This window comes from Peromyscus maniculatus, chromosome 4, assembly GCF_049852395.1.
Source record: "Peromyscus maniculatus bairdii isolate BWxNUB_F1_BW_parent chromosome 4, HU_Pman_BW_mat_3.1, whole genome shotgun sequence".
Taxonomy (NCBI): Eukaryota; Metazoa; Chordata; class Mammalia; order Rodentia; family Cricetidae; genus Peromyscus; species Peromyscus maniculatus.
In genome coordinates this window covers 105,372,453-105,423,883 of record NC_134855.1, presented here as the reverse complement: position 1 = coordinate 105,423,883, position 51,431 = coordinate 105,372,453, and the positions used below count along the sequence as shown (strand labels likewise).

At 46.5% G+C, this 51,431-nt stretch overlaps 3 protein-coding genes across 9 annotated transcripts; 2 read left to right on the top strand and 1 right to left on the bottom strand.

Annotated features, from left to right (window-relative positions):
- Positions 1–9,732: 9,732 nt before the first annotated feature.
- Positions 9,733–28,981, bottom strand: Mrps5 (mitochondrial ribosomal protein S5). Of its 2 annotated transcripts, XM_042276191.2 has the most exons (12): positions 26,276–28,981; positions 22,914–22,997; positions 21,628–21,765; positions 18,975–19,100; positions 17,628–17,861; positions 16,554–16,588; positions 15,220–15,310; positions 13,414–13,460; positions 12,587–12,644; positions 12,266–12,328; positions 11,111–11,247; positions 9,733–10,090 (listed from the first exon to the last, which is right to left on the bottom strand). In XM_042276191.2, the coding sequence occupies exons 1-12, from the start codon at positions 26,331–26,333 to the stop codon at positions 9,866–9,868; spliced, it is 1,296 nt and encodes a 431-aa protein (XP_042132125.2). In that variant the 5' UTR covers positions 26,334–28,981; the 3' UTR covers positions 9,733–9,865. The 2 variants fall into 2 exon arrangements, with proteins under 2 accessions (XP_042132125.2, XP_076426706.1); XM_076570591.1 differs by lacking the exons at positions 22,914–22,997; positions 26,276–28,981 and adding an exon at positions 22,889–22,907.
- On the top strand, positions 28,857–39,862 carry Znf2 (zinc finger protein 2). Of its 6 annotated transcripts, none has more exons than XM_016005017.3 (5): positions 28,857–28,977; positions 32,847–32,895; positions 33,294–33,420; positions 35,576–35,689; positions 36,173–39,862. In XM_016005017.3, exons 2-5 carry the CDS (start codon positions 32,863–32,865, stop codon positions 37,156–37,158), a joined length of 1,260 nt encoding a protein of 419 aa, XP_015860503.2. In that variant the 5' UTR covers positions 28,857–28,977; positions 32,847–32,862; the 3' UTR covers positions 37,159–39,862. The 6 variants fall into 6 exon arrangements, with proteins under 6 accessions (XP_015860503.2, XP_042132118.2, XP_042132121.2 ...); XM_042276184.2 differs by having other exon boundaries at positions 28,920–28,999; XM_042276187.2 differs by having other exon boundaries at positions 28,956–28,999; positions 32,847–32,900.
- Positions 39,863–43,391: 3,529 nt separating this feature from the next.
- Znf892 (zinc finger protein 892) lies at positions 43,392–51,041 on the top strand. Its single transcript, XM_042276193.2, is given in 4 exon segments — positions 43,392–43,631; positions 44,333–44,421; positions 45,866–45,968; positions 49,644–51,041. Coding segments are annotated over 2 exon segments (1,350 nt in total). The 5' UTR covers positions 43,392–43,631; positions 44,333–44,421; positions 45,866–45,883; the 3' UTR covers positions 50,909–51,041.
- The last annotated feature ends 390 nt before the right edge of the window (positions 51,042–51,431 follow it).

Below are 51,431 nucleotides of genomic sequence, written 5' to 3'. Positions count from 1 at the left end.
TGTTTTCCCAAGGTCTGGCAGTTAGACAAAAGCCAACATTCCTTAGAACTTGTGAGGCTGGTTCCCCTCTACCAAAAGGAGTCATTTCTCTTATCACTGGCAGAAGGGACAAACGGCCATCTATGGTGCCTATTAGCATACCAAAGCCCACGCTGACTCCTCGGCATCACAAAAGTACCTGTTATACATTTCAGAGTCCATGCTAGCACATCCTGACTCTTCCTGCCTCCTCCCCAGATCAAACTAAACTTCTCCAGATCATGGGCTTCCTTCTCCCTGGCTCCTCATTCCCCTTATAACCCTGCTATTGCAGCTGTGCCTTCTCTTAGTTATCTCTTTGTCTTCATCTCTTGTTCTCCCCCTGACCCCTGTCTGCCTCTCTCTGTCTCGTTGCTCTGCTCCTGCTTCTCTCCTGGCCAGGATTGGTCTCCTGGCCACATCCAGTCTACTGCTTTCTCTCTGTGCTCTGCATTCTTTCAGAAGCCTCTAGCTCATATCCTCCTCATCTCTACAATGAAAATCTTCCCTTAACCACACCTTTGAGGGGTCATGTCCTCCATTCATACAGAACCCAGGGTGGGAGAAGTTTCTGGCCCTGCAGCAGGCAACCAGCTTAAGGGCTGGAGCTGCCATAGGAAGCTGCCAGGAGGGCTTTGGCTGGGGAAGCATCCTACTAACCCTGGCAACACAGAGTAAGGGCTACTCACAGGGCTACGTCACAGCAGTTCCAGCGGACAGCTGCAGTCTGGAGGGGAAGTCTTGATTTCCCGGAGTTCAGGCTGGGATTTGGGCAGTGCCACAGAGTCCCTGCTGGGTCTGGCCAGCATTTGGGAGGAGGAGACTGAAACTGGAAGACAACAACGTTATTCCGACTTTTCTGGTATATCTACTATTACTTTTAAAGATTTATTTTTGTTATTTTTAAAGTGTGTGTGTGTGTGTGTGTGTGTGTGTGTGTGTGTGTGTGTGTGTAAGTGCAGGTACTCATGGAGGCCAGAAGCTGGAGATCCTCCTCGAAGCTAGAGTTGCATGCAGTTGTGAGCCATCCAGTCTGGATGTTGGGAACCCAACTGAATGGTCTGTGCTTTTAACCACCAGCCATCTTTCCAGCCCACCCACACTATTCTTAACTAGAGAACTTTCTAGATTATATTTACTAGGTGCCACAGGAATAAGATAAAAAATAGTGCCGCCCTGCTGTGTGGACACTAGTGGATATACCCCAACAAGGGGTAGCTTACTTGTAAGGAATCCCCAGTGCTGAAGACTGCCCTCAGCTAAGAGCTTGTTTGCTCAGTCCCACCCCTCCAGCCTGGTCTACGCAGGGAGTCGGTCTCTTCAGGCAGAGGGCTGTAACAGCGACACCATGCTCTTAGTCCATTAACCATTTCATCTGTCTTTTAACTTTATAGGTAGGTAAACTGAGGACCCAGGGCCACATGGTCTTTTTTTGTTATTCATTCATTGACTACATGTACACAGAATTTTGATTCCCCATCACTGGGGGAGGGGAGATGTATTTTCTTCCTGCCCTTTAATCAATTACAGGTCTCTCTGTGTTTGAAAACTGTCCAGAGCTTTGACGCCACCCAACTCCGTTGCCTACTTTGTACCTGGACATGAATGTGAAGTTCATGGGTTTACTGCTTCCCACTGTGTTTGAAAATCAGTCACCACAGAGTTCTGGCCTTGGCCACCCACAGTGTGTTTGGCTCTCCAGGAACAGCCCCCTCTCCATCCTCTGTAGACACCAGGTCGCCAGGTCTGAGGCCCTGACAGGAACTTCCTGGTGCCTGACGGGATGGAAGCCCAGTGGTGGTGTCAGCTGGGGACACAGCCAGGCACTTGTTTGCTAGGACCCGCTTTGGAAATGGCCTTGGTCCACTCGAGCCGAGGATTATAGGTCCCGCACAGAGTACCCACCCCTCTGTAACACCAATCTTAAAAGCTCTTATTAATAAAGACAAACCTGGAGCCAGGTATTGGGGTGAACGCTAGAAGATCAGAGAAACAGAACTAGCCACAGTTACCTCACCTTGATTCCTCAGCTGATCTCATTTCCTCAGACTGGAAGCCTCTGTGTCCTCATCTGAATGAATCTCAGCGGAACTACTGCTCAAACGCCTAAAAGCTTAAGACTCTAGTTCCTGGTCCTCATGCCTTATATACCTTTCTGCTTCCTGACATCACTTCCTGAGATTAAAGGCATGAGTCACCATGCCTGGCTATTTCCAGTGTGGCTATGAGATGGATCTCTGTCTTCAGAATGCTAGGATTATAGATGTGTGTGCCACCATTTTCTGGCCTCTATGTCTGTCTAGTGGCTGTTCTGTCCTCTGATCCCAGATAAGTTTATTAAGGTGCACCATATATTGGGGGACACAGTATCACCACACCCCTCCTGCAGTCCTGGGTCAATGCTCACCATGCAGTTGCTTCCACAGGCCTTCAGGCTCAGTCAAGGCTCACAGAACCATACCAACCTGAGACCAGGCCCCAGAGCTGCCCGCTCTGCCTGCAAGGCCAGCCTGGGAGAAGGCGCTGGAGCAGATGCAGAAGGGATCCTGTGGGGGGCGGGGGGGGGGGGAGACCTTCCTGGACAGCAATGCTCCAGCTCCCCCCCCCCCCCCCCCCGGTGAACCCAGTCGCACCCCACAGCCCGGGAGCCATCAGCAGCCCAAACTGGCGTGCACCTGCCTGACTGCCCCAGAGCTGTCCCTGCCGAGTGGGGTGTCATCTTCCAGCAGTGACCCCCCCCCGGGGGGCTGGGGCTGCAGTTGGGTGGGGATCCGTCAGGCGGGGAACAGGAGAGGGGCACCTCAGGCCTGGCTCTCCCTCTTCCGCGGCAGTGTCCCAGGACAGTTCTGGCCCTTTCCCACCCCCACCCCCAGGGGCTGCAGAGCCCCTCAGAACTAGCCAGGCAAGTTCTCACTGTTGTTGAGGAACATAGGGTGATCACAGACACACACATACACCCCCACCTGCACTCAAGACCCCAAGAGAAAAACTATTCCATCCTCCCAACTCTCCTACCTTCTTTTCTCTGGAAACCCAGTAAGCTTCCCGTATAAGCACCTCTCTCCCCCACCCCACCCAATGCTCCTCAAGAAAAAAAAAAAAAAAAGCCCCAGATAAAGGAACTCACCCTTCGTTCTTGGGCACACTGGCCTCGGGAGCTGGCTCTGGAGGTCAGGTGCTCAGGCAGCCTTTAACTAGCTGTTATCCTGAGCAAATTCATTTCATCTAGGAATCTCAGTGCTCAAGGGATTTTAGTTTACTCGAGTGGACTGCAACCCTGTCTAACACATTAGATACTCAATAAATGCCAGTCTTGTGGTGCCCACTGTAAAAACATTGTAAATTACAATGATACCCCCCAACAATATTTGTGGCCCAACTAAGAATCCTATTCAACATCAAAGTAATAGCTGATCTCTGAGGGGCAGGAATCTGATTTCATGCTAAGAAAAAGGCTGGGTGCCTCTGCACTGGCTGCCACATTACAGCCATTGACGTTGCTGGGTGCCTGACACCCAGTTGCTCCCCCAAAATCCCAGACTGAGGCACCTCCTGCCTCTGCCAGGCTCTCCTCTCTCATTCCCGTCAGTGCTGGAATTTTTCTAAAACAATGGGCTGCTGTCGAGATGCTGGTGCCTCACAAGCCAGAGCCATGAGGAGCCCTTCATAGGGCTCTGTTCTGTCAGACAGACCTGGTTCCCACACAGCCTTCTCTCCTGTGCTGCCCTGGCAGGAAATGTGGGCTGCATGTACTACATTGGTGTCACTACCCGCTCTTCGAAAGCTAAGCTGGACCTAGGGGTCCAGAGCAATTCGGTAACGTGACTAATGACACACGCAGGTTGAGGGACTTGGAAGCCACCCCACAATCCTGACTTCACTTTGGGCCTGCAATAAACCTGTCTGAGGCCAGCATGGTGGGGCGCATCTTTAATCCCAGCACTCAGAAGGCAGGGGCAAGAAAGGATCTCTGTGGGTTTTAGGCCAGCTTTGTCCACATAGCAAGTCCCAGGCCAGATAATGAGACTGTCTTAGATAAATAATACAATTAAATAAATAAACCTGTGTGAACCTTGTGATCTGTGGCTGGAAGCCGGAAACACGGCCACACCCCATGAAGAAAGACATGAGATTTTCTCACAACAGCATTTGCTAAGGCAAAGTGGAAGTTCAAATGGAGTTGGCATCCAGCATTTGAAAGAACAATCCCCCTGTAGTAGACAGGCTCTTCTAACTGCATGTCAGTGACGGACAGGCTTCTGTGGGAATTTCTACACGGTAGCAGTCCAAAGGGGAACAGAGCTATTGGAGGAACTCTGCCCTCTGGTGGTTGTAACTAACTTTAAAAAAACAAATGAAGTGTAAATAATAGAGGGAAGAGAGCCCCACCCCCACCCCCATCTCATGCTGCCACGGTGGTGACCCTAGCTGTCTAGAGCGTCAGGAGGGTCCCCAACATCTGTCTGAGCTCCACAGCAGCCCAAGTGTGGGCACCCAGGTGCTAAGGCAATCAGACGTTATTGCAATCCGCAGCAACCGCAAACCCCCAGCTTCCAGAGCGGCCCTTTGACGGCTGGCAGCCATATTGGATTGGACCCACCCTACCAAAGACAGGAGCTGCCTCGGGGTAACAGCCAGGTAGGTATCTGCCCGAGGGAATGAAGCTCAACCACACAGAACCGACACCAAACCTCCCAAACGCAGTAGGCTGCACTTAACCCCCACAAACCCTGCAGGACTCAAGTATTTCCCATGCGTCATTGAGAGAGTGGGAGGGGAGAGGGCTCGCTCATTGAGGACACGCTCAGGTTTGGGCTGGCCTTTTCTTTCTCAGTGGTCCCATTTTACATCCCACTTGCACACACTCAACAAATCAGGGACCCCCCAGGCTCTGTGTATCGGGGCACGCTGCCTCTGTCCTGACCCCCAGCTGGGGTGGGAAGCAGTTCTTTTCAGAGGAAACCTGAAGATTGCAGTCTGGCTCCCCGAGAAGATGCTCCCATGCACCCACTCCCAAGCAGACCGGCAGGAGACCTGCCACAGCAGGGGAACTGCTCCCACTCCTGCTAGATGCCGCCCCTGCTTCTCCAACGCTGCTCCTGCCTAGAAGGGCCGTTAGCTTCACCTACAAGTAGGAACTGGGGCCCCAGACTTCCGATGTCCCAGGAACCGGGACCTGCTCTCTGCAGACTGGTTCCACAAAGGGCTGCCCTCACCCGGCAGGCCAAGACACCCCAAGAGCTTAGAAGAGTCTCTCCCTGACACCCAGAAGCTAGCTAAGGGCGGAGCTACCACACCGGAAACATCTCCCAGCCGGCATCCTGTGGCCCTAGAGGATCTCGGAATATCTATCCACCTTTGCATTTGGATTGTTACTCCTGACTGATAAAAAACAAAACAACAACAACAACAAAAAAGTCCCCTCTGTCTGCTCACCCTTTGCTGTCTGCCTCCATTCTTGGAGGGAGGGTAAGTCAAGAACCCAAGAACAGAACCCTTCAGCACGTGTTCAAAGCATCCTCTTGGCAGTCTTGATGTCTATACGCACTGTGGAACCATTGCCACACGCCCTGACATCTACCATCCGGAAAGTTGCTTCACACCCCTCAGGAACACCCTCTTCCATCCTAACAACCACCACCCTGATGTCTCCTCCTATAGTCTTCGCTTCAGGAACTTTCCACAGCTGGAGCCACAGCCCACTTTGAGGAACCCCGGCTTCTTCTACTCAACACAATTACTCTGCTGAGTATCACTCCCCAACTCCTTCCATTGATAAGTCATTAACTGTATGGACACATCACAGTGTCTTAAGGCTGAGGGCTGGGGAGGGCGCATGAGTCCGTTCACTTGGCACGTCTGCCTCCGGGCTTCGATTTCACTTACACGTAGGGTTCCTAAGCCCATTTCCCCACACATCTTAGGAAGGCAGAAAGGAGCTGGAGGCTGTGCTGAGAAGCTGGGCATCAAACTCCAGGTAAGTAGTCACAGGGGCCCTGTGGGAGGCCAGCTCCCACCTTTTCAAGGGTTCCTATGAGGAGGAGAGAGGCGTGAGAAAATATTAGAAAGATAGCGAAGAGGAGAAAGACAGAAACACAGGATAGCTTCGGGAGGACTTGGGTCAATACCCAATGGCCTCTTTCATTTATTCCTTTTTATAACAATGCCAAGGGGCGAGGCAAAAGACCTCCCCTTGTTAGATCAAAGCACACTGCATAGCCAAGTGTAGACCCTTCCAAACACCTGGTAACCACGCCTTTGGTCAAATCACCCCCTTATGCAGCCCTGCTGGGTAAAGCAAGCTCAGATTCTCAGACCCCGAGTAAGTTCTCACTAAGAAACCTCCGTGGGTCTCCACAGGGCCCCCACACTTGAGCAGGTTCACCATGCTTCTAGTGGGAGGAGGGAAATACAGCATTCTTAATGACAAGTCCTAGTTCTCAAGAAACACTTCTATTTCTCTTTTCATTTTATTACCAAGTTACTGGGGAAAAATTAAATGTCAAAACAATTTTTAGCGACATAGTTTTTACCCAATGTCAATACAGCTGTCAGTGGTTTGGAAAAATGACAGTTTTAAAAGGTGAGCTTATCAGGTATAAGGAAACAACACATTAGACTAATAAAATAGAGGTCAGGGAAATAACAAAATAATGATAAACTGCAAAAATAATTCAAGAGGTCCGGGGGCACAGCTAACAGTAGAGAATAGGGTTCTGCTTTTAAGAACCACCAGTCCCAACCATTTTCTTGTGGATTCCATTTAAAAAGAAAAATGTTTAGATGTTCCCAATGTATCTAATTTAAAGGTATTTCTTTCATAATAATTAGCTTCTATCTGTAGCCTTGAATAATATAACTCCAGAAAAAAAATCTCCTTTGGGGGTACATATGTATATGCAGGGGACTGAACCCAGGGCCTCAAACATGCTAGGCAAGCGAAGAGAAAGTTCTCTGGCACACTAATGACTGCGGGTTTATCAGACTGTGGCCCAGGGGAAGGGGAATACTCCAGTACCTACTGGGGAGAACTGAGAAGCACCCAGTCACAGGCTCACCAGGAGTGAGGTCTAATCACAGGACCACAGAGAACTTCCCACCCTCCACATCTCACCCCTTAGCTCCTGAGGCCGACTTCCTCAGCTCCTCACCCAGCACATCGCATCAGGCTCCCAGCAACGAGGGACAACTTCCACTGAAAGCAAAGGCACCATCTGAACAGTGCAGGACTGAGACACAGTAGGGATGGATGTCAGTGAACAGCCCAGGCCTGTTCAACACAACTAAGATTAGTGTGCTATGGGAAAATAGACAACTTCAAAGAACAGATGGGAACGGAAGCAGAGAGGGAGAGTCTAAGAATCAGAACCATGCTGGGGAAAGAAGGTGGAAACACGCCAGGGGTGTCCTTCGGTGGCAGAGCGCTCATCCAGCTTGTTCAAGATTCTGGGCTCCATCTCCGGTACTGTAAGGGCGGCGGGGGGGGGGGGGGGGGGGGGGGGGGAGGGGGGGGGAGATGTATGATACTAAGTGGGGCACCCTTGCACACCATGTAATCACAACATTTAGCAGGACGATAGGCCAGCTCTGGCCACATGGAGAAATAGAGGCCACCTGGACTACATGAGACCCGGTGTCTTAGTTACTGTCCTATCACTGTGAAGAGACACCATGATCAAGGCTACTCTTATTTATTTATTTATTTATTTTTTTTTGGTTTTTTTTTTTCGAGACAGGGTTTCTCTGTGTAGCTTTGCGCCTTTCCTGGAACTCACTTGGTAGCCCAGGCTGGCCTCGAACTCACAGAGATCCGCCTGGCTCTGCCTTCCGAGTGCTGGGATTAAAGGCGTGCGCCACCACCGCCCGGCAAGCTACTCTTATTTTTAAAAAATAAACAAACAAAAATATTGAATTGTGGGCGTGCTTACAGTTTCAAAGGGGTAGTTCATCATCATCATGGCAGGAAGCATGACATTAGGCAGGCAGGCATAGGGCTGAAAGCTTTACATCCTAATCCACAGGCAGCAGAGATAAAGACTGGGCCTGGTGTGGGTTTTTGAAACCTCAAAGTCTACCCCAGTGACACATCTCTTCCAACAAGGCCACACCTCCTAATCCTTCCTAAACTGTTCTACTAACAGGACCATGCACTCAAACACATGAGCCTATAGGGGCTATTCTCATTGAAACCACCACACCTTGTCTCAAAATATGAATAAACAAATAAAAACAAAACACCCAGAATGCTACATGAGAAACAGAGCATCTTTAAATGGGCTTATTGCTAGACTGAACATGACAAGGACCTCTAGTTGGTGATACATCAAGAGACTTACAGAGCAGGACAGAGGAGGGGAGGATGAATCAGAACTGTAAGACAACAAAGGGTGTGGCAAAACTATTGGGAACACAATGAAGAGCTACTCGGGGAAGGAGTGACAACTTCCGCCAATTACTGTCGGACATCAAAGGTCCAGGAAGCTCACAGAACACCGAGCAGCAAAAGCATCCCAAGCCCCACAGCCAAGCACCTCCCATCCAACTGCTGAAGAGCAAAGATGCAGGGAAGTCCTCAAAGAAGACAGAGGAAAACACATCACCTATAGAGGAGCAGAAATAAGCAATACACCTGACTCTCAGAAACCACGAGAGCAAAATACTTAGTGTTCAAAGAGAAACCTCACCAGCCTACAATTCTGTACCCTGTAAAACTATCCTTCAAACTATGAGACCGAGACTCAGACAAACAACTGAAGGGCTTTATTGTGATGAACCCGCCTTGTAAACTAAGCTACACAAAGAAGAAGTGATGTAGGTCAGAAACACAGACTTACAGAGAGAAAAACCTTAATTTTTTCTTAGTTGGCCTAACAGCTGTTTGTTCAAAACCATGATAGTAACAGTGACTCAGTGAGCACCGCTCAGGTATCTGGTAGCAGACACATGATGGAGGGGGCAGGAACTAAATCCTCCATTACTGCAGACTAGCTACCAGGGGAGAGCTGAATTAGTTGTAAACATAAATAGCAAACTCTAGTGTAACTACTAAAAAAAAAAGGAAAAGAAGAATAACTGATATTGGGAGATACTGATTCTACCACATCACAACCACTTTATAGGTCAATAACCTAAAAACACCCATTAAAGGCAAGTATCAGAAAGGAGGGAAAAAAACAACCAGTAACTAGGACCCAACTGCAAGTGTATGTTGAATCTCATAGAACAATTACAGCTCATAATAAAAACACAAATAAGCCAATTTTTTAAATGAGTAAAGGATCTGAACGGGCATTTCACCCAAAGCACACATAAATGCCTACTAAGCCCACGAGGACACTCAACATCATCAGTCTTCAGGGTCACATGGTGACAGGCAGCGCTTCAGATACACACCAGAACAACTATTGCATAAAGACCCAGAGTAACGGGACATAAACGGCTCGTGCAGCTGCCAGGGAAACCGTCTGGTGGTGCCTAGTGTAGTCAGGTTACTCCACTGCTCTGTAAAGTGAAGTTGAAAACATCCATATTTGGATGACTCAGTAATACACATTACCTGTAATTATCACAGCAATGACTGTTGTACATATAACAACAGACTGGTCTATTAGCTCTCTCCCAATTCACTTACTAGCTTAAATGAATAAATTGTTCCTGATATTTGCATGTAAAATTCCCATCACATTGACTGCTATATAGCATGTGCTCAATAAATCAAATCTATAATTATTTATTTGAAAACAAAGAAGGTTGGACTTTCTTTAAAAAAAAAAAGAAAAGAAAAGAAAGACAACACATCAAATTGTAGGGTAGAGTCTCTTCCAGGTGCTGGCCAGGCTGGGGACGTTCAGGTAGCAGATCTCTTTAACCCAGACCACACAGAGCGCTTCATCCCCTGCATGGCCTTTATTTCTTGCCAGTCCAGTTTGACGTCAGGAACCTCAGGCTCCGGCTCCGGCTCCTTACTCAAGGCCCCCTGTGGGGAGGCTACCAGAATAGGCAGAGGGCCACATTCCTCCCGGAACTCCACCACGTGGAGACCCTTCTTATCGGCCAGATGTTGGTGAGTTTCCTGGAAAAGGGCAAATGGAGAACAGATCAGGTCTGTGAAGGACACTTTCGACTTAAAGGATCAGAAGCTTCTGTCAGCCAGAGGAGCCAGCATCGAGAACCCTCAACAGCTTGGGAAGTGAAGTAGCTGTTTCACTTGATTTGGGTAATGTGTGTGGCTAGACTGGATTGATGTGTCCACGGGGATTTGCCTCAGCCCACAGCCTACCACACCAAACTAAGATGGAAGAAAACCTGCTGGCCAAGGTCACAGGGCTACCAGGAGGGCCTCGAAGTCACAAACCTTCCCTTCCATATGGGGTGGCGGGACAGTGAGCCAGACCCCACTGGACAGCAATTTAGGTTCCCACCTCAGAGGACATGCCACTCTTTGCTTCCATGGCTACATCTAACAGTCAATCCACTGAAGTAGCTTTTCAACCAATGCTTCATGGACTTCTTCAAGTTTAAACTTCAGCGTTTTACAAAGTCAGTAATTACATTGTTCTATCATTAAAAACATGCTTGGTCTAGCTCCTTCAGTATATGAAATGCCAAAATGCAAAAAGCAAGGCTAGCTGGGTGGTGGTGGTGGCAGCACATGCCTTTAAACCCAGCACTCAGAAGGCAGAGGCAGTAGTTCTGTGAGTTCGAAGCCAGCCTGGTCTACAGAGTGAGTTCCAGGACAGCCAGGGCTACACAAAGAAACCTTGTCTCGAAAACCACTCCCCCCCAAAAAAAGAAAGACCATTTGCTAGTTTATTCCTATTTGTTGGACTCGGTGAAGCCCCTAGAGCCCCTCCATCGGGGGAGCACAATCAGTCTTCATGTTACCCACAGAGCGCACACTGACCTGAGTTATCAACTCTAACCATTAATAAAAAAGGTTCTATATCCTGGGAGGTGGGAGCCCCGGGCTGTCTGACTAGGCCTGGACCTGGCTTAGAATCCCTCTGCTCCACATAGAGATGTACCAAGGAGGAAGCACTACAGCACGGTCTGGACACAAGCCAGTGCTTCTGCCGTTCCACTGGGGGGTTACCTGGCGAGCAAGCCCATGGAAGAGGCCCCGGGTGAGGTTGGTCATGTTCATAGACCCAGTGACCCTTGCATACATGTCCTTGATGCCAATGAGGCGGCAGATGGTGATAATGGCCCTGTGGCAGCGCAGGCCATAACCTGGAAGAAGATCAAAATTAAACACCCAACAACTCTGTCACCCTCTCTGCTGACTTTCATATGGTGCTGGCCTCTGCATTTAGGGAATAAATGTGTCTAAACCAACACACACACACACCAAAAAAGAAAAGGCAATGTAAGCCACAAACAGAAGTCATGGGATTGATTTAAATTTTTCTCATAGATGAAATAAATTTTTTAATGCATTTAATGCACAATGCATTTTTAGCAATATATTTTATTAAACCAACAGGCCCATATATTACCATTTCAAAATGTACTTCCTACAATATGAAGTGAAAGACTTTACATTCTTTTTTCATAGCAAATGTGGTGTGTATTTGATTTGAGCGATCTCAACAGCCACAGATAACTACACAATCACCTACAGGCTGGCAGCCATTCTGTGGAACAAAGTGGGTCTGATCCTTGTCGCGGGTCTAATAAGCAGGCATTTGAGTGATTTATTAAGCTGAGAAGCAGAAGAAAGTTCTGATGCATTAACACATTGGTGTGAGCATTTTGTTTTGTTTAGCAGAACTATAGAAGCTTTGATATAAAATTGTAAATGTTTTAACTTCTCAGCACCAAACTTTCAGAGATTTATGGTCTCATATATCCTATGAGACCATTTTTCACTGTAGAATTGCAGGAGAGATGTAAATGAGACTGTGTCAGAGTCTACACCCACAGACCTCGGGGAGTGACTATGGCAGCCCCAAGGCAAACTGCCTGCTTCTCTGAGAGGCAGGAAGAGCCCTTTCTGCAGGCCCCCTGCTTCAACAGGGAGACCTCACAGGAGCTGGGCACTCAGTATGCAGTGGGACTGGAGACACAGCTTAGTGGTTGTACTGGCTAGTTCTGTGTCAACTTAACACACACTAGAGTCATCAGAAAGGAGGGAACCTGAGTTGAAAAATGCCTCCATAAGATCAAGAAAGGTGGACAAAAAGGAGCAAAGGACCAGGCTGCTGCAGTTTCTCTGCTTTATCTTCCACAAACGGTGAGAGCTAGTTACCTCTGGGTTGTCTCTTCATCCTGATCTGCGTCCTTTTAAATCTTAGTGAAATATCATGGAATACTGGAGGCAAAAACACAAAGACAAGAAGGGTCGGGTGAGAGGCTTCAACAGCTCCACAACAGCCCAGAACCACGCATCTTGCCCTGAACAGCAACACACAGAGGCCAAGGATGGATGCATACTGGTCCCTGGGTTAGATCTGTTTCCACATTTCATGCATTTGTAAGAACAGAATACAGAGAAATACAACAACATCTTGCCACACATTCTGTAACAGATACACTCCTGCAGATTTCAGGAGAAATGCCTCATACTCACTTGTATGGCCTTCGTATAGTTCTATATAATGCAAATAATGAATTGCTCTGTTCTTTGCCTAAAAAAAAAAAAAAAGAATGAAAATATTTCTTAAATATTTTATTGTCTAGATGAGTATGGTGGCACACGTCTTTAATCCCAGCACTCAGGAGGCAGAACCAGACAGACCTCTGCAAGTTCAAGGCCAGCCTCCTCTACATAGTGAGTTCCAGAACAGCCAGGACTATTTAGAGAGACCCTGTTTTTGTTGCTGTTGGCTCAATCTTTGAGTCAGGGTTTTGCTATATACCCCAGGCTGACCTCAAATTCAAAATCCTCCTGCCTTAGCCTCCCATGTGCTGGAATTATAGAGGTATACCACCACGTCTGGCTTCTTATTGGAGTTCAAAAACATCTTTTATAAAATATTACAAGTAATTTCACCTATACAAAAACTTTAGTATTTAAAAAAATAAACACAATTTCACTGTTCCACTTATGAACCTTCCTGAGTGATTCTGAACAGCCTGCTGATATGCAAGCCCCACAGCAGGCTCATCACAGACAGCAACCACAGGTCTGTAACAGGTACGTGAGAAATGGCTTCTTACGAGAGAAGCAACCTTTGACAGTGAGAAAGTTCTAGAACAAATTGTTATTATTTTCTTATGGTTCCCAGGCTGCCTAACACGCAGCTCATCATCTTTTTTACTAAATACGAAAAAAGAAAAAGCGCTGGATGTGGTAGCACGCATACGCACTCCTGACACTCGCGAGGCAGAGGCAGGAGGACCCAGAGCTCCAGCCATAGAGGAACCCTGTCTCAAACAGAGAGATAAAGCACATACCTTTCTGAAGGCATCTGCCCGGTCAGCAGCTTTCCCAACAGCAAAACCTTTCAAAGAAAACGCAAAGATGTGGAAACGGAAGCAGCTTTGCACACAACCTGCCTTCCACCACATCCCCAAGTTTGGCTCCCACAGTGTTTCCAGGCCCTTCTTCGTCTTCCCACCACCCACAGAAAAGCTGCTCCCATAACCAACAAGCACAGACACAGGGCTTCGCCTGTCTGCTTTGGACATTTTAGTTTTGAATGTGTTCATGAAACTCAACATCAGACGCACTGCACTGTCTTTAATAAATCTTTACTGAAGTGAAGTGAGCTTGGTTACTCATTTATTTACTTATTTTGGTTTTTTTTTGAGACAGAGTTTCTCTGTGTAGCCCTGGCTATCCTAGAACAAACTCTATAGACCAGGATGGCCTTGAACTTGGAGATCCTGCTGCTGCCTCTCAAGTGCTGGGCTGGCTCTGGGTTATTTATTTATTTTTATGTGTATAAGTGTATGCGTGTGTATGTGTATGTGTGTGAGTGTATGTCTGTGTACTACATGCACGCAGGAGTCCAAGGAGATGAGAAGGTGTCAGATCCCCTGGAACTGGAGCTACAAATGGTTGTGAGCTGCCATGTGGGCACTGGAAACTGAACCCTAGTCTTCTGAAAGAGCAACAAGTGTTCTTAACCCCTGAGCTCTCTCTCCAGCCTCTGCACTCAGGTTTTAAAATTAAATATGTTCGAAGTTAATAGGCAAATGATTTTGAACACCTTTTGAAACAGATTAAAGTAAGCAGCAGGTGGAAAACACATTGCTCCAGGAAGACAAATGTTTTCTCTGGGACTGTCAAGCAGAACCTAGGTTTTAAAAGATAAGATCAGTGGTCCTTCAACCTGTGATTATTTCAAATAAGGTTTTTCATAGGTTCTGGGAAAGCAACTGGCATCTGCTGCCACTGCCAATTATTGAATTTGAAGATTTACTTTGTAAGTTATACAAAGGGAAGCATCATCTATAAGACAAGAGACACGCAAGACACCAAAGACCTGGGACAAAGAAATGTGAATTCTAATTTCAAATAAGTGAAACAAACAAAACCATGGCTATCCCAGAGGAAAATATGAGTGGACTTATTTATAATCTTCAAACAGAGACTCTTTAAGCAAAGCATAAAACTGGAAGTGATCTAAGAGCGACAGATTTGCTATACAAAAGCTTACAAAGTCTCTGGATTTAACACTGTGCAGAAAAACATTAAAACTAAGTCAAAACATTGGAAAGGCAATGGGCTGATATGTCTGCAACTTATAAAAAGCTTACACTACTCAGTTAGGAGAACCACCACCACCCGATAAACTCAGGCCAAACCCATGAACTGACAAAGCTCAGGAAGAAAACGGCATGGTGGATAAACGTGTAAAACCATGCCCGCACTTCCTAACCAAAGGTACACAAATAAAAACTAAGAGGTATGACGCACACATCATGCTGTCAGTCACGGAAGCTTGACAGTATCGGGGGCAGGGGTATGGTGGGAGCCAATCTGGTGGTTCTTTTCACCACATAAAAGGGTAGCAACCTCACCGCAATAAGTCCCCCTATGCCTACAGCAGCAAAGGTATAACAAAGTGCACTCACTGGGCTTTGGTTACATAGTGAAAATTTGCGTCTGTGAGCCCAAACCACTAAAAGGTTTAACCAGTAGGGAGATCAGACCAGCAACATGGACTCTCAGGTTCTCAGCAAGGCCAGACCTAGCCCAACTTCCACCACCACCACCACCACCACCACCACCAGGTGTAATACCACCCCATTCACCTGCAGCACCATTTCCATTCCCCACAGCAACCAGGACACGGACCGACTTCTTTCTTCCCTCTTTGGCTGTCATATTGAAAACATTTCTCACCTAGAAGACAAACTGTCTCATCAGTATTCCCTCGGGACAGTTCTGAAGGAGGCCAGCAGTGCTGCCCGGCTGGCCCCGCTACACTCACTCACGGTGTGTGGGCACCGAACCTTCTGTGCTTAAGACAAACAACGGACTTTGTCCGAACACAGGCTCACAAAGCTGCCCCTCAACCATCTCCTCGGGAAGAGAATGGAAGGTAGAATTTCTCTTCCTGTTTCACAGGCTAACTGGAAGATTCAACTAAGAAACCTGAAACTTAACACAACTCAAAATGGCCTACCTTAATCAATGTGCCACAGGAAAGAAAAACACTCTGAATGAAAATGGAATGGCTCATCAGTGAGTAATAAGAGATAGCCAGAACAGAACTGCTCACTTATCTACATACGGTGAAACACAGCATATAGAAGCACAGTACTGGACAGCTGGATAAAGGTTAGGCTTTAATGAGAAACAGAAAAATTGGAAATGCCTGCTTATAGTGAACTACAAAAAAATTCCCAGGTGGTCTGTCTGGTTTCCTCTGGCCCACACTAAAGGACAGGAACTATTAACTGTTAACTACATCACTTACAGGAGCCACACCCGTGGCTCATGTGCTCCTTTACTGTAACATAGACTAAGGAAAAGGGGTTTGCATCTGCTCTGTGGACAATCATACAGAAAACTAAAACATAACAGAAGCTAGCTTTCACCATCTCTAATCTCGGCTAACAACAGAAATCCTGACGGACATCCTTTAAGCTGAGCTCTGACTGACAGAAGACGCTCCGTGCATACCCAGGACAGCTCCAGGGCAGTGACTGCTCCCCAGGTGACTCAGCGGTAAGGTGCAGTGCCAGACCAACGACAGGGACCGCCCTAGAGAATGCTCTGGAAAAGTGGCTCAAGTTCACTGATCAGGGATTCACTGCCCAGCTTCCACCAGTGACTCTGCACCCCCTCATCTGTGTCTGACACAGCTGTTTTTAACTCGGGGTAAACTGCTAACCCTTCTTGAGCTTTACGGTGGAGGGAAGCTCACAGAAGCTCCAGGTCTGCTGTTCAACAACCACTGAAGTCACCTGTCACGAGGTTGCCTCGGCCAGACCAGCCATGCGTCTGAGACACTCGGCCACTGAAAACTTCCCCCCAGCCCCTTCCCCCCAGCCCCTTTTCCCCCAGCCCCATTCCCCCCAGACCCATTCCTCACATCTCAATTCCCCAGAAGCATGGTAGGTACTTAATTCCGTGTGCCTACCTCAAGAATCCTGGTGTCAAAGTCTTCGTACGTTTCTACAAGAAGGAAGAAAAGGCCTGTAGATGAATCGCTGTGGTATTACTGCAGGCAGTATTCTGGCACGGTCACAGACGTTTTTTCTTCGGTGGGGTATTAATGAGGACCGAACCCAGGGCCTCCTGACTGTTAGGTAAGCATCCTACCACAGAGCTACACCCTGCCCTGCCCCCCCAGACTCTGATGTTAAAAAGTCTCAGGTGCTCAGGTACCCCTCTCAAGGCCACATCCTGGCCCCACACTCAACAGACTGCTCTGCCTCTGATTTCGAACTTGGATCACCCTCTGCCAGCTCTGCAGGGCTCTGCCTTACCAGCTCGAAGGGCCCTCATCAGCTCCAGACCGTTGATCACTGTTTGCCTTAAGACACCAAAGGTGTCTCTTTCTAACCCCCAACCTTTTCCCCACTCCCTCCCTTGAATCAGTGCAGCTCGCTGGCCACGCTGACTACTGGGCATGGCTGGACTAAAGTCAAGGCACAGCACCCAGCCACTCAACACGCATGGCCTCTAGTCCCACCAGAGCCTCCTGGCCATGAGGTGCTCTGGCACCTCATTCGCCATAGCCTGTCTTTAAGTTTTTAAGATGACCCTTTATTCACTGACAATTCTACATGTGTATAATGTACTCTGATCAGAATCGCCCATCCTCCTCTCTTCTCCCTGCCTACTTGCCTTGAAACCCTCCTACCTACGCATCTCTCTCCCATTTCATGTCTTTCATTTTCCTTAAAAAAAAAAAAACAAACCACTGAGTTTAGTTATGGTTACGGCACGAGCTTAACTTAGTATGAAAATTTCTAGCCACGCTCCTCGGCTGTGTTCCCTATGACACAGTGTGGATAACAATGTGGGAAATTACTCGAGGATGCTCAAACCCTTTGCAGGAAAAAGTAAAACCTAAACAGGTAAGGTTAAAATAATAATAATAATAATAATAATAATAATGATAGCAATAATAATAATAATAATGATATGTTTCAAAAGCACCCTAGCACTGTCACCTGTCACAAGGCCAGTAAGATGGGAACTTGGCTACCTCCGTTGGGTCCTGGGTCTGGGGGGCCGATGCTGACACCCCCCCACGAGCTTCCGCTCCACCCGCGCGCCCGTTTGACTTTTATCTTCCTCCTCCGTTCCCACTCTTCTCTCTGCTGCGTCATGTGGGCCTCCACCTTCTGCTGCTCTTCTCTGCTTCTTTGGCCAATGGTCTGGACTGCTCCACTTTTCATAAGAGGGACATTCAGACCAGGCCACAGGAAACCAGAACGCCCTGAAGATTTAAAAATATTCATACATAAGAATTGGAAGATTCACTTTTCCAGTATCAAAATGCCAGGCAGTCTGAACGGATAACCCAGAGCTGGTAGAGCCTGAGCAGCATGGCTGCTCAGCATGTCACTGTGTGCTATGGACACTGTAAATGTAGGACGTTACATCACTGCGGTCCACACTACCCAAAGACTCTCACGGGGGACAAGCACACGTGGGCCTGGATGAGCACATCCACTCAAATGTTATTGGAAAAGCAAAATCTTCACAATCAAAGTGTTCGGTCCAAATGGCACCGCTGGTGTGGGGGACATTCTTCATGAAATCCAAGAATAAAGTCACTTTCGAAGGTCTAATGTGGACTCTTCCAGGACCAACTAGTGACAAAAACAAGCAAATTTTAAGACAGCATAACCTGGTTTCCTTTTTTCTGATAAAAGACTCAGACAAAAGCAGCTTGGAAGAGGGTTTGTTTTAACTCACGGTTCCAGGTTCCCATCCATCACTGCAGAAAGTCAAGGAGGCAGCTAGTCAGTCACACCCACAGGCAAGAGCGGAATGAGAAGGAATGCACACACACTTGCTAGCACTCGGCTCACTTCCTCCTTTTCGATAAGTCCAGGACCCAGACTTCCTGCCTTTAGTTTTCCCACACTAACCGACATAATCAAGACAGAGCCCCACAAACATGCCCACAGGTCAACCTGACCTAGACAACCCTTCACTGAGACTCTTCCCAGGTGACTCCAGAGTATGTCAAAGTGACAATTAACTCACCATCGCACAGCACACAACATATAGCATGATTAAATTATCTGTGGAAAGGCATTTATATAAAAACATGGAAATATTAAAGAAAACAGCAGAGAGAGGGGAGGCAACCAGACTCCAGGCACTGAAAGGGGCTCCATGCTCTCTACAGACTTGCTTTTTTTCTTTTCTAACTGACAAGACAGGCATGTGATTTTGCAATACTAAAAACAAAGATTAGCACATTTGCTGGGAGTTCCAGCACATGCCTGTAATCACAGTTCCAGGGAGGCTGAGGTAAGAGGATCACAAGTTCAAGGCAGCCTGGGATACACAAGACAGGAGGTCAGAAGCTTTAACGTACCTTCCCCGATGATCTGGCCCCTGTTCAAATCCTTCTTCTTCTTCCTCTTGGTCCTCTTGCCCCTGCCTTTCCTCGCCCCGGCACCGGTCTCCGCTAAAGCACCTTTCCAGAGTTCCTCTGCTGTCACTGCAACGGCACAGGATGGGCTGCCTTAGACTCTGCGCTGTTCCAGCGATCACCTGGGTCTCCTTGAACAAAGGAGGCTGGGAGAAGCCACCTCACGTACACCCTTGCAGTGGCATTAGAAGCAGAACGAAGTCACTCTCTGGGTACCACACAGTTACATCTGGAAACCCCAAGAGGAGCCTATGCTGCCCCCTGAGCCCCTCGCTGGCAGGCTTGTCTGCCTGACCTTGATCAGCTATGAGTTGGTTGCTTCCCTGTCCTCTTGCCTCCACAGTAATCACTGGAGTAAGCAGTACCCTTCTGTCCTGGTCTCATCTCCACTGCGGCGATAAACCACTCTGACCAAAGCAGCTCAGGAGAGGCACCGTGGGGTGGCTCCCAGTCCAGTCCACAGTCCACTGAGGGAAGTCCGGCAGGGATCGAAGCAAGAACTTGAAGCAGAAACCGTCGAGGAACACCGCTGGCTAGCTCAATGGCAGCTTTGTCCTCCTTTGCTTTCTGACATAGTCCAGGACCACCGACCTAGGGCTGGGTGCCTCCCCGAGGGCTGGTCCCTCCTACGTCAATTAACAATCAAGACAGTCCCCACCGACATGTCCACAGGCCAATCTGACTTTGAGACTTTCTGCCCAGATGACTCTAGGCTCTGTCAAATTGACAAGTAAAGCTAACTAGGATGCTTTCTTACACATAAGAACCTACACCCCATTTAGACAGTTTGCTCTATTCTTCCGTCAATACCCACCATCCCTTTCTTTCAAACTACATACAAAACAGATAATCCAGTGTTTCATAGCTAATCCCCTGTGTGTGTTTATACTTGACTATTTTAAGTCACATTGAGTCCTTTAACACATGCACACTCTAGCACTGCTAATTCATTTCTATTTGTCAATTTCTAGGGTCCCAACATCTGTTTCTACCCTGCATCTCAATCAATACTTTGTACTTGTAAATGCCTAAATTCTTTAGGTTGATCCTTATTGCATTTTGCTGGTATTTAAATTTCACCTTTCCAAGTTCACCAACTATTTCGTAACTAGATTTTATTCTATTATGAACTTAACATAATAAAAATTGAAGCCAGGGCTGGGAAGATGGCCTAGTAGGTAGTGCTTGCCTTGCAAGCCTGAGGGCATGAATCTGACCCTCAGAAGCCACGTCCAAACAGCCAGGCACAATGGCACAAGCTTGGAATCCCAGCACTGGAGAGCAGAGAAGGTGGATTCCTGAGGCCTGCTGGCCAGCCTAGCCTCCTAAGTGAGCTCCAGTGACATTATCGCAAATAGGAGCAGTATTCATAAAATAATGTTACTAAAAATTACCTTCCCCAGATTGATCTATCTCCTCAGCTAAAGGCACAACTAAAAGGAGCCAATGGGTTGGTTTGGTTTTTTGTTTTGAGACTAAAAGTTGGATCATTTACTTGTTACTCTTAAGGACTTTTTTTTTTTGAACTGGACTCAGAAGTAGAAGCTCTCAGTGAAGACAGCCTACGTCTCTTGACACTGGGCATTTTTGACTCCCTTCATTCATTGGTCAAAAATTTAGCATGTTCTGCAGCCTCCTCCTCATTTTTCTTAGTGTGTTGTTTCTTCAGAGCAACATGTGGGCTTTTGTGTTGCAGGGCATGTGGAGTAACAAGACATTCAATCTTTGGTGCTTTGGTCCTGGGCTTCTTACCTCCTTTGTTTAAGATTTTCTGAATACATATGGGGACTTCTTTACAGAGACTGAAAACTTTCATTTCCTGTGAGCTCTTTTGAGTCCCAACTGCCAAGGCACAGGAGGCTCTGTCAGTCCAGGAATATCCTTCCCTCCTTTTTAAAAAATAACCAGGTTGAGAGCACTCAGATTGGCACCTGCAGTGCATCCCAGAACAGACTTGAACTTCCTCTCTCCTGTTCTCCTTGGTCTATAACAAGAACGCCCCTTACTCAACAGCAGGGGACTGTGCAGTGGGTCAGGACACCCCGCTTCATGGGAAAACCTCGTTTGTCATTCCCACCACTGATTCGGACCACATGGCCCGTCCACTCTTCACCCAGAGCATCAGCAGCGGCTTCTGTGGCCACGAGCTCCTCAGAGAAGGCAGAAAGCTTGGCATTCATCACCCACTTCAGTGAGCTTCTCACAGCTGATGGCTGGGAAGGAGACAGCCTCAGCTCGACACGGTCGACCACCTAGGAGGTGCCACCGAAAAGAGCACCAATGTATTTTTTCCCTTGGCCTGGCTCTAAATCAGCAGGGTATTTGGCCATGATTCAACACCTTTAAGACCTCAGGTGCCCCAAATGAAGGACTTTACATCTTGTTAGCTACATCCCCGGCCTTCAAAGTAAATTTGTTAACTGTACAAATGATGACATGTAGCTAATTCTAATGGGTATATCAAGGGATGCTTTTATTTTAACAGGACATTGTAAGGCAGTCACTAAAATATTTGTTTTAGAAAGAAGGATAATGAAGGCACGAACACCTTCTCTTTTCTGGTTCCATGAGAGGAGAAGTTTACCATTCTACATACATTTGGTGAAGAAGCTGTAGGGTCTGCTCTGCTGGCTCATCCAGCTGAGGGGAGAGGAAACGCAGCACTGTGTCTGCAGCGCCTGGCTCAAGCTGGTCAGACAGTGGTTGGTTTTTGTTCCCCTTGGTGACCAAGAGCCTACAGGCAGACAGAACAAAAGCTGGTGTTAGACCCATGGCTGTAAACCACTGCCAACACCAACCATCACACTAATAAAAGTAAGTCACTGAGAGCCGGGCGGTGGTGGCGCACGCCTTTAATCCCAGCACTCAGGGAGGCAGAGCCAGGCGGATCTCTGTGAGTTCGAGGCCAGCCTGGGCTACCAAGTGAGCTCCAGGAAAGGCGCAAAGCTACGCAGAGAAACCCTGTCTCGAAAAACCAAAAAAAAAAAAAAAAAAAAAAAAAAAAAGTAAGTCACTGAGGTTGTTGGGATGGTTGGGCAGTTAAAGGTACTTGCTGCCAAACCTGACAACCTGAATTTGACCCCACACAAGTGGTAGGAGAGAGTCAGCTCCTACAAATAGTCCCCATGACATACACACGCACAGTAGAATGAATGTACACACACACACTTTCTAAAAACTGTTCAAGTCACTAAAATCTTGAGAATCATGTTTTGGGGTTGGAGAGATAGCTTAGCAGTTAAGAGCATATACTACTCTCAAAAAGAAGCCAGGTTTGGTTCCCAGCACCCATTTCACATGTCTCACAACCACCTATGACTCTTCCTCCCGGGAGCCTATGCTTCTGGCTCCTTAGGCATTTACACGCATGTGTACATACCCCACACCAAGACACAAAGACAAAACTAAAAGAAATGCATTTTTTAAAAAGTCAAATGTTGAGACACCTTCAAAACGAAATAAGCTAAATGCCCGTGCTAGTTAGAGAAGCTGCAGCTCCTCCTCACAATGGATGTGGCGTTTCTCTGCAGTATCCAAGAGTGCAGAGCCTCCTGTGGGAAAACAGTGACCTCTGCTGGGTGCAGCCAGGGAACGTGCAATGACCTGCAAACGTCCCACAGAGCAAAATGCCAGAGTATGCAGAATATCCTGTTTCATGTTCAAAAACAACGCAGGTGTACCTGTGACTGTACCTTCCACACTCCAGAAGGACAGACAAGAAACGGTCTCTACAGTCGCCTCTGGGGAAGAGAGCTGAAGCATGTATAACTAGACGTGAATGCTTCGGCAGTACCCCTAGACGGCCGCGCTCACCCCAGACCCTGTCACAAAACTACCCCATCGTAAGCAAACCTTACAAGAACAGAGATGTGGTAGTCTTACCGTGGCTGAGAGTGGTCTTCACTGCCCAAAAGGAAGCTGCTGCTGGAAAGGTGTTTAGAGAGAGCTGCCTAGACAGGAAATGACCTGTAAATGGGGGGAGGGGTACATTTGTTTAGAGATAAAAAGGAACACTTTAAACAGTAATGTCTACAGAATATTAACACCTACAGAATAAAAGGATTGAGACAAAGTGTAAGCCATAGCTGGGTCCATGACCATTTGCCAAGTAGTTGACATGATATCTGCACCCTTCACCCTCAAACCCACCCAGTTTCCAAGCCTTTTGAAATCCCCTTGGGTATCAAGCCGTCTGTCACCTGCCCTGTACTGTCCTTGCTGGTCCTTTGCTAAGGCCTCTTCATCATTGAGCCACAGGATAACCCATCTCCTAACAGGTTTCCCTAATTCCCTTCCCAGCATTTCAGATCTAGGCAGGTGGATCTCTGTGAGTTTGAGGCCAGCCTGGTCTACAGAGTGAGTTCCAGAACAGCCAGAGCTACACAGAGAATCCCTGTCTTGGGGGGGGGGGGGCGGGGGGAGGATGTTTCTTCATGGGCCATGTCTCATATCCCAGTCTGGAGGCAGAGACAGGCCAATCTCTGTGACTTCAAGGCCAATCTCATCTACATAATGAGTTCCAGGCTAGCCAGGGATACACAATGAGAGCCTATCTCAAAAAATACTTTTTTTTCCCATCTCTGACAAGAGACTTGTATCTAGAAAATACAAATAAGTCTTCCAATTCCATAATAAAGTCAACCAAACTGAAAAATGGACAAATAGCCAGGTCTGTTGGTGGATGTTCATATACCCAGCTATTTGAGGCTGAGACAGGAGGATAGACAGTTCAAGCCCAGCTAGAGAGTGAGTTCAACAATAGCCTGGGCAAGTTGTTGGGCACACAATTCTGGAGAGATGTAGTCCACCACGGAGGAGATATGGTAGCAAACAAGGATGACATGATGGTAGATCCCCACATCCACAGCCCAGAAGCGGAGTTCAGGAAGTGGAGGCAGACTATAAAGCTTTGAGGCCCAACTCTATCCACCTACTATCTCCAGCAAGGCTCCGCTTCCTAAGCACATATAACCTTCCCAGACAGCTCCACCAGATGAGATCCATCTGTTCAAACACCCAGGCTGAAAGCTCAGTGGTAGAGCACTTGCCTAGCATGCACAAGGTCCTTCCTAGCAGGTGTGCCCAACCTTTGACTCTTAACATGGCACAGACCTCAAATCTACAAAGTTTGTGGTCAAGAACCACACAATCAAGTTACACACACACACAATCGTATGTTTTAAAGATGTTTACAGTTTTGAACGGGACCACACTCACAGCCGCCCTCAGGCCACAGTCTGGACATGCCTTTACCTAAGGTTCAATCTTCAGTGTACACACACACACACACACACACACACACACACACACACGTGTACACACACACACGTACACATACACAGACAAAAGATTTGAACAAACATTTCTTCAAGAACATATGCAAATAGTTAAGAAGCACATGAAAACAAGCTCACTAGAAATCAAAGCCACAAAATTAGTACATTGTCACACCACTGGCTTGGCTATCTGCACAGAACAGACAATAACAAGTTTTGGCACAGAGAAACCGGAACCCCTACATTGTGCTGGAGCTGTAAAATGGTATAGCTACTTGGCAGCTCCGTAAACATGGAGTCATTGCTGCAACCAGCAATTCCACTTCCAGGAAATGTACACAAGAGAGGATGGACATAGGCATAGACAAAAACACAGCTCTCAAATACTTTAACATCAGTCCTGATAGCCAAAGATGGAAACGGCTCAAATGTTCATCAACCAATGAATAGATAAACAAAATGTGGTACATCGACACAAGCATATTATTGGGTCACAAGCAACATGGGACTGGTATGTCACAGCCTGGATAAGTCCGACAGCACTGCAGGTATCTTTTGATTCTGTTTATAAAAAATGTCCAGAACAGGCAAGCTACAGACAGATAGGAAATAGATCAGTAGTTGCCTAGTGTTGAGGATTATTGAGAGATTGGAGGGGATGAACACAACAGTTAAAAAGCAGTTTTTCAGGCTGGGCAGTGGTAGCGCATGCCTTTAATCCCAGCACTCGGGAGGCAGAGCCAGGCGAATCTTTGTGAGTTCGAGAGCAGCCTGGTCTACAAAGTGAGGTCCAGGACAGGCTCCAAAGCTACACTGAGAAACCCTGTCTCGAAAAAACAAAAAACAAAAAGTTTTTTTAAAAAAAAAAAAACTAAACTGAAGTGTACACTTCAGATGGGTGCTTTATGCTAATTTATGTCAATAAAGCTGGTACCCCCCCCCCAAAAAAAGGGGAGTTACACAAAGAGGGGAGAGGCTTGGAGCAAGGCATCATGGGTGCAAAGTTTTAAATCTTAATCTGTGAGCAAGTTTCCCATCTCTGTAATTCCCTCATCTATAAAACAAGAATAATGAGGCTGAGTCTGATAGTAAAAACAACTGAAACTCTAGCGTTTAGGAGCTGAGGCGGGAGGCTTATAAATTGGGAGACTTTGTCTCAAAAACAAAAAAGGTGGGCGCGGGGGTGGGGTGGGGGTGGTTTGAGAATACAACAGAATCATAAAGGCACTCTGAGGAGGAAATGGAGGTATAAAATCATGAACAGCTTAAGATCGTTTCCGGCACACGGGTAAGCAAGCCCCTGTGACCGAAGGCCACAACCCACTATTCGGCAGAGGCATTAAGGAGATTGTTACAGCGCCGGCAAAACAAATGCAGCCTCACGTCACATACCCCACCAAGGGATTTCGGGCCACACACTGCAACCAAATTAACTTGCAGGGCCTGGGCGGTGGGCTTGATACAACAGGACGCTGTCGATCGCGAAGCCATCCCCGCAGGCCAACGCTAAGCTAGAGAACTGCAGACAACTGAGAAGGGAGGGAGGAAAACGGTGACATTCCGACAAGCGGATCGGCCCGGGCGCTGAAATGACAGCTAGTTAATCTAACGGACCCGGCAAGAGGACGATCCTTTAGTTTTGAGCTTCGCTGGCGGCCCTCGGCCTCGAAGCCGGGATTGACATCACCCCCAGGAGCCATAGATGGTGCTTGCTCCTCCTGCTCCTCCTCTCCGGGTGGGCTCGAGAGGTTCTCCTGGCTGAGAGCAGAGTCCAGTCGCTTTCTATAACCTCAAGACCCAGAGAAGGGGAGAAGGCGCGCAAGGTCACACACACAGCCTGCCCGACCCGAATGGGAGACCAGGATCAGGGGCCCAGCGACGTCTTGCGCCCCCTCGACCCGGAACCTCGCAGACCCGAGGGAAAGCACCCTGATGGCGCGCGCTTACAGCCCGGGTCCCAGCGCTCACCTGCCGGCACGCCACACAGCGCGGGGAGACAGCCCGCAGCGCGCACGGCCGCCGCCATGCTGGAGCCGGAGCAGCGACGCCGCCTGTCTCCGGGACAGCCTTCCCCGCCGCCTGCCGCGACCGGCTGCGACCGCGCCTCGTCAGACGTCCGTCATCAGCGCAAGGCGTTGTGCTGAGACTCGAGGGCCAGCGTTCAGCGCACACGGTGGGGTCGAGAAATTGTCCACCTGGACCACAAAGGAACCCGAGTCAGGCTCAGCCACGGACAGCTTCGCGGGGGGCCTCGCGCTAGGACCCCAGGCAGGGGCGGGGAGAGGGCGGGGCTAGCTCTGGTTCTCATCTCGGGTAATGGTCGAATCCGTCAGATCCCACCGATGGTTGGTGTGTCCTGAGGAAGCCCGGAGATGGCTGTTGTGTCCTGAGGAAGCCCGTGCGGCTGAGCCAGGAGACAGTCTGGGAACAGCAGGAAGGATGATGCAGAGAGTGAATGAGACCAAGTTTAGGAAGTTCGTACCTAACTCCAGGGAAGACCTCAAGTTTACTAAACATTACGTTGCCCTCGATTTCAGACTCAGTGGTGTACTCTTGGTAGAGGTTGTTCACACACGCATGTCCAGCCCCAGGCCATGTCATTTTTTTTACCTCACCTGGTCATGGCTTTACACTATCCCTGCTTGCCCAAACGAGTCACATGTGATGGTCCTGGACTCCTCCTCCGAAAAGGTGAGCCTCCAATAAACTATTTTTAAGTCGCCCTGGTCACAGTGTATTGGTGAAATTTTGTCACGGCAATAAAAACACTGCGGTTTTCTTATTAGCGTCTCCAGCATATCTTGGAAGGCTTCTGCCTTTCCTGAGGGCGATGGTTGTCAAGCAAGTTGTTAAGTATTTGCTATCTAATATTTTGGTCATGATTTGAAACACCTGGAGATTCTGGCCGAGTTCAAAAATGGGGGAGAATTGCTTATGAGAGTGCCTTGGCTACTTCCCAAGCCTTTCCAGCATAGACAGGAAAGGCTTCAGTTCACTCAGCGAGGGTATCCGTGAAGCCCAGTAGGCAATTGAAGACTTGGCAGGTGGGGAGCTCAGTGAACTACATCTCTAAAGCTGTCATGGGGTAGTGACCATGTCTGTGCATGGTCACAAAAAGAGATTTTCTGAAGCACACGCAGCCCCTGGTAACTCAGGAATGGAATAAAAGAGTCCCTTTCCTAAGAATAGGAGATTGTGTGTTTCTCCTGACCTTGCCCGACCAAAGAATCATGGAGCCACTTTACAAGCTTCCACTGAAGACTTGGAGAACATAGTTGAGGATTTCCATATGTAGCCTTCCTTCGGGATTACAGAGGAACCCTTCACAGCTGCCCTCTCCATTGCGGTAGGGGCAGACTGGGGCTTACAAGCTATCCTCGATAGAGGGGAAAGGGGCCAGCAAAAGTTAGGCACCAGGGCTGCGACCTTGGCAGTCTAGTGATCTAATCCATTCCCTCCAGTGACAAGTGAGTCGTCCCTTTGGTGTGCCCTGTAGCAGACATGGCAACACTGGGGAGTTTCCTAAATGGCATACATGAGAGACAAAACCTGTGGTCAATATTTGATGGAAGCTCTCTTGGAGTTCGGTAAAGCTCTTTCCTTCAGGATAGCAGCATGGACATGTAACACCAGGGAGGTGTGTGGTTACTTAGTAGAAGAATTTGCTTCTTTGCTAATTCTATGTGCATCCTTAAGAAAGACTGATATTGGAGGTGTCTACGTAATAGCCGAAGAGATCAAGTTCTTAGGAGAGTACAGAGAGTGATCCAATGGCCAGTTGAGGACAGTTATTGACCCTGTTTTTTGTTGTTGTTGTTTGTTGTTTGTTTTGTTTTGTTTTTGTTTGTAATGTGCTGCTGAAGAGCCTATCCTCTTTGGGAAGCCCGGTGCCAGGACTTTCTTAGGGATTGTTCCTTGGTATGGATTTGGGGTCCCCATTTAGTTTCTCAGAGACTGGCCTGGCTATTTTTTTAAATGCTTCAATCCATATTCTGCAGTACCCTGTTAGTTCCAGAAAAGCCCTAACATGTCTCTTATTTCAGATATCCTGGGGCTAAGATTCAGTAACTGACTTTTTTGTCTCACAAGTTGAGTCTTTCCCTAGAAACTCTGCATCCTTTTTGTGCTACAAAGTTTAAAGTCCGTACATATTGTCTGAAGCAGTAGAAAGGAGGTCATCCTCAAACAGGATTGTGGTTACAGAGTTGAGTGTAAATTCCCCAAGGTGCCGACCAAAATAGTGAAAACTGCCTAAGAATTCTTGAAGAACCACAGCAACAGGTGTGTCGAGCATCTGGGGCAGTCCACTGAAAGATGACTAAGAACTGGGAACCCTGGCTTTCAGAAAAGACAGGCAAGCTGGCAAACCAGAGACAGGACTTGCGCTGTCTTAGGACCCTCCTCCTCGCTGCACTACTCAGGTCCGCCTTCACCGGACAGCGGGTCTCCGGGTTTAGGAGCGCGCGCACACACAGCCTGCTTCAGCACCACGGATCTGGAGTGCAAGCTTGTGCAGTTTTTTTTTACGCGTCATCTTAAGGCGCGCCGGCTGTCGAGACTTCTGGGAAATGGAGTCCATGCGAAGGCAGCACATTGATTGGAGCCCAGAGGCGGAAGACCATCGCGCAGGCGCACTGCCTTCCCGACCCGAGGCGGTACGTCGTTCGCAGGTACCCAGTACTCTTGCGGAAGGTGAGGGCTGCGGGTCTAGGTCTTCGAGATGCCGAGTGGACGCAGCGGCGGAGAGAAGGGAACCCTGGGGACTTGGGGGAGGACTAGTGGGCGTGACCTGATGGAGCTGGCTTGCGCGAGAGCCTGGGACGGAGAGTCGTCCCGCCCAGTGTGCGTAGGTTCCTTAGGACATAGACAGGGCTACCAGTGTCTTTGTGGTACGCCCACTGTGTGTCAGAATCCTGTACTTCCAAGTTGGAGGTCCCAGTCCTCCCCCGTCTTCCTCTAGTTCCTTCTTCCCTTCATGGGTGCTTCATGAATGTAGGTGGTACCGACCCTACATCTAAGGGTGCCCACTCTACTCTCACCCAGTCCCCTAGAAAACGTCTCACGTTGTGTCTTTCGCTCCTCATCCCCAGCCTGCACGGGAATGTCCTCACATGAGGTTAGGGTGTTCGTAGAGGAGGCCGGATTTGGGGTGAAGAAAACCCGAAAGGAAATAGCAAATGACTTCAGGCAGATTTGAGATGATTTTGACTAGAGTGCACTGCCAAGGAGTAGTGGAAATAAAAGTGAAGGAACTATATTGAGGCCAGACAAGACCCGGGGTATCAGGGTAAGACCCACCAAGCAGGGTATTGTGTGGTCTTAAATGAGATCAACACAAACGAAGTTTTGAGGAACAGTTCTAGAAGTAACATTCTGATCATCATAAAGTCGAACATCCCAACTTTGGACCAACCACCGACACCGACAACCATCATATGTCTAGAGGTCCGTGTGATGACGAGTTGTCTATTACTCCATTGGAGTTGTTTGCAGTTTACCGGTGACCTTTCCCCTAGTTTTTGTTTTTACATTTATTGCGTTTGAGATACGGCCTTATTTTGTAGCCTACCCTGGTGGTAAGCCAGCAGATCTCCTACTTCAGCCTTCCAAGTGCAGGCATTGCAGGTATATGTCACCATACTTGTTTTCCATGAAGCTTCAGTCATGCATTATAAAGCTTCCCAAAATGTTGGGATGCGTTTCAGGATTTTCTATTTTAGTTTAAAGATCTGCTTAACTTTGTGGCTGTCTTTTGATGAAAGTAAATTATAACATAGAAGTAAAAGCTTCCAGGCAGACCTTTTCAAATTCTGCCCCAGCCTTTTACAAAGCCTGAATACCCTATAGTCCCTCTCTTGATGTATGAGGATGGGATTAAATTATCCTTATTAAAAGCACTTAGCAAGAGCCTCAGGAGAGCAAGTGCTCAGCAGTACTAGTTAGGGTGATGTTTCATAGAGCTCCATTGTGTGTCTAGTCTCTAGGCAGTAAATTATTTAATCAAGTTTCCTGTTGTAGATGCTTAATGGAGTTCACATTTTAGTTGCACTGTTTAAAGATTAAATGGGATGATATATGTAATTGCTTAAGAATCTGGCTGGCAGAGAACCTTCAATAAAGATGTGTTGACGATGGTTAATTAAAAGCTCCGTAACTATTCTCTTTTAGTTCTAGAATAAATTCCTAGAAGAGAATTGGCCAATCTGAGAATGTCTGTGCTTGAAAGCCCTTGCTATTCATCACAATGCTCTTTCTAAAGTACATCTCTAATGAGGATACAACCATGCTCAACACCCCCCACCCATGCTCAGTGCCCCCCCCCATGCTCAGCGCCCTCCCCCCCCCATCCCCAGCTCCTATTGACGTAGTTTGACCTCTGCTGGTGTCTCCAGGCTCATCTTTTCTCCAGTATTGTTCCTGACTAAGACTTCCTCTTATCTAATTTCAGTAGTAATCCTTTAGGTGATAAGGATCTGCCTCTTATTTTTACTCAAGGTTTTCCTTGTCTATCATGTTCCTCCCTCACAGCAAAACTGTAGATCCCAGTTGTGCCAAGAAAGCTGCAGCATTTCTCCCTCAGTCCTTCCTCCCTGGGCTCGGGGAGCCTCTTCAAAGTCCTGACCGCTTGCCCTGCATCTCTTTACATACCATCCTAGAGTAAATGTTTCTTTGTTCTTTGTATAAAGCTGTCGCTCGCTCTTGGAGGTCGGGGAGTGTCTTGCAGGGTTTGTGCTTGGTGTAGTTGGTACTAAATAAATGCTGATTAAGTAGGTAGATGAATGAATCACAGGGAGTGGTGACGTGTTCCTATGGCTGCAATAAAGTGGTCAGTGAGCCACAGATACACATTTTCTCTTCCTTCTCAGAAGCGTACATACTATCTCCCCAACCCACCAGGAGTTCCCCTAATTTTTGCTTTCACTGTTATTTTAATTAAACTCCTTTTATAGGGGCAAGAATCGATGTGGTGTTTCGTATGTAGCTCAGGCTGGCCTTGAACTCAGTATGCAGCAGTCTTACCTCAGCTTCTTGAGTGCTGAGATTGCAAGTATGTGCACTACCACACCCACTAGGCTCTAATTAGACTCTGAATTGTGAGAAGGTGAGATGCATTTAGCATCTGACTTACAAGAAGGGAGATGGAAGAAGACAAATCTTCTGGAAATCCAAGGATAAGTAAAGCTGCAGTGTGTGGGAACTGGAGCTCCCTTCCTTTCAACTTGAACCAGTGTGAGCCCCAGCGTTTCACCACTAATGTGAGCCACGTCCATTGGTTCTGTCTCCTGGTAACTGCTCCCCTGGTCCCTGAGGCTTCTGCAGTACCTCTTGATGTCTTTTTGACTCATCACCTGCATGTTGTCCCAACACTTTAATTCATGGCCACTAAGAAGGATGTCATCTTTTCATACCGGATCATTTCTGTCATAGTTTTTATTAACTGGATACAAACTTAGACATACTTGGGAAAAGAGAATCTCAATTGAGTTGCCTCCATCAGATGGGCCTGTAAGCACGTTTGCATGGGGGTATTTTCTTTCTTTTTTCTCAAGACAGGGTTTCTCTCTGTAGCCCTGGCTGTCATGGTACTCACTCTGTTGGCCAGGCTGGCCTCAAACGTGGGAACTCAGAGAGATCTGCCTGCCTCTGCCACCCAAATGCTGAGCTCAAAAGCGTGCACCACCACCACCACCACCACCAGGAGGATGGGGCATTTTTTTAATTGACAATTAATATAGGCAGGCCCAGTCCATTGTGGATAATGCCAGCCCTGGGAAAGTAGGCCTGGGCTGTATGAGAAAGTAGCTGAGCGAGCCAGTAAGCAGTGTTCCTCCGTGGTCTCTGCTTCAGTGTCTGCCCCCAGGTTCCTGCCTATGCTTCCCTTGGGAATGGACTGTAACCTGTGGGCCATATATAAATCCTCTCCTCCCTGAGTTGCTTTTTGTCAATGTCTCCTCAGAGCAAGAGAAAGCAAACAAGGATGTTTCTAGTAGGCCAGTTAATTTCTCACTAATTGCTAGTTACTAATTGGTTACTCACTGATTGCCCAGTTGTGATATGATCAGTGTGGTTCTAGAAACGAGATAAAGAGTCTTATAGTATCAAAGATGGATGCTTCATTAGGAAGAGCTGTAAATGGAATGCTACTCCTCTAAAGAGGCTACAGTTTTTATTTATCTTATCCATATAGTCATTTGTAAAGTTGCTTATGGCTTTAGCTCATTAAGCATTCAGGACAACATTAAATGTGAATATCTAAATATCGTATGAATCTTGCTGTGTTCTGACTCCTGGGAACAAAACTCTGCCCTGAAGATAATGGTACAACAGACACTGCTGTGGTTTCCAAGCCCATGGCTTTTGTTCTAACTCTGCAATCAGCAGAGAGTGCCCTTGGCCTTGCTTTCTTTGCTCTTTGTAAGGTGCTGCATTGCTCACTGGAATATGGGGGGAGCTTGCCTCGTGGACCAGAACTGCTCGTTCTCATACCTTCTCCCCCCCCCCACTTTTTCCTCTCTGGTCCTCTGTTCTTCCCTACCAGGACCGCATAGGAGGGAATGGCCGCTGTGTCCCCACCGACCAGATGCCAGGTGAGGTGGGCATTTTTATTTCTGAACTGCTGTTATTTGATGCCAAAATGTAGTCACTTCTCTTTCCTTATCCTGAGCGTCTTCCTTTACAACCCTCCACCCTTTGGCCAATGAAGGGCTCCAAAGTAAGATGACCTTCAGCACCGTGAGCTTGTGGCTTTCCCCAAAGCTGACAAAACAGGCCTGCCTGGAGGACTCTGGAATCAGTGGTTCCGTCTTGATTGTCCCTTTAGTGCAGCCAGTTATGGACTGAGAGTCAGCCCCCACACACCAAAGAGTGTTGGGTTAGGCTGGAGTTTGTGGTCCATGCTATAGAGCACCCAGAGTTAGACTGTCTCCAGAAAAGCAAAACGGACAAGAAAGGAAAGGGTCGTAAGGGGGTGTGGTTGTGTTTTCAGACGTCGGTGACATTTGAAGATGTAGCCGTGACTTTCACAGATGAAGAGTGGAGGCATCTGGTCCCTGTGCAGCGGGCACTCTACAAGGCAGTGATGCTGGAGAACTATGAGAGCATCATCTCACTGGGTAAGGAGGCTTCCAGTGTGGGTCACATAGGCTGGAGATTGCTACCTCTTTGACCCCTCCACCTGAGTTCACTTGACAGACTAAAGCGCCAAAGAAGGCAGCTTTTAGGTGCTTAGCTGGCGACCCCAGCCCTGGACAGGTGGGCTGCCTGGTGTTAACAGCACTGGACAACCACAGGCCTGCTTGTTCAGCAGCTTGCTTCCACAAAACAGAAGTCAGTCTAGAGGACAGGGCAGAGTACAGACCTGGCTGTCCAGACACAGCAAGCAGGAGTTAATGTGTCCAGGTTTTCTCCTGGCATGCCAGCAGGTAATGTCCTCAGTTCCATCTGGTAGACAAGGAGCCATCTTGGTGAGAGGAGATGCCTGTCATTTCGTGGAAGCCAGAGAAGGACAAAGAAGTGCCCTTGTAAAAAGGAGAGAGGTCATCAGAGATGTGCTTGATTTTGAAAATTTGTCTTAATGACAATCTTAGATACCCATAAAAGGCACTTTGTAATTATATTTATGGGGCTAGGGGGAAATTAAGAGCTGTTGTTAATGTCAACTGTTAGTAAAGTAAAGTGAAGTCCCTACAGATAATAAGGAACTCCTAGAAGCTTCCAGAATAAGAGGCTGAAGCCAAGCGCAGTGGTGTGTACCTGTAGTCTTGGCCACGCTGGAAGCAGGAGTACCCAGATACAAAAGCAGATAACAGTCACATTCATGTTGCAGATGTATATCAAAAAGCCAATAGTGGGCTGAGGATGTAGCTAAGTGGTAGAGTGTTTCCTAGCATGAGACATGTACACACACAGGCACGCACGCATGCACGCACGCATGCACGCATAGATCATCACCTTCTGAATTAGCTTAATCAGGTCAAGTCATATCCCAAACAGAACAGATTTTTCGGTTGGGATCAAGGAAGATCCTGACTTTTTGTCAGGGGCTTACATAGAAGTATGGAATTCCTTAGGTCAAAGACCAGAAGGCACAGGAAGGGATGGGTGTGGTCAGTCTGCCAAAAAGGGAACCAGTACACACCAGACTGATGCTTCTCAGGCCCAGGAAGAACATACCTGTCTCCCTTATCTCCCAAGGTGGAACCCTGTGCATGGGGAACCTAGAGCTCAGGTGTTTCCAGGAGTGGGATCTAATTTTATTCATGTGGCTATGGATATGATTGCTTCTAGAAATTGATCCAAGGAATGTCATAGGATTGCCAGTTCATACAGCACACCAGGAGACAGTTTCCGTACTATTATTGTGTATTAATAGCAAAACATTAAAAATAGAAAAATGTCTGTCGGTAGGGATTTCCTAAATTGTTTATCCATACAATGTACTATCATATAGCTATTAAAACATTGTAGAAAATCTGTGCTAAATAAAATTAATGTTTTAAATTTACTACATGAAAAGAACTTCAGTTTACAAGTCAGCAGTATTTCCTTATTCAATTTTTTAAAGTTCTTGTAACATTTCATTACATTTCTTCTTTATTTACTTGGGGCATAACATGTTCAAGAGCATGTGTGTGGAGATGAAAGGACAACTTGAGGGAGTGGGTTCTCTCCTTTAACATGTGGGTTCTAGGGAGTGACCCAGTTCAGCAGGCCTGGTGTACCCACTAAGACATCTCACCAGCCCCCCACTATCCAGTCTTTAACACGTCACATATAAGGCCTTTCAGCATCAAAATGAAGAAAAAGAAAGAAATATTAGTAGAAAACATGAAAGGTGATTTTTCCTTTTTACTTGAAGATAACTCTAATTTTCCTACAGTGAATACAACTGATTTTTTTTTCCATAAAAGCAATATACTAAATATGAGCAAACAAACAAAATTGAGTTCCCTCTTTATGCTTTTCAGTCAAGATGATCCTTTTTTTTCTTATTCTCACGTATGGAGCCAAGAACCTCTATGCTGCCAGTGTCCAGATGGAGAGCTTCCGTAGGCTGCCTGTGAATAGAGGTGACTTCTGTGGGCATTGTCCTGGTGCCTGGCGTCACTTCCTTTCAAGAGCCTCAGTCCTGACCTTCCCTCAGAGGTGTCTTGGGTCTGCATTCTGCATTTCTGGAAGAGTATAGGCTTAGATGCCAGGATTAAGTTTTGGAATGGTTAGGTATTTTCATCACAGCAACCACCTGCCTTACGTTTTCTCCATGAGCAGGGCTTCCCGTGCCTCAACCTGATGTGATTCTTCAGTTGAAGAGAAGGGACGAGCCATGGACACAGGGTCATCATGGATCTGAGGAGAAAGAATGGCCAGAGAATGTCTCCCTAGGTAAACAAATTTGTTTGTTATTTGGGTATGGAGGAATATTAGGGGTCACCCCTTTCTCAAATTCAAGTTGTCTGTTTGCATGTTTCCTTCCTGTTACTCATCAATTCTCTGGTTCCCCCTTTTATACATCAACATATTAGTTATCTGTATTCATCAGCTTGGTTCTCAGAATTGTCACCTTGCCTGTGTACACCTCTTTTCTTTTTATTGGTCTCCCAGGTCTCTGTTCAGCCTACCCTAACTAAGATATTGGCCCCACTCCCAGAGCTGTTCTCCTGTGTTCTGAGAAGTCTGTTGTAGCAGCCCTTTCCTGCCTCCTCCTTTATTCCCAAGCCTTAGGCTTTCCCAGGATGTAAGACCGTCTGGGAAGTGAGCTGTGCTGTGACCAAGTGTGACCTTTACCTCTGACGTAGCATCTTCCCCCTCTGTCATTGTCCCCCAGTCCAGAGAAGAAACTGCATCTGAGTTTTCTCTTTGTTGCAGACTGGGAGACTAAGCCCAAGATCCCAGCTGCTTCAGAAGGAACGCTGAGAGAAAGCTGTAGAAGGCCAAGTCCTCTCTGCCCTGAACTTGAAGTCCAAGCACTAGCAGGTGGGTTGGAACCAGAAAGTCCTAAAGCAGAGACTGGCAAGAAACCCCTTTCCTCGGACAAAAGCTTGCAGCGGAGGTCAGCCCCAGCCAAGAAAATCCTCACTAAACACCAAGACCAGGAGTGTAGTGACTGTGGGAAGAGCTTCTTTGACCATTCCTCACTCATCCGCCACCAGAGAACTCACACCGGCGAGAAGCCCTATGCCTGCCCTGAGTGCGGGAAGGCCTTCAGTCACAGGAGCAGTCTCAGCAGACATCTGATGGCCCACACGGGAGAGAGCCCGTACGAGTGCAGTGCATGTGGTAAAGCCTTCTTCGACCGATCCTCCCTCACCGTGCATCAGCGGATCCACACAGGAGAGAAGCCTTTCAAGTGCAACGAGTGTGGCAAGGCCTTCTTCGACCGATCGTCCCTTACTCGCCACCAGAGAATTCACACTGGGGAGAGCCCCTATGAATGTCAGCAGTGTGGGAAAGCCTTTAGCCAGAAAAGCATTCTCAGCCGTCACCAGCTGATCCACACTGGCCGGAAGCCATATGAATGCAGTGAGTGCGGGAAAGCGTTCTACGGTGTCTCCTCCCTAAACAGACACCAGAAAGCGCATGCCGGGGAGCCACACCACCAGTGCAGCGAGTGTGGCAAAGCTTTCTTCGACCGATCTTCTCTCACGCAGCACCAGAAGATACACACTGGAGACAAGCCATATGAGTGCAGCGAGTGTGGGAAAGCCTTCAGCCAGAGGTGCCGGCTCACACAGCACCAGAGAGTCCATACAGGGGAGAAACCCTTTGAGTGTAGTGTGTGTGGAAAAGAGTTCAGCTTCAAGTCCTCAGTTATTCAGCATCAGAGGCGTTATGCCAAGCAAGGGACGGACTGACCAGGGGAGAAGCGTGAGCTACGCAAAGGGCCTGCCTGTAAACTTGGCAGGTCTCCCTGTCACCTACAAACCCAGCCTTTGCTCCTTCCGCCTACTCCGGCTGCCCTTGTGGGTCCCACCTCTGCTCCACGGTGTCTGAGTAAACAGCACACCTACTGTGCTACTGAACCGATGTGGAGTGCGGAAAACTAGACCATGAATCTCCAGATTCAGAGTTTTGGACGGGGGCTGGGTGTAGCTCAGTGACAGAACAGCACCCAGTAAGTGTGAGGCCTGCTGTTCATCCCCAGCACTGCGAAAGGAAGTTGGGGCGACGGTCAGGCAGCAGGATGGATGTTAGGAGGGGAGGCTGCAGGCATAACCTCAGGAGAACGTAGGTCCCTTGTCACTGCCCTTGAAATAGCTGCAGGCTATTACGGGGGGGAGTGTCACGAGTATGCGAGAAGACCATTTTCTCCAGAAGTTTCTATAGCTTTTAGTCCTTCTTGGAACACAGACCTTGTTCTCTTGTGCCCTAGCATTTAGCCCTCTTGGTACTGGTAGTAGTGGTAGCACTTACTAAGCACTTATCCTGGGGCAAACACTCAGCAGAGGATTTTGGAAGGGCTAGAGTGACTGATCCTCTAACTAAGTCTGTGAAACAGGTCCTTTTGCTGTCTGACTTTCACAGGTGAGCACAATAAAGTTTAGAGAGATTAGGTGACATACTCTGGGTGACACAAGGTGAAGCCAGGTGTCTCTTTAGTTACTTTTTTATTGCTGTGTAGAGACATGATAACCAGGGCAACTTACAAAAGAAAGCTTTTAACTAGGGGCTTGCTTACAGTTTCAGAGGGTGACTCTGTGACCATCGTGGCAAGGAGCATGGCAACAGCATGGTGCTGGAGCAGTAGCTGAGAGTTCATATCTGATTCACAAGCAGTAGGCCAAGATATAGGGACAGACAGACAGACAGACAGACACACTGATACACTGACCTTGGCATGGGCTTTTGAGACTTCAAAGCCCACCCCCAGTGACACATCTCCTCTAACAAAGCCACACTCCCTAATCCTTTCTAAACACCCCACCAGCTGGGACCCAAACATTCAAAGAGCCTGTGGGGGCCAGTCTCATTCAAACCACCACTTTCCACTCAAGGACAAGATCAGCTGGCCCTCATGCTGTGAAACAGATCCTTTTGCTACCTGAATTTCACAGATGAGCATGCTGAAGTTTAGACAGATTAGGAACATACCCTAGACAACAAAAGGTGAAACCAGCTCTTTAGTATGGGTCTGCCTTCAGCGTTTCTATTAAGCATGCTCTTAACTTTTGTCTTATAATTCATATACCTGAATTGTCTTCTCAACTGGATTGTAAGCACTTGGAGGTGTGATTTAATAGATCTCTGAATCTTACACAGTGCCTTGCAAACATTAGGTTGCTCAATAAATGTTTATCTAATGAATACCAAACGTATTCAAACCCTGCTTGGGTCCACCTCCTGAGTTTTCATAATCCAGCATATAGCATCCTAGTAGTCACTTCCAAGTTCTATTTCTTCCTTCTTCACTGCTCAAGAGATCTATACTAAGCTATGGTACAGTAACAAAGAAGCCTAGATAAACAAAGACCTGTGTCTCTCATCTGGTGTGTATCATTCTGTCCATTCAGTGATACCAATCTATACCACATGGGACCCACACATTACGAATAAGGAAGAAAGCTGAAGGATATTCTTATCATCTAGGTGCCAATACAGTCGCTTCTAGAGTCAGAATCCACACCTGAAGGCTAGGGACACAAGCAGGCACCTTGATATTTGGATGACACTTGAAGCCACTGCGTTTTGCATATCACTTAGCTTAGTCTGTGTGAAAGCCACATGGCCCCTTTCTGCCCATTATTCCAGATCTAAAATAGCTCTCTATATAATAAAATATCTCTGGATATTTAAAATCTTCTTTAATACACTCCCCCATCACCAAACTTCAGGTCCTGGGTGTTGCAGGATATTTGATCACACTGTGAAACTTTGAAACCGCGTTAATCAAGTTAACTGGGAGCAGGGGACAGAGTCAGTGATTAGTTGACAAGAATTAGCCATAGGGCGTAAGGAGGACCTGGGAAGATGGATAGAGACACACACAGGAAGTAGGGTGGACTTAGAGATTCACGGTTCTTCTTGTTTTTGGATGGTATGGAGAGAAGTTATCCTCCTGAGTCTCCGGCCAAACAGAAAGTTCAGCTGGTTGCTTCTCTGATCTGGCAGGTTTTCACCCCAAAATCTGACTCCCAGGTCTTTATTGACTCAGTAAATAGAACAACTTAGATAAAAAGCAACACCTGAGTACCCAAATGCATCTATTTCCTAGGTGAAACTCTGTATTTTTATTGTATTAAAAGTCAGATACAAGTCAACCTTGACTTTGGGAATCAGTATTCCCTTTTTGCAAGGTAAGGCCTGGAAAAAGTCATGTGTATTCCAGTTGATCAAAGTGGAACTGAGAGGAAGCAGAATTGCCAAATAGTCCTCTCCCATGCTACTAAACATAAATTTATTTTGGTCTCTCTTAAAGCAGAAAAGTGTCAGGGAATATATTGTATGTGTGTATTATGTAATTTATAAGCAGCTTAAAAATACCACAGGAACTGTGTGTAGAGAATACGTAATGTTTCATAATGTCAAGTAAAAACTAAAGGGAACTATTGGCACACTTGTCTTTTGAGTCTGAGAGTTCTGTGTCTTTCCTTGTTCAAACAAATTGAGTATTGAGTATTGTATTTGTTTAAGACACTGCCATTATCAGTGAGATCAGATTGGGGCAAATCCAGAATCCTGATGGACTTTTAGGGAAAGTGACTGAAAACGGTGGGGAGGTCAGCTCATAGCTTCCTTTTGTAAAGTTGCTCTGCACTCCCAGAAGCAACAGCAATCTCTGGTGCTTGTAAGACCCTGCCGTCAGCCCAGGCTATTGGTCAATGAGTTTGCAGCCTATGGTCACTAGCTGTACAGACCTGCAGTTTTCCCTTTGTTCTTTCCCCTTTATAGCCCACAGCTACTGCCTCCTATACCCAAAGACAGCTTTTACATCTGACTTCTTTTTATTTATTTGTTTATTTGTTTACATCTGACTGACTTTTTACTTTTCTTACCTTTTTTGGGTGGGGGTGTTGGGGGGGCAGTAAGTGATAAGGCCTGGTTAATGATATTTTTCCCAAACTAGTAACACTTCCACTCTGTCTCGTTGGTTTGCCATGTTTATGCGTGTGAACCCTGACAACTTCCTTGTGGTCCAGCCAGCATGGAGAAGGACGCGTGGAACTCCTAAGAAGCACTTTTATTCTCAGCCCACTGACAGGAAGAGAAATAATGACAAAAGGGAGTTTTAATCTAAGAAGCATTAGATCTAAGATTTGGCCATTGAAGAAATGGCATTTGACATTATGGTTTGTTCCCAAATACATGGGTAGATCAAATTTTTTCTTCTGTAAATATAAATTGGCTATCAAATTGGCTAGTTTCCTGTAGGAAGATAGATGAGAATATGCTAGCTGAAGATTCACCATCTACAGAGTCCCAGAGCTCTTGTAGGTATATTGTTACAGTTATATATTGTTATATTTTATTATATATACTTATATAGTTATATATGTAGTTTTATATATATAGTTATATATCGTTATATATAGTTTTATATATACATAGTTATATATTGTTATGCATAGTTATATATTGTTATATATAGTTATATATTGATATAGTTCAGGGGAGAAAGTAGCAAACTACCATGCATATAAACCCTAATTTCAGTCCTTTATCAGCAGTGACCAAGAGGAGGCTCTTGTCCCCAAAGAACTCTCGGCACTGAAGTCCTGGTATACAATGTGGGCAAAAACCATAATGATACCATTGTCAGGTATAGGTCAGGAGAACCTGGTAACATCTGTTTTAGTAGAACACAGTTGTTTTGGTTATACAACTAGGCCATGGTCTGGATCAAGGAAAAGTCTTGAATGTGGTGATGTTAAGGGTCTGGGGTTGCTCAGAGATTTACCATGACAATAAATAAACTTTAATAAGGAGAGGCTTTTGATTTAAGATACTGGAGTCCATGTGGGGCCAGGACTGCACCTGAGAACATTCCCAAGATGTAGTACCTAGCTATAACAGCCCAGGGCTTATAAAAGCAAAACTCACAAGATGACATATATTTTGTCTACATGTAGGCAGGGTCTAGTTTTCAACATAAATGTCTTGCAGTTGTCCTAGTAATCTTTTTTAATAGAGTAAGCAAGTTTGATTACAAAAGCAGAAATAGCAGTTACTCTTGTGACCTACTATCTTGCTAAAACAGCAAATTTTACAAAATCAGTCAATTTAAGAATAGTTTTCAATGTCTGGAAAGAAGTGGGCTGCTAGGGTGTAGCCTGTATAAGTTAGGGGCTCAAATGTTGGAGGAATTTTTTTTTCTTTTTGATCTCTCAAGCATAATAAGTCTAAACCTTAAATGTAATGTTAACTATCATGTTGACAAAGGCAGAAATGACTATTCAAGGAGTAGGGGCTGAAAAATAGGAGCCAGGACAAGAAAGGGTTACCTTGGCCACTCCAGTGTGGTTAATGGTAGTACAGTTCAGTAACACTTGTTGGAACCTAGCCATTTCTGAGTTGAGGTCATTTGTAGCGTTGAAAATCCATGTTTCCTTACTCAGAACAGCCAGGCACAGCATTTTTAATTACATCATGTAAACTGAGGTAAATCTCTGTCCCTGTTACAGCAGCCCTGTCACCAAGACGACCTAAAGAAGCCCTATCTGGCTCCACTTGCTTTGACTTCATTTTAGTAGTCATTAATTTGGGGAGTGGAGACCACCCCAAATGTATCACTGCTTTGGTGCCTCTCATCTCTGTACATAAGCCTCCACACACAAGCCTTGCAATCCCCAGATAAGACAGTCTTCACTGGCCATAGCTTCCACTTTCCTTCGTTTGCCAGCTTTCCAAATAAATGTGCACGCGCACGTGCGCACGCGCGCGCGCACACACACACACACACACACACACACACACACACACACACACACACACTTATCCCTGAATTACTAGCTTTTTCAAGCAAGGGCAACTGAAATGATCCATGTGAGCTAGTTATTGACAACCACACTAATTAAGCCAATTAAAAGTTTGGGGTTCTGGCCTGGAAAGATGGCTCAGCGGTTAAGAGCACTGGTTGCTCTTTAAATAAAGGTCCTGAGTTCAATTCCCAGCAACCACATGGTAGCTCACAACCATCCATAATGAGATCTGGTGCCCTCTTCTGGCCTGCAGGCACACATGCAGGCAGAACACTGTATACATAATGAATACATTAAAAAAAAAAAAAAAAAGTTTTGAGTCCTTTTGTTAATGGCCAGACAAAGAGTGAGCTTGTGCCTCTGAAGTCTCTTGGTGTCCAAGCTCAGGGGTATAGCTTTTTTTAAAGACAAAACCACAACAACATCAGTGCTGGCGGAGGGGGAGGTTAATGTTACATTACTCAGGGAATCCGGGCCTAGTAATATCTGCTTTCTTTGTAGAGTTCAGCAGTATCTTCCAGACACTACAAACACATGTGGGCCATGGTCCAGGTCACGGACAGTCCTAAAAGCATCACCAACGTGGGTGAGAGGCTGAGAAGTGTCTAGGCAGACACAAAGTTGGAACCTTAGTCATTTCACACGTATCAGTTCCCAGTTACAAGCTTTGGCACAGTGGTTTTATAAAAGTGCCTGCCACCAAGCTGGACTCATATAGATGGTGGAGGGACAACCTACTCCAGCAAGTTGTTTTTTGACCGCCACACGCACTTTGTATCATACCTCCAAATAAATAATAAATAAATAATGTGCTTTTAAAATTAAAAAAAAAAAAAAAGTGAAAGCTTGGTCCAGGCAAACAACCGGTGGGGGATGCATCCAGGCATTTCCCCTTAAAGCGGAAAAATGGGCAGCCTGCACGGGTCAGGGGCGCGATCCTCCAGGATAGAGTCACCCAGAACGAGGGTCCCGCGGCACGCGGTTTGGTGCGCTGAGAGCACGACGCCTGCGTCGAGGGGCGGACTGGAAGCAATGCAGGAACACGTGCATGGGCCGTGTGAAATTGAGAGGGTTTAGCGCTGGTGCTGCATTAGAAGAAGGCGCCCCCGCGAGGTCCTCTGGGAAGCGGCGTGCGGAGTCGAGGCGCTATGTGCAGAGGAATTCTGGGAGTTGTAGTTCAGTTGGGCAGCCAGCTGGCGCGGCTCGGCCCGGGGGTCTCAGGTACCTTTGCAGGCGGTGAGAGGACAGCTTGTCATGGAAGGCCGATCCCGGTCCCCCCCGAGTTTGCGGAGCACGCTGAAGGATCCGGGTGCGCCCTGCCTCTAGCTGCACCCTAGCGGCGTACTCACGCCCTTCCCTGGCGGGCAGCAGGGCGCGGGCGGTTAGACAGCCTCGGTGGAGCCGGGTCCAAGGTGAGGTGCTGTGAGCAAAGCGGAGGTAGCCGGTGGCTTCCAGTTTCTGGGTCCCACACTGGGGTTCTGAGGGAGAGCCAGCTACTCCGTCCATTGGTCGTCTCGATGACGGGCAGCCAGCCCTCCCTAAAACTCACCACTTTGACAATTCGGCTTCTGACACCGACTGGCTTTTGTCTTGGCGGGAACTCTGTAAGGAAAGAGACTAACCCATTTTGGCAGATAGGAAAAGCGGGCATTTGAAAACTCCCAGGTTTTATTTAGAATTCTTTTTGTTTGGGTTTGGGGTTTTAATGGTTTTTGGATTTTAAATGCTTTAGATGTTTCCACACAAATTGCATCTAAAAAGCCAGTGCGTGGTCAAAAAGAATAAAACTAATTCCGTCTTCATTCATCCCTTGAGCCTGCAGAACAACAGAGATGAATCATTAAGTGAGGCACGGGTCTACGCACGGAGATCTTTATTATTCTGACTAAGCAGATGAAAGAGAACTATATATTTGTATAATGTTTTCAGATTCTCATAGCAGAGTTCTACTTTAGTAAGTGCAAAGGTGTACAGGAGGAACCTGAGATAGAAATCCGTATTAGCTGTCTTGTATCGGGGGTGTTACGAGATTGTCCCCTGTATTAACTTTAGGCAAGGTAGCTAGTGCCTGAGGGCTGGACTGATTGCCATGTCTCCTGGTCTCCACTTCTAGGCTCCCTTTCTGAGGATTCCCCTTCTCCCAGTGCTGGAAAACCAAAAGAAAATGGCATAACCAATGTGTTCCCAACTCTTGGGACTCGGGTAAGTCTATAGGTTCTTTTCTTCGCATGCGTATGTTTTCTTCTCTTCTTAAAACTTGCTCTGCCCTATTTGCTAGACCACTAGGGTCATCCTGAGAGATTGAGTAATGAACCTTACAGGAAATGTTCCTCACTTAGAACTTTCCTTCCCATTATTGCTTTTTGGCCATCCACTTTACTGTGCATGTTCTAACCACTCACTACTGTAAATGGCTGTGTGAGATGCAAAGTACTAACAGCCACACACCCTGTTTCATGGTGTTTGCTGAAGCAGGAGACTATAGATACATAAAGTAGACAGCATGAAGGAATGTGGGAGGCCAGCTCCCACCTTTTAAAGGATGCGAGGAGAGGGATAAGAAACTTTTAGGTAGAAAGATAGTGGAGAGGAGAAAGCAACGAGACAATCAGACATGAATCCTAAAGTCTTTTCTATGCATGTGACTTAAGGGAAGAGAATGATGCTGCAACCCAGGAGGCAAGGCTGTCTGCGGAGGAAAACCAAAGTGAGATCTGGTGTGAGTAGCAGTCAGGTGAGATCTGGTGTGAGTAGTGGTCAGGTGAGATCTGGTGTGAGTAGTGGTCAGGTGAGAGCTGGTGTGAGTAGTGGTCAGGTGAGAGCTGGTATGAGTAGTGGTCAGGTGAGACCTGGTGTGAGTAGGAGTCAAATGCCTGAAAGGATGGAGCAGGGGAAAACCCTCGGGAATAGGAAGAAGAGTCAATGTGGGGCCAGGCCCTGCTTATCAGTGCTTTGTGGAAAAGGACAGGAGCATTTGGGGAACTTCATGATTATTTGAGTTTGAGTAAATCCATATTCTGTGGCACATGCAGCAAACATGTTTGTTCATCTATTTATTTATGTAGGTTTTTTTGAGACAGGGTTTCTCTGAGTAGCCCTGGAACTGCCCTAGAACTCCTCTGTAGACCAGGCTGGCCTCGAACTCACAGAGATTAACCTACTTCTGCCTCCCTAGTGCTAGGATTAAAGGTGTGCGCCACCACTGCCTGGCAAGCATGTTGATTTTTAACATATAATGGACTGGGAAAGAAAAACTAAAGAGAGAAGCACTTTCTCCTTTGTGAACTCCCTGTGTTTTAAAAACCATACTGCAAAGAAAGTGTGATACTTTTTGGGCCTCTCCCTGGATACATAGTAAGCAGCTCCACAGTTCTTTAATTCAACAACACAGAAACTAGAAACTCCTTGCCTTCAGGTTTAGAATTGGAAGGTGCTGCCTATAGGTAACAGGAATTCTGATGCAAAATGACAAAAAACCAAACCTGTGGAGCACAAATGTGCCCAAGAGTCTTAATGTGGAAAGGGAAGTGAGAGTCATTTTGTCTACCCTTCCTGTCACCCTCCTCTACCATCAGTGGTTCTTTCTGGGGAGGGGGAGTCTCTGGCTGGAGGCCATTAGTAAGCATTGATGTATTTGTCTTTTCAGGACTTGCTGATCAAGAATATGGCTGAGGCTCTCACCCAGTGGGGAAAGCTGAACCCTCCTCAGGGAGATGTGTCTAAGAAGCGCAGGAATCTGGTGTTGCTGGGTAAGGATGGTGCCCCTCTCCCTGTGAGTTACCTAGCTCAGCACCTTACTGCCTGGGTTTCTAGGAGCTCTGAGGCTCTTTGTTCCAAAGATTCTCAGTCTTTGTAAGGCCTGACAGAGGTCCTGCTTTTTGTTTCTGGTTCCACTTAGACTACTTCTAGAATTATTGTAGCCTATATATTATATACTATAGTAAGTACCCTTTCCTACTCCCTAGGCAAGGAGATCAAGACAAAGCTCTGGTGAAGAAACTCTTAAGAGAATAGGTATTTATTTTTATAGTGAGGTTAAAAAACGAGTGATTTGATGGTTCTGAACTCAAATAAACCCTCTGTTGGCTAGTTTTATGTAAACTCAACACAAGCTAGAGTCATCTGAAAGGAGGGAACCTCAATTGAAAAAATGCTCCCCATAAGATCTGGCTGTAAGGCATTTTCTTAATTAGTGATTGATGAAGGAGGACCCCGCCCACTGTGGATGGGGCCGTCTTTGGGCTGGTGGTCCTGGGTTTTATAAGAAAGCAGGTTGAGCAAGCCATGAGGAACAAGCCAGGAAGCAGCACTCCTCCATGTCCTCTGTGTCAGTTCCTGCCTCCAGGTTCCTGTCCTGTTTGAGTTCCCATCCTGACTTCCTTAGGGGATTAATAGTGATGTGGAAATGTAAGCCAAATAAACCCTTTCTTCCCCAAGTTGCTTTGGTTATGGTGTTTCATCACAGCAATAGTAACCCTTACTAGAACAAATCCCATATTAACTTTTCTACCTTCTTCTTTTTCTTTTTTTTTTTAGATTTATTTATTTATTATGTATACAGAAGAGGGGACCAGACTTCATTACAGATGGTTGTGAGCCACCATGTGGTTGCTGGGAATTGAACTCAGGACCTCTGGAAGAGCAGTCGGTGCCCTTAACCTCTAAGCCATCTCTCCAGCCCCATTTTCTACCTTCTTCTAAGCACTGTTGAAGAAATCCAAAGCTGACCCCTCCCCGTTCCCTTTCTTCTCTCCTCCTTCCCCATTCCCCACATCTTTCCTTAAGACCAGGGAGCCATCAGGGCACTCTTTACCAGACTCCTTTCCTTTCCTTGTGAACAGGGCTTCCAATTTCCAAACCTGATGTGATCTCTCAGTTGGAGCACAGGGAAGAACTAGAGAGGGATGTCTCAAAAGCAGCCAGTCCAGGTGAGTGACTCTTGGAGACAGTGGAAATATAACTCAGATGGTCATGTAAATGCTTGTGGAGGAGCCTGTTGGGATTGCCTCTACCCATGGAAATGCCACACAGGTAGTGCAAAGGCCATCAGGCTGTTAATTATCTCTGCTCCCAGCCTTCTGGGCAAAAAACAAGCTATACATCTTTCCCTTTGAAGAGACAACCCTCTATGTTTAATACTCCTGGTTTCCCTAATGCATATCTATGAGCGCAGAGACCTCTGTGCCTCCTACATTACCTGACTGTTGTTTTTCACATGCTGTTTTATATTTACAGTATAATGATTTTTTTCTGTCTTAGTCAACTGATTATTGGTTGGTTTCTGTGTTTTCCCTATCCAAGCAGAGGTAGCATGGCATCGTGGTTCAGGGTACAGACTTTGAAACCAGTTTTCTGGGTTCACAGCTGATCTTAGGTAATCAGTATTTCTGTGATCTTTAAAGACTGGGTTACCCTCTTTGTGAGTCAAGTGTTCCATCTGTGAAACGACAGCTCTTCACTCACTGTGGTGAGGTTCAAGTGGGATAGAAAGTGTTTAAACAGCACCCCCTATATGCTAAGCAGATGAATGTTATTGATTAACTATAGTATTTTTTAATGATGTCGTGTTACTTCTGTCAAGATGGATTACTACAATAGATTACGAATTTATATTTCTTTGGCCGTATCCCTGTATAATTGAAGAAGCATTGTTTTGCTGGGATCTTCAATGAGTTCCTAACTTTTCCAATGCTATATTTTTCTACATTCTTCCAATGTCTTTATAGTTTTCCTGCCTAAACTTTTTTACTTCTCTTGAATCCTTAACAGAAGACAGGCATGTCTCTTAGTATCCTCCACTAATCACGAGATCTCTACAGATACTCAGAGCTTCGTTTCTTCATTTCCCTGGACATCTATTTGCTTTTGATCTTTTTCTACCTATTTGTCCTTTAAGATTTCAGGCACTTTGCAGAGTGTGGTATGCAGTTTATAACATTTAGAAACATGGCTGAATATTAGATACCATCTTTATTAGCCTATTTTGTGTTGGTATAGCACAATGTTCAAGGATAGGTACTTTGTAAGAAAAGAAATTCCTTTTGACAGTTCTGGAAAATGAAGAGCTTTGTGTCACATCTTAATGGCCCTGGTCAGAGCTTCCGTGTCTGCATGACAATGTGGCAGAGAAACAGAAAGGAAACTGGTCATGTGCAGAAGGGACCAGGTATATAGGGTAGTCTCATTTTATAACAGCCCATTCCTGCAAGAATTAATTCACTCCTCAAAATACCCTTCCAAAATTATTGCCCCCTCATCTAATACATATCACTAGTCCTCACTTCTTAAAGGTTCTACCACCCACCACTGCTGCACTAGTTATCAAGTTAGCACATGAACCTTTGGGGCCACATTCAAACTGTATCCAAATGATAACACTTAGAAGCCTGGGCGGATTTACAGCTATTTTTAGCAATGAAACTCCCCCCTTGAACTCTTCTCAGTACATCAGGATTTTGACACAGCTACCCTGACATGCTGGGAACCAATCTGAGCAAATGGAACTGTGACCTGCTCTGCACACACTGCTCTTTTTCTTTCAAAAAATGTGATTCTGTTTTGTTCTTTGTATTTTTTCTGGTTGGGGATGATAGTAAGCAATCAGAGTTTATCATGTGTTTTCTAACTACTAAGCTTTATAATCATTTGAATTGGTAGAGCCATACAACATTGAATACTAGCTTCTAGAATTTGTGTCTTATTTTGAAACAGTGACAACCAGTGTGTGTGTGTGTGTGTGTGTGTGTGTGTGTGTGTGTGTGTAAGAGGACTGATTTCGAAAGATTAGTTTTTAGTTACAATTAGGACATGAGAGCATGGGAAGAGATTAGAGCAAGAAGGGAGGCTAAAGGTGGTCTTTCTTCAGGTAAGCGGTGAAGGGCTCTGTGGGTACAGTGAGTCTGTGGGTACAGTGAGTCTGTGGGTACAGTGAGTCTGGGGGTATAATGAGTCTGTGGGTACAATGAGTCTGTGGGTACAGTGAGTCTGTGGGTACAATGAGTCTGTGGGTACAGTGAGTCTGTGGGTACAGTGAGTCTGTGGGTACAATGAGTCTGGGGGTACAATGAGTCTGGGGTACAATGAGTCTGGGGGTACAATGAGTCTGGGGGTACAATGAGTGAGTCCCTAGAGGCTTTTTCTTATCTCATCCATGTGCCCTCCAGACCCTGTTTTATTTGTGTGTCATTTCAAGCCGCCACTGCTTGGCCTGGTTCTGTTACTGTTCCTCATGCCCTACCTTGCTGACTAACACAGTGTTGACTGGCTTCTCACCCCTTCCCTTTTCGCAGCATCTTTTCCCAGTCAGCCATTTCTTCATGTCCTTTCAACAGTGCAAGACTCTGAGGACTTTGCAGTTTATGTTTTCTGCAAGCATTTTTGGTTTGTCTTATTATTTCTCTTTGTATGTAATTTGTTTCTTTCAGAGTGGGAAACAGTGCCAGAAAGCAAGAAGCTAACTCAAGAGAAGCATTTTTCTGAAGAGGAATCATCCCCTGGAGTGTTACTAGAGAGTTTTCCAGAGGAAGGATCCAGGGACTGTGAAGACTCTTTAGAAAACCAGTGGGAAAACCATGAAAAACACCCAATATGAGAGCTGGTCCCTCAGAAGAGACTTTCTGTGAAGAGAAGCCTCCAATGTGATGAAATTATGAGAAATTTTAGTCAGTGGTCATTACTTGTTCAACACCAAGGAGAGAGACTTCATAATTGTGGTTCACTTAAGAACTTTAAAAATTCAGCTATGATTAAACAGGGGGAAACCTGGGCAGGAAAGAAACCTTGGAAATGTAACGAGTGTGAGAAAGCCTTCAGTTACTACTCGGCCTTCGTCTTGCATCAGAGAATTCACACAGGAGAAAAGCCCTATGAATGCCATGAATGTGGTAAAGCATTTAGCCAGAGCATACACCTTACTCTACACCAGAGAATTCATACTGGAGAGAAGCCCTATGAGTGCCATGAATGTGGGAAGGCCTTCAGTCACCGCTCAGCCCTTATTCGGCATCACATAATTCACACTGGAGAGAAACCCTATGAATGCAATGAATGTGGGAAGGCCTTTAACCAGAGCTCATACCTCACTCAACACCAGCGAATTCATACTGGAGAGAAACCTTATGAATGTAATGAATGTGGGAAGGCCTTCAGCCAAAGCACGTTCCTAACCCAGCATCAGGTCATTCACACTGGAGAGAAACCTTACAAGTGTAACGAATGTGGCAGAGCTTTCAGTGATCGTTCAGGCCTTATTCAGCACCAGAGAGCTCATACTGGAGAGAGGCCTTATGAGTGTAATGAATGTGGGAAGGCCTTCGGCTACTGTTCAGCCTTGACGCAGCATCAAAGAACTCACACTGGGGAGAAGCCCTACAAGTGCAGTGACTGCACCAAAGCCTTCGGTGACCGCTCAGCCCTTATTCGTCATCAGAGAACACACACTGGAGAGAAGCCTTACCAATGCAAGGACTGTGGAAAAGCTTTCAGCCAGAGCTCATCTCTTATGAAACACCAGAAAACTCACACTGGAGAAAAACCCTATATGTGTAAAGAATGTGGGAAAGCTTTTAGCCAGAGCTCATCTCTTTCTCAACATCAGAAAACTCATGCTGGAGGGAAAAACAAGGCATATGGACAAGCCTTCAGTGAGCATTCAGTCTTTGGCCAACAAAAGAGAATCCATACTGGATAAGTGTATGACATTCAAAGTGAATTTTTTTTTTGAGCATTTACCATATGTTATGAGGGCTACAAAGAAATGTAAGATGATTATCTTATAAGTTATTGAGGCATCTGCTGATGTGGGACATAACTCACTTAGGCTATGAAAGGAGGTTTTAAATTTTTTTTAAAGTTATTCTTTTTTAATAATTTATTTGTAGTTTATGTACATTGGTGTTTTGCCCACATGTAGGTCTGTGTGAGGGCATCGGATCCCCTGGAACAGGAGTTACAGGCAGTGGTAAGCTGCCATGTAAGTTGGGGGTTAGACCTGGGTCCTTTGGAAAAGCAGCTGGTGCTCTTAACTGCTGAGTCTTCCCTCCAGCCCCGAGGTTTACATTTTTAAAATAATTCCTGGATGGAAGACACCAAAAGGAAATTCTCTTCTAACGTCCTGATGCGTGCGTGCGTTGCCACATGCTTGAGAGTAGGATATAGCATCGTGGAAAGAAGACATCTTACTCGTGCTAGATAGTCTCTGAACACTGAGGAAA

Coding starts and splice junctions, on each gene's coding strand:
- Mrps5 (XM_042276191.2), bottom strand. CDS start 26,333: ATGGCGGCGGCCGTGCGCGCTGCGGGCTGTCTCCCCGCGCTGTGTGGC. Junction 21,766..22,913: donor GAAGACCACTCTCAGCCACG/GTAAGACTACCA, acceptor GTCTGCCTGTAG/GCTCTTGGTCACCAAGGGGA. Junction 16,589..17,627: donor AGACCCAGGACCCAACGGAG/GTAGCCAAGTTC, acceptor TCCTTCTTGTAG/AAACGTACGAAGACTTTGAC.
- Znf2 (XM_016005017.3), top strand. CDS start 32,863: ATGGCCGCTGTGTCCCCACCGACCAGATGCCAG. Junction 33,421..35,575: donor TGAGAGCATCATCTCACTGG/GTAAGGAGGCTT, acceptor CTCCATGAGCAG/GGCTTCCCGTGCCTCAACCT. Junction 35,690..36,172: donor GCCAGAGAATGTCTCCCTAG/GTAAACAAATTT, acceptor TCTTTGTTGCAG/ACTGGGAGACTAAGCCCAAG.